This window comes from Lynx rufus, unplaced genomic scaffold (assembly GCF_022079265.1).
Source record: "Lynx rufus isolate CCGP_SWC_20201006 ecotype Redwood Valley unplaced genomic scaffold, mLynRuf1.p SCAF_4, whole genome shotgun sequence".
Taxonomy (NCBI): Eukaryota; Metazoa; Chordata; class Mammalia; order Carnivora; family Felidae; genus Lynx; species Lynx rufus.
In genome coordinates, this window is record NW_025814856.1 from 163,847,149 (window position 1) to 163,919,237 (window position 72,089).

Below are 72,089 nucleotides of genomic sequence, written 5' to 3' on the forward strand. Positions count from 1 at the left end.
AAAAGAAATTAGCTCACGTAAGCTGCACATTCAAACAGCCCTCACACAGGTTAATTGTATTAAGAATGCTTCTGCATATCTCTGAGGGAAAATATCCTTTAAACGGTTCTTAAATGAAAAACCTCAAGACAGGGCATGAATACTTTGCTCCCTAGAGATACTATCACACAGATGAGTCACTTACTTTTGAACATAAGAATTGCATGATGGCAGAGAGTACTTTAATCTTGCTGTATCATTTGACACATGTTTTCTCATAAGAGGATTTTTCTTCCGTGTTGTTTTTACTGCATTCTGAATACTTCTGATGAATCTTAGAAAGAACAGGTATTTAGAATCTTATGTTTTCCAGACTCAATCTCTAATTTGTCTCCCTAATATTCACTCATTGGTTAATATTCTCAGTCATGTTCACAGACAAAAAAAAAAGGACGACTGTAAAAATTCTAATAATCTGGATTTGGAGTGTCTGCAATCCTCATGAGTGACAGAAAGTCACCCATCTAACTGAATTTTCTCTGTTATTTTAGCAAGACAGAACCTTTCATCTATTCACTGCAAATGTCACACCATGGAAGGGTAAGGAGAGATATTTCTGGTGGAAGAAAACAAACACTAGAGGGAATTTTAAGCCATCAACAACAATAAAGACGTTATGAAAGAGAAGTGGGCATCATAAGATTTATCAATCAGATTCTAGCAAGAAAAAGGTGGTCTCTCATTAGGTACTTGGAGAAAGTTTAGAGAAAGAGTATCTTACAAGCTGTAGACACAGGGAATTTGCAAATCACAAGGGACATTACTAGTATCGGTGAAAAATTACAACCCAAACCTGAGAGGGTGAACAAAGACTGGAACACAGAAGGAGAGTTGGGTACAAAGGCCACCAAGGGAAGAGCTATGACCTTTGGCATAGGACTGCAGCTAGTCAGAGATGGCCCTGCAGAGATAGAGGTGGGAGAATGGATACCCCAGCCTTGCTTTTCTACTTCCACAGGGTCTCTGACTTGGACTTTCCATTGGCCAGCCAGGCAGAAGTCAGAGAGCAAGAGATCCCACCAATGCAGTGCATATATATCAGCCTCATGGGGCAAAGAGCTAAGGTGAAGTGTGATTCTACAGAGGCAAATGAAAAATATGTAGCCCAGATGGGGATTTTTCAGATACAATTGGAGATATCTTAAGTTAGGATGGTCCCTAAAAAAAGAAAAGAGAGAAACACAGTAAAAGAAACCTGTGACTTTCAGATCTCCATGAACCACAGAACAATCTTTCCAGAGAAACCAAATACCTCCCTAACATAGGACTTGTGGCCATGCGGTGCAATGACACATGTGACCAGTGGTTCAGACACTAAACATGTGCAGGATTTCTGATTTGAATTTTCCTGAGTCTTTGAACTCTATATGCCATTTCCTGATTATGTCAACTTTGTGTGAAGAGACACAGGTGGGAAGGAGAGGCGGTGGGGACTGAGAGCTGGGAAGAGGCTTCATTCTGGTTAGTTCTCACTGCATAACAAACCATTCGGAAGCTCAGTGGTTAAAAACAAAAACCATCATTTATTTGTTCTCATAAAGCTGCAATATGGGCAGGACGCAGGGGGAATGGCTCATCTTTGCTTTCTGCAACTTCGCCTGAGATGGCGGGGCAGCCAGCAGGCCTGCTTCTGTGTTGCCTCACTTCCATGGCGGGCAAGTTGGTCTGAGTCACAAATGAAAGGTGAGCTGGGAAGTGGGCCAGTGACTTCAGGCCCTCTGCACGGGGGCCTCTCAAGAGGCAGCCTGGGCTTTCTCACAACATGGCAGTCAAGTTCCAAGGGCACGAACTCCAACAGGGCAAGGAAGCATTGCCCATATGTAACCTTAGAGTCACAAGGTGTTGCTTCAACCATCTGCTATTAATTGAAACGGTCCCAGATCTGCCCAGTTCCAAGGTAGAGGACACAGGCCCCGCAAGTCAGTGGCAGGAGTAACAGGGTCAGGTTATAGGAAGAATAAGTAGAAGCTATTGTCACAGTTGTCTATGGAAACTACAATCTACCACTATCGCAAATCATCATAAATTCAGAAGAAAAAATGAAATGGTCTTTACTACCAAAACATATACCATATTTTTGGAAGCACCCACATAATCACATTTAAAACATGTTCAAATATGCCCTTCTCAGCTTCTTCTCTGATATTTTTTGTTTGTTCAGCATACTTCCTCTTTAGAGATTTTATTTTTTCCTCCCGTTCTTCCTGTGATTTATGAGCATATTCCTTTTCTACTAGTTTAATTTCATTATTTAATTGATCAGTGTAGATCTTCCTCAGGACTTTTGCCTGTTGCTTCAGCCTCTTCTCTGTGTCCTCGTAAATGGCATCAGTAAAGTAATCCCCTCCGTTGCTCTGCACCATCTCCTCTATCAGCTCCACCAGCTCCTGCACTTGAGCTTCCTTCTCGGCCTCTGAGGCTCTGTTGTTGAAGGCACAGTAGCGGTTCCCACACTCGCTGATGATGTTTCTTAGTTTCACATCTGCATCTGCTAAGAAGTCACTCAGGCTCTGCTCCTCCAAGTTATCTTTGCGAGTGAACAATATGATCATGTGCTTCAAGGCTGGCTTCCCAAAGAGAGCCTTGATCAATGCCACGGTCTTCTGCTCTTCATCCGTGTAGCGGCCCAGCTGGAGGACCAACACGATGGCATGAGGCCCAGGGCAGGAGTAGAGGACACACTGGCTGATTTCCCTGCATGTAGTATCCAGGGTGTCCTTGGTGTGAAAGAGCCCTGGGTGTCAACAACAACAAGTTTCCTCCCCTTCCATTCCTGGGATGCTCTTTGACAGCTGGAGGCGACAGCATGGGGAGCAACTCTAGACTCAAAGACTCTACTCCCCAGGATGGTGTTGGCCGTTGCGCTCTTCCCACTTCCAGTTTTCCCCACTAGTACAATCCTCAGAGTGTTGTCCTGAGGGTACGCCATGTCACTACCAGAAGCCTCTGGGGCATAAAAAAGGGAAGGAGAAGAAAAAGAGTCAATAGAGGTAAGTGGAAACCATCACCTCACTCTTATGACTTTTGTGTTCCTCCCTGAAATCCTGCAGTAGTCTACTATCCGTGTTGGTCCCATAAATACAGAAAGATGAAACAATTCACTCACCATGGGAGAAACAACAAAGTAGTTAAAGAGTTCCCCTACAAAAGAGTACCAGGCCCAGATGGTTTCATGGGGATCTCATTTAAACCTTTCTTAAACTATTCCTGATGACTTAAAACAGAAGGAAACCTTTCCAATTCCTTCTATGACACAAGTATGATATTGATCCCAAAGGTTAACAAAGATTTCACCAATAAATAAAGCTACAGACATGTCTCATTTGCGAATACTAATGCAAAAATCCCAAATAAATTGTCAGACACTAAAAAGTAATACCCCACAATTACATGTGATTTATTTTAGAAATACTAGGGTGATTCAATATGAGAAAATGGATTGTTACAACACATCTCTAGTAGTACACTAAGAAGAAAAATACCTCGATGCAGAAGAGACAATTCCCCACATTCAACACTGATTTAATAGATACTTCTTTAACGTGATTTTATATAAATATAAGTTAAAAATTTTTGTCACCACTTTTTTCCCTGCAGATAAAATAGTTGACTATTATGTTCATTTGGATGAATGAAGAAAGAAAATTAGCCGGTGGAGTCAAAAAACAGAAGAACGATGAGGGAAGATTAGTTCTACCATATAGTAAAATATTTTAGCCCCTATAATTAAGGCAGTAGGACGTGTGTGTGAACAGAGACAGAACGGAAAACAAAAACAGACAATTCAGAAATAGACCAAATTGGTCGACTATATTCATGAGTATCCAGTTCAATTGTATTATGTTACATTTATCTTCCGTGAGGCATCCGTGAGCATCTCACAGCAATGGGGAGAAAGATGGACTAATAACCAGCATTGGGATAACTACAAAACCACACAGAAAAAGACAAAACTGCACCCATGTCTTCATGCCATTCACATACTAAATACATTAGAAATATAAACACTAAAAAGCAATCCACATAAATACTAGAAGAAACTCAGACATAGCCTTTGTAACCTAGGGGCGGGGAAACTCTTTCTAAGATTTGAAAGATTGTAAGGAAAAGGATTCATACATCTGACTACATAAAAATCTAAAAGACAGTGGGAGACAATAAACACCACAGACAATTAAAATATGAATGTCAGACTATATCAAAGAGGGTTAATTCTCCACTTATACAAAGAATACCTAAAAGTAGAGAGACAAATGTCCAATAACTCAATAGAAAGTGGAGCAAGACATAGGAATAAACAGTTCAAAGAAAAAAAGAAATGTCAATGCTCCTCAACTATGTAAAAATATATGAACACTCATTTAAAGTAGAGAAAAATAAATCCAACATAGGAAAAGAAAAAACTATAACAAATTAAAATTACACTAAGATACTATTTCTCCACTTACAGATTTGGCAAAAGTCCAAAGATTTGCTGCTATAATCAGTCGGTAAAGGTTTAGAGGAAACAGGTTTTCTCCTCCATGGCTAATGAGAATAGAAAAACAGTCTAAAACCTACAAAAGAGAAATTAGCAATATCATACAAATTACATATATATTTATTCTTGGATTGTGAGTACCAATTTTAGGATTTATGGCTGTAGTGGACAAGGGCAGGTCACCCCTAAACGTGCAACTTTGGCATACTGACTATTTCATACAAAAGTAACTTAAGATACAGCCTGTGTGGCAAGATTAGTAAGACCCTCTTCTGTCCCCGTGCAAGCAGGAAACAAATCTCCCATGTAAAATGTGTCCCTCCTGTCCCAGGAGGTAAAGAGACACCCTTATGATCAGGGATGGGAGATTTAGAGCCAAGAAGACTGTATAAACAGCCCACTACTTTCTAATTTACTACCCCAGCCCAAAGTCTCTTTAGAATTCCTGCCTAACAGATGCTTCGAAAGTTAAGTTTTCCTTGTTTTGTCAATCCCTCAAGATCCATCATCTTTTTGCCTAAAAACTATAAAACCTGCCTGCCTTGGTCATTTCTCTTGGTTTTAGTTTCATCACTGAGCATCTGTGCACACTGCTTTTTTTTCTCTTGTTAATCTGCCTCAAGTGAATGTAATTCTTAGGGCAGCTGGAAGACCTTGAAGGGTAGAGGAAGAGGTTTCCCTTTCTTATATCCCACAGCTACACTGACAAAAACATAGGAAAAGATTAGGCATACGTTTATTCTCCACATCACCATTTGTAGTACTTAAAGACCAAAAATCTACCAAATGCCCACTAGTAGGGGTCTGATTGAATAAACCAAGGTACATACACACAGTGATGTACTATCCAACTGTAGAAAGGAATAAGAAATACCTCTCTATGCCGGGATGGAGAGATCTCCAGGATATTTCATTAAGCAAAAAAAAGGCAAAGTGAAGAAAATAATATTTAGTTTACTGTCATTTCTCTAGTGGGGAGGAACATGAACTGTAGGTACAAAATACAACATATGTTTCATGCACATGAAAAAGCAATGGCAGATCATCTGAACCGTCACCAAAGAAGTTACTGACAGAGGGATGGGAGGAATAAGGCGGGGGCAGGGTAGAAGCTGGAAACTACTTTGAGTATACTTCGATTTCATAGATTTGTCTTGAAAGCATGTACTTCCTTCTTTTTGAAAGTTCGAATTACAGCTCTTTTCCTTTATGAAAGACCTACATGTGTAGGTCTACATAAATTCAAAGAGGATTTTTCATTTGTACAAAAAAAAGCTGAACACGAATACAGCGTTCCGCATTTGTTTAACAGCCAGTTGAGCTAATAGAGAGGCCGAGTGGGCCATTGTCCACACCAGCTGCCAATCACCTTCCCCGGGAACCTCACACAGGGGTTCACCATCCAGCCACCAGAGCTGTGAGCCAGATGAGCACGTGGGCTTTCTCTCAATTGAATTTGTGCATCTGTTAACAAATTGTGTCTAAAAGTATCAGAAACACATAAGGGAGGTTATTTGGGGGAGATCTGGGAATGCGCACCCTTTTTCCATGTACATTCATGGTAATTGCTGCTCTGCTTTATGTCATTTTGTTTCATAAAAGATTTCATAGGAACGTTCTGCTTGCAGATAGTGAGGAACATCTGGAAATAGCTTACATAATTATAAACAAAAACTATATTTTAAGATAACTGGTAAAAATCAAAAGCAAATGCAATACATAGTATTTGGTGTAATAGACAAACCACACAAAGAATTGGTCCAAGAAACTTGAAAATGCAGTTGCTTCATTGGCTATTGTCCCAATGGGATATAGTGTAGGGCCAAATAGGGGGGGAAAACGTCAAGAAAATCTTAAATTGTTTTCAGGAGTCCTGTCCTATTCTTAGATTTTGTGCACATGTGTAGTTTTGAAGCCCAAGGACAAGCCCAGTGACAATGAACACCCTTAGCACCCATACTGTGCCCTTCAAATGCCATTTCCCACCAAAAACATTAAGAATCTTAGGAGAACGTACCGATTCCAGATCTGGGCCAAGAAATGTGCAAGTGGATCTTAGACTATCTGGTCATACTAGAAAGTGAGGATGCTATCAAAAACTACTCAGACTGTGGGATGCCTGGCTAGCTCTGTCAATACAGCATGCATCTCTTGATCCCACATTCATGAGGTCTAGCCCACATTGGGTGCAGAGATCACTTTAAAAAAAAAAATGTTTGGATCTTACCGAAAGGACTACAGGGCCAACTTGAAGAGGCTGACTGGACAGATATGGGGTAATTTGAGTACCAATGAGAATAATAATTTCAATGGATTAAAATTCATCAAATATGTTGAAGTTCATGAATTCATATCAATACCATCATCGCAAAAGAAGTGAAGTGTTCTCTTTGGGGTATGCTAGGAAATGATGTCATCAGTCTGAACATGGACAAAAAAGAATCAAGCATTCCTTTTGGCTTATTAACTACACCTTATGAAATGAAAGTATGATTCAGGGGAAGTTTCTTTTTATAGGATTATGCCATCCAATCAATGAAGAAAGATTGATAGAATTATAATACTATAATTTGCGACCGTTAATGAAACAAAGTTACTCTAGGCCATCATTACTGTCTGCTACATTACAGAAAGAGACAGAAGAATATATAAGGTGTCTTCTGATGGAAGTTTACAACTGCACTTATGAAATATTGCCACCCAACTAACCAGGCAAGCCTTAATCTGATCAAGCCTCTCCTTAAATTTAAATTTATACAAAACATGGAAACTAGAAGAACATGTCATATGACATCTTGAGGATTTAAAGAGCAAAATGTACACTGTCCAATTCTCTTGGACAAAGGACCAACCGTTTCTTAAACAGAAACATTTTACAAAAAGAAACAGGAAGGTGAAAACTTATTTATCAAATTAACCTTAAGAGATATGAAAGAATCGCAATTTATGAACCGCATTGGAGCTGATTTCAATTTTAAAATCTATGAGACAATCTGGGAATTGGAATACACCTGGTAATTTTTAAAAATTCTAATTGCTTTTTGAAATCTGATTATGGTATATTTTGATGACCTTTATCTTCCAGACATAGATATGGAAGTATTTACTGATAAAGTGATAAAATTTTTAGTATTCTGGTAATTTAATACTTTTTAGTATTCTAATGTTTAAAGTATGTATGTATGTATGTATGTATTTAATCTCTACACCCAGCATGGGGCTTGAACTCACAACCCTGAGATCAAGAGTCCCATGCTCTTCCCACTGAGCCAGATAGGCGCCCCCACTCTAATTTTTCAAATGAGGAGATTGATGTGGCTCAGAAATGCTGGGAAAGTTGCCCAAGGTCACTGCGCTAATGGGCTTTGGGCAGAGAAGGGATCCAATGCAAAGTATGTCTGACCTCTACACTCATGCATAACCCTTGCACGCTCTGGTCTCTTCCTGGTTCCTTCTCAGGTCCTTGATTCTACATTTCTGTTTACATTGGATCATAAATAGATCATGGGAGGCCAGGGGAGGTAGTTCACTCTCTGTCCAGAAACATGAACTGGTAGCAACCCTGGAATTAGGAAAGGCAACCAAAGGGCTTCACGCACATTTGTTTTCTATAGAATAGCTCATTCTCTCCCCATGGCATCCCTTCCTTACCTCCTCTGTTACACTGTCGATCACACCATTTCTCTCTTACATGTTGGAAAGGACACAGCCAGCTGAATTCTAGACTTCCTGTGCCATTTGTGACCTAGGTATCCCGGGGAATTTCATAAAACCACATGCACACTGTCTAGGATTCAGATTTTTTTTTTTTCAGGAAAAAAGAGGGATTGGGACAGACTGGTCTCCAAATTGCCTTCCAGCTCTAAAGACCTGCCTTGAGGACACTAGTTTCCCACCAAGGGAAATGGATGGGGTGTCAGGCAGCACTTACTCTGTCATGACAGCAACTGATGGAAGATATGCTGTTCAGCAGTTTGTCCTGCTAAATAGGAGACATGTGGACATGGGCCACTCAATCTGCTTACTCCCACTCTTCCTCCCCCGGGACCCCTTGGCAGCATCCTGTTTGCTGGGCTGCTGGCACGGTATTTGGTCCCTCTCAGACCAGGACCCACACCCATGAACAGCCCTGTGTCCTGCTGCCCCTCCCCGCTCTATTGCCCTAGGACAGGCTCACCTTCTTTACAATGAGCTGATGAGTTACCCAGTGTTCTCCAAAGAAGCTGTTTGAGCTGGTGCTTTTGTTTAACTTAGAAAAAAAAGTGTTTGCACCTTTTAAACCTCTGAGGCAGGAAGCTCAGATTGGGTGGACCTAGTGAAGGAACTATTCGTATTTAAAGAGACAGAAATATTACCCTATAATTTGGGGAATGCTTTAGTTTTACCAAGGTGTAAGCTTTTTCTCCATGTGCCTGCTATCACACAAAATTCCCAAAGCTATATTTGTTGTTTGGGGTTATAGTGGTGGATCCCAAAGGCCCTTATTAAGTGACCCAAATCATGCACACAGAGCCAGGCGTGCTCTCTGATCATCTTCTCTGATGGAGTGGGAGATGCTGGGTTGATTCTGGGAGAAAGGAACTCAGATATGTGGCTAGATGTGTCCAAATTTAGAGCCTGGGATACTTCCCAGTGATTGCATCATATGGGCTTTCATGATGGTCTTTCATGAAGCTCTCAAGTTACTCATTAAAAATTTAACAGCGCTCAGGTACAAAGCCAAAAGAGTCTAAACCATTGAGAACCAAGAGTAAAAGAGGAAGATGTAGCCTGGAAAAAGTCATCCAATGAACACACACCTTCTCTAGTTTTCTTCATATGGTTCTCTCAAGCCCAAAAATATGCATGACCTGACAAGAAAAGATGGACCCAGGGAGGAGAATCATCTTTCCCCTAAACCTTCCTACCTTCCCCTACCCCAGACCCAGGCAGAGATAGACTTTTTCAGATTTAGCCAGTACACCCATTCCAACCTGCTCTGGAAACTATGAGATGAGAGGCAGATGGTCAAAGCTCTCATGGTTGACCAGCTGTTCCAATTATTTGTTGCATCACCATAAAATTATTATGGTTTTGATTATATATTTTTGTTCATTACTTTCAGACATGGGATTAGCCGATGCTGAAGCTTAAAAGTGGGTACTAAGAAGACTAAATGTGGCAGGAAGTAATGTATAATGGGGTGACAACCAATGGAAGGAAGTAGCTACATTTTGAAATTACCGTGTTAATTAGTATATTATTGGTCAATATCATTGGACTACTTATTGGTGTTAATGACTTGGAGGGCCCCAAGTAACTGTTTTCCAACTTGCAATAAAGACACAGACCAGGACCAGCTATGTAATTTGCAGGGTCTGGCACAAAATAAAAATGCCAGGCCCTTTGTCAAAGAGAATCAAACAAACAAACACACATAAACACACACACACACACACACACACACAAAACTTAAGAATTTCAAGGTAACATCACAGGGTCCTTTACATACCCATAAAGTTGCTCTTGATGAGGCTCCATACATAGAAGTCTAGAGGAGAGCCAGAACCATATGTCCTACTCAAAATATCTCTACCATTGCCTAGTTTCATTTCAATCTATATATTCCTTGAGTGAAACCTGTCCAGCCAGAGCCACCTTGGATGTTTTCCTGGTCAGCTAATTGCTTCTCCAGGTATTATCCTCAGGTATGCTGGTAAGTTCCCTAGTGGGAACGGGAGAGTAGTTGACACAGAATCCATGGATGCCACAGGAAATCAGATGTGGGTCTCAAATGGTAACAGTCTTGCGATCATTGGTTAAAGAGGAGCATGTGGCTCTTATCAGTCCCATGCTGAGCCCTAAGTTACGAGTGATCTCCTTCTAGAAGATATTTGATAGAGCCAGTCTTGCCCCATATCTGTATTGCTCACTTAGCCACGCTCCTCATCATTGAGGGCTTCCTTCCACTTCCTTTTTTTATGTTTTCCTTTTATTATTTCAATCTCACACACACAAAGCAATGTGGATATAATGAATTTTCAAAAAGTTGTGTGGTCATTAAAAGACATTCTTTAAATTCTACAGGAGTCTTCTTGTGGGAATCAGGGAGTTTTCTGCCTCTTAGATCTAGATGGCCTCAAAGCTCAACTTATTAAAACATTGCAGAGATAATACCAGGAGATGAAAAAGAATGGTTCCCTACATTGTCCTGGTTCTTCTACATATCATCTCTATAACCTGGTGAGTCAGTTTTCCATTGTTGCCATAACAAGCTATCAAAACTTTAGTAGCCTAAAACAATATAAAATTAATCTCCAACAATACTGGAAGACAAGAATATGAAATTAGTCTTATGGAGATAAAATCAAGGTCCTGCAGAGCTGGTTCTTTCTGGAGGCTCTAGGAGACAATCCATTCCTTGCCTCTTTCATCTTCCAGAAGCTGCCTGCTGTCTTGGGCTTGTGGCCACATCACACCAATCTCTGCTGCCTTCATCACAATGCCTTCGTACCTCTTCCTTAGAAGGACATTTCTGATTACATCGTGGGTCCACTCAGATAATTCAGAATTATCTTATCTCAAAATCATTAACTTAATAACATCTGCAAAAAATCCTTATGGAATAAGGTAATATTCACAGGCTCTGGGGATTAGGGTGTGGACATATTTCTGGGGCCACCTTTCAACCTGCCACATTTGGGTAAGTTAAACTATCTGCAACTCACTTTCCTAATCATTAAAATGGAGTACTTACTTCAGAAGGTCATTGTGAAACCAGACAAAGTCGTACGCATGAAGTGGTTCTCAGACCATAGTGATCAACAGGTAGTAGTTAGTAGTAATAATACAACCCTCAATGCTAGTCTCATAGATTACCATTCTGAGGCTCATCTACACATCATAGATCCTGTCTTAGTCAGCGTGGACCGCCATAATACCACAGCCTGGGAGCAGGAACAACAGGAATTAATCTCTCACAGTTCTGGAGACTGGGCAGCCCAAGCCCAATGTGCCAGCCAACTTGTTTCCCTGGGGAAGGCTCACTTCCTGATTTGCGGATGACACAGTCTCACTGTGTCCATACATGATGGAGGGAGGAAGCAACTCTCTGCTATCTCTTCTTACAAGGGCACTAATCCCATCAAGACGACCCCAGATTCATGAACTCATGGAAACCCACTTACCTTATCCCCAAATACCATCATGTTGCCGGTTAGGGATTCTGGAGCCTTCTCTCTTGGTGCCAAAAAAAAAACTAGTCACTTCTACTTTGTAACAATATCCTTTACGTGAATTGTTGGATATCACTCAAGGTTTCCTGGTTTCTCCCCACTCACTCAACCCCCAAAGGGCACTGCATGAAAAGGAAGACTCAGCACCTCCACAGCCTGTCTACCAGGATAAGGGATCTAGATTATCTATACCGCTGCACTCACATGTCTTTAATGAAATTGTCTTCTGGCTTCACGGATGTGCAAGAAGAGCTGCCTCTTGCAGGATAATGGCAGCCTTGTCACAAAAGAGATATAGGTGTTAAGTGTGACAGTGCACTTGGGGCTGAATCCCTCAAAGGAAACATTGACCAAATCCTCATGAAATAAAGACCATGCCCCCCAAAGAGCCTCTTACTGTCTTCCACGATATTATATTCGGTTATGAACCAAAACCATTAAGTCCTGTTCTCAAATAGGTCTCTGCTTCCTCCTAAGGCTTCTCCGAAGATCTGCCAAAAGTGACCACTCAGAATTTGTGTTTTCACCAGAGGGTCACAGTCTTGGAGCTTCAGGAGAAAAACTGTAGGACGTGCTCTGAAATACTGTTGCCTCAAAGAGACTCTTCAGAGCAGGTTTCCAAGATGGCAGCACTGACTCAATGCTCAGACTGTGCCAGTGAGAGAAGCCATGACTATTGGGACTCTCAGTCTGGAAGCATATGTACCTCATGAAATCAGACGACTGACTCAAGATCCAGCAGAGTGAGAAATAATGACATAGGACTGAGTGAACAGATTCAAGATGTGCCATTGTGGTTATTTGTTTGGAATATTTATGGCATTCTGTTTGATGTTCTACTTGTATGGCTATTTGTGGAAACCTTTTTCTTTCTCCTTAAACTATCTCTAATGCATGATTTAGTAGACTGTTTATTTGTAAACCCATAGCAACCATTTTTAACTGTCATCTGATTTTCACTTAACCTCAGAATTCAGAAACAAACTCTTCTACTGAGTTTCATTCACTTTCATGATGATAGAACCATTTGCATACGTTTAATAAAAATCTGTCATCTTGTTTACAAAGATACCATTGGAAAAATCGATTCTGCAGCAAGGCCTTATGTACAGTGTGATATTTGAGAGTGTTTGTTATTTAATCAAAGACCATCAGACCACTGCTAAGGAGCAATTGTTGGTGTTATATGTGGGTCTAATGTCTCCAAAACCTTCATAAGAAAACTAATATGATGTCTGGCTTCCAGGATCCCAGTCTCTCAGGTATTAAGGAAGTCCACTCCCTCGTAGTCCAGAAACCTAGGCAAATTTTGGAGACCTCGGGAAGAGAGAAATTCACTGAGATTTATGGATACAGCATGCAAAGTTTACTGGAGAAAGTGTTTGGGCCTTGGTTTCCTACTCCTAGGATAGAAGAATGGCAGGGGCTTTGAAAAGTCTGATTCAAAATTCATTTTGAAAATTTCCAAAGGAAGCTTATCCTTTGGAATTGATACTTGCTTAATATGATTAGGCTCTAGATTTCCGGAGCAAACTCAAGGAGGCTTTTCTGGTTAATTAAGATTCTTGCTGCATCTGTATAAATAATCAGGCCATGCATAGTAAAAACAATCTTCTAGGATCAACAATACTTGTTGGAAACTGCTTATGATCACAAAGTAGAGAACGCTATGAAAATGATCCAAAATTTAGAAATAGGCAAGAGAGATTACTGGAGTGTTCTATTGTTCTGTGTGGTGCTGTGCTTGATGATCAGCTGTGATATTTTACAACACTTTAAGGACAGAGAGGTTTTTTGCAAATCTCTGCCTTATAGATACTCAGCGAATTTTCTGTCTGGTGGAATATAGAACTCAAAAATTCCATTTTACTACTCTCTTGAACACATCAACCCTTGATTTCAGATGAAGTTTGTGTTTCTGTTTGTTTGTGTTTTTTGTGTCATTCTTTGCTTATTTGTTTGTTTTTAACTAGGTTTCACACCCAGCATGGAGCCCAAACTCAAGACCCTAAGGTCAAGACCTGAGCTGAGATCAAGAGTCAGACGCTTAACTGATTGAGCCACTCAAAGGAACTTTGATCCAATTATACTATCATACTGGTTCTCTAGTCATGCCATGAGTTGAGCAAAATCTTTGATGTGTTTATACTTGCCCAAAGGCATGATTTTGCTTTTTGTCAAAACTGCACTCAGACAAGTAAGAGAGGGAGAAATAGTATGATTCAAGCCTTGGAGGTGGAAATATACTGGACCCAGGCAGAGAACAGCTAACAATTTGGAGTGCAGGCATCATTACCAGCCTTTACTGAGGGCCCACTGTGTCCCAGGCACTGGCCTCTCCATCATTATCACCTTCGTTCCTTACAAAAGTGTAAACAGATATTAACGGGAACAATGATATCTAGAAGAATCTCATTCTTGGGAAAGAAGTTGAGACTGATTATAATGACTGTTGCATACCAGGCCAAGGAATGTGGATTCTAAGCCCTAGGCAGTAGAAGATTTCCAAGAAGTAGAGACCTAAGAAAACTATCCCAATGGGCTTAACCTGGTAACTGCAACGAGGACTTGAGAGGAAGAGATCAGGGGTACTGTACCCTCACACTGCACACACTGTCCCTCTCTTACCATCCATCCTAGGTTGAATTGTGTCCTCCTAAAGAAGTCCTAATCCTGGTACCTGAGAATGTGACCTACTTTGGAGCACGGTCTCTGTGATGTCATGTCATGAAGTTAAGGTTGAGCCCTACTCCAATGCCTGGAATCGTTTCATTCACAGTGAGAGAAGTTTACACACAGATACACACAGAGAGCACCATGTGACAAAAGAGGCAGAGATTGGAGCGAAGTACCTGGAAGGCAAAGAACAAAGCAGGCCAGCCAGCACCAGAAGCTAAGAAGCAGCAAAGAAGGATACTTTCCCAGAGACTTCATGGAGAGTATGGCCCTGGGAACATCTCGGTTTGGCACTTGTAGCCTGTGCCAGAGAGACAGTAGCCATAACAATGAGACAGTAAGTTTCTGCTCTTTAAGCAATAGTTTGTGGTCATTTGTTAGAGCAGCCCCTGGGGGAACTAATATAGATTTTAAGGCCAAGAAGTAGAGTCCTCCTCTGGTAATTACTTAAAATGTAGGAGTCGTTTTGAAATTGAGTAATGCATGGAGGCTGGAAGAATTCTGAGGTATGTGATAAAAAGAAAGGCCTAAGAGGATGTCGGTGGTAGGACGAATATCCAGGTCACTTTCTGGTGAGGTCCCAGAGAGAGGTGGGGACCACGCTGCTGGACATTGGAGGGACGATGGCACTTGCTATAAAATGGCAGGGGGCAGGGGGCAGGGGGCAGGGAGGCACGGAAAGGGATTGTATGCTTTTTCAATCCCAGATAATATTTATATTATCCAGACTCTAAATTCTGGTTGAAACATTTTGCATATTTGTCTGAAGCATTTCCTCCTGTTCTTTCTTTTGGAGTGAATTCCTTCATTTCTTCATTTTGGATGAAAAAGAAATAATAAAAAAAGTAAAGATTAAAATTTAAAAATTTAAAACAACACAACAAAAATCAAATAAAGGATGCTAGTTCCTAGGTGTGTACTGGTCTGGATGTTGAAAGAAACTCGATAGAATAGAGAAAAAAGGGAAAGAAAGGGGGCGAAAGGGAATAAAAAGAAAATGTTTGATAATTAAAAAAACGAATACAATAAAATAGAATAGAGTGAAATACTGTAAGTAAAATGGAATAAAAAATTTTACAAGAAAGTAAAAAAATACAGTCGATATAATTTAAAGAAAAATATTTTTTATAAAATCAGAAAATAAAAATGAATTTTTTCTCTTTCTATATTCAAGTATAGGAAAAGAAAAAGAAAAAAGAATGGATGGATGGACTAGCGAACAGAATGAAATATGAACGAAATTATATCCAGTTTCCACTACAAGTCAAACTATGGAGAAACCTATAGTCTGTAAACTAAGGTGGTGGAGAGACTGGTTCCTCTAGAGCTTGGTTGGCACAGTTGGATAGGGCTTGGTGTGATGGCTCCGTTTACACTAGATGGCACTGCTTAGATTACTGGGGTAGATCACTGTGGCGCCTGTATCAATGAATGCACATGGGTGGGAGAGGTGTAAATGGTATCACCTACCTACCCAGTCTCTAGCATCAGAACTCTGTGCTCTCACTGACTGGCAATCATGCACCCCTCCTTTGTCCCTGGCTTCTGTCCACTCCCTGCCTCTACAATCTCCAGAACCAAGTCATCAGCCTGCCAGGTGGTACCTCCCTTCTGAATTTTATCTCAGATGAGGCTGTGATTCCAAACCCCTCATTTCTGAGCGCCCTGTGGCTTGGACCCACTCTGACCCCCTCAGGGAGTGTCTTGCCAAGACTTGCTTGGGTGCTGGCCGCCCTTGCCCCCAGGAAAATTCACATGACCATGTTGCTGCTGAAGCCCAGAGACTATGGCCAGGTGCCAACATTCCCAGAAAAAATTCACGCAATCTTGTAGCAGCAGCATCTAAGAGATTATGGTAAATCACACCACCCATCTGGCATCAGGTTTCACTGCTTCCTAACACCCTTGCTCAACACCATCAAATGGCTGTTCTCTAGGGTCTGCTGGGACCTTTGCCTGTGGGGAAGCTGCATAGCCTCTACCAAATGTCCTCTTAACTGGGGAACCACCTCTCCCCATGTGGCCAGAGACCCCTCACCCTTGGACCTTGCTGTCTATTCCTGGGGATTTGCCTTTCCCACCAGAACACCACCAAGCATTGAGCTGTATAATTTCGAACTCTGTGCTCCCCTGGTTATAGAGTGGCATTGAACTTTCTTCTTTATCCTTTCTCTCTTTCTTGTTCAGTCCCTTATGTGAATTTCCACTCTTTCTCTTTCTCTCCAGCTGCTTTCAGGGAGAATTTTTTCATGTACTCTCCCCGCTGTCTCAATCCTCTTTCCACAAGCAAAAATAGTTCCCTAACAACTGAGCCTTCTCTCTCCACCAGTTCACCTCTCCATGCTGCATACCTGTGAAGTTCTGTGGCTCAAGTTATGAAGATTGTTATGTTAATCCTCAGATACATTTTCTAGGTGTTAAAAATGCTTTGGTGCTGATCTAGCTGAAATTCAGGGATGGGAGAAGCAGAAAACTTCCAAAACTCTGCCATCTTGGCCCCTTCTCTTAAGTGACTATTTCTAAAAGGATTGTGAGCTTCTTTGTGTTGTGCTTCTCTAATGCTTGAGATTAATTAAAAGTTCAGTCTACACCGGGATTTATTGGTAGAACATGGAAATGTACTTTGGGAAACCTTAGAATGGATAATGTGAGAAGTACCCAGGAGAAAAGTAGAAAAGGGGTGAGACACCTCTTATTGTTATACATATATTAAAGACAATTTTTGCTCCAGGAAAACCAGAAAGGCCTCTGAAGCCTTGGTTACACATAATATCTATCAGTGAATAATTAATGAATCCAAGGAAAAGGTAGTGTTTAACTGGCAGCGGGGTTGAGTATGTGGCTGGGAATTTCCAAGGAAAAGGAGGAGAGATGTGCTGAGAGTAAACCAAAACTAGCTCCAAAATCATCTTGAACTTTTACCAAAAAGTAAAATTCAGTGTTCTTAGAAGAAATAACAAAGGGGTTCACCTGAGTGGCTCAGTCCATTGAGCATCTGACTCTTGGTTTCGGCTCAGGTCATGATCTCACAGTTCATAGGTTTGAGCCCTGCATCAGGTTCTGCTCTGATATGTGGAGTCTGCTTGGGATTCTTTCTCTCTCTGCCTCTCCCCTGTTCATGCTCTCTCTCTCTTTCTCTCAAAATAAATAATTAACTAATTTTAAATTAAGTAATAAAAAATAGCAAAGGTATTTTCCAAGAAAGAGTGGACTCCAATTTTATAGAAATATGAGAGAAGAGAAAATTTTTATTTTAATAACAAGCAAACAATTCAACTGGGAGGGGGTGTAAGTAATGAAGGTCTGAGGTGACGGAGGTGAAGTGGCAACAGTTAGTTTCACATGAAAAGAAGAGAACTGGTTATACAGCAAATATATTGCATTGAGGTCAGTCAAAGAGTTGCTATACATACATCTGCATACAGCAAACAGTTGTTCTCTTCTGTGTTGAATCTCCGTCTTTCAACTGCTCTTTCTGGCATTTCACTTAGTTGAGTTCTGAGAGGTCTATTTTCCAAACAACCCTTTGTCCTTCAGTAGGCAGCTGATAAGGAACAATTTGAATCCTTCTGTAAAACTGTTACTACATAAATTTCCATTCATCTGGAAAGAATTCTATAAACATCTCCACCGATAGATTACCCAACACGAAGAACAAATCTTTCTAACAAATCATAGGGGGAAGGTGATCACTGTGTCCTAAAGGAAAAATAAGTGAGTAGAAGCAACAGAGGGAGAAGATCCACCAATCGAGAAAGAAACTAGATTTTTCTCGGGATAAATAGACAAAGTTTGGGGTCACCTTTATACCTTCTACTCTGGAGTTCCACAAATTGAGAATTCTTCCCTCCCCTGTTAAGTCAATCAAGCATCTACCAATCTCCAACAGTGAATCTGATTATACCCCTTAGTCCTGAGAGTCTGAGAGACAGAAGCGAGAGTGCTCCAAGGTTGGTGAATGAGTTCAGGGGTGCGGGGGCTGGGTGGGGGGGTGGCAGACAGTGGGCAGGGCCAGCGGGAAATATGCAGGAAATAGGGAGATCTTTCCATTCAGGTAAATCTTACATAAACAGGTGAGAGAAAACAGGAAAAACTATCTGCAGTGCTTCCATGATCAATTCAAGGTTCCTGCAATGAGTCTCACCTTCATATCTGGCGTTCTGGTGCTTTAGGGCATAGAAAGCCTCTTTCCCTGCCAATTCTCTCTCCATTTGTTCCTTTCATTTCTGCCGCTCCAGTTTATCCTCCAGCTTCCTGATTTTTTCTTCAAACTCCTCTCTTCCCTGCACTCACTGTCTCTCTAGCTGTGCTCCATAAAGTTCTCGCATCTCTTGGATTTGTTTCGGAATCTCCTCTTTGGCCTTTTGGTACATCTTCTTAGTGTAGCATCGTCCTTCATTCTAGGCCACAATGCGCTAGACCAGGGCCAGCATTTGGCTTCTCTGGGCCTCCTGCTCAGCTCCTGTCGCACCATTCTTGTACACGCAGTAGCGATCACGGTACTAGCCCTCGAGCCCTTGGATGCCGTCGGGTGCTTCCTCTAAGTAATCATGGATATTGATGCCATCCAAGTCATCTTTCTGGGTGAAAAACAGAATCATGTATCTCCTAGCTCTGAGTCCAAATAGTTACTGGATCTTTTCCATGGCCTTGTGCTCTTCCTGCATGTACGGGACCAGCTGTCCCATCAGGGGCAGGGCGTGAGGTCCTGGGGAGGTCAGGAAGATGTAGCGAGTAAACTCTTGCAGGTGTCAGCATCCTGTGCCTCGGTGTCAAAAATGCCTGGTGTATCCACGACACAATTTCTTTTACCTGCCACCTGCTGCTCCCTTTCTTACAGGTCTTGGTGGCAGATGTTGTGGCAATGCTAGAAGGAAACACTTTCTCTCCAAGGGTGCTGTTGCCCAATGCACTTTTCCCTGCTCCGATCTTACCCACTAAGAGAAGTCTCAACTGTGAATCTCTGCCATCTTGGTTTCTAAGCCCTGGGATATCAGGAAACAAAATCCACAGCATTAGGAGGTAATCCTGCTGCTTCCTCTACACAGCCCCCCATTTCTCCTCACACACACCCCTCCTCTGTTGCCCCAGGGTCCCCTCCCATAAGTGACTGCTGCACTCCCAGGAACTCTATAGAAGGCCCTTCTAGAGAAGCCTATTCAAAGTCTATAGAAACCCTGAAATTCTCTTGCAATACTTGGGAAATGCCCAAGTACTTTCCAGGATTTCCTGGAGCTTCTTACTCTTACTTTTTGTAGCTAAGCAGCCTACAGAAGGGTAAACAAAATATTGTAGTTTACAAAGAGAATTCTGAGCTGCTGCTGCTGGTAGCTATTCCTCATAAGAGCAATGCAGCAAGTAACACAAAATCTGACTTTGGGGCATCTCAGTAGGAGACTCCCCTCCCCCATTTATATTCAGAATGGAACTTTTCTTCTCCCATTAAGAAGCCAGCTAGGCAGGTTACACAAGCCAACTCATCCTTGTAGGGTACAAAAGGGATGCCTGTGTGGAAAGACCAAGTGTCTTTTTCTATTTCGTGTGTGCAACCATCCTGTCAGGTTGTGACAGGAGAGAGAACAATATAATTTAACTTTAAAGTTTAAAAGCTTAGCTTAGAATCCAGTGAAGTTTTTTATATTCTAAAATAAGACATTACAGAATTATAGTCATAAATTACTGACATTTCTCCAAAGTTATTATAAAATCCCTTGATACTAAAAAAAAAAAAAAATGAAAGAAAAATAATGACTGTGTGGCTCAATTGATTGAGTGTTGGACTCTTGATATTCGCTCTGGTCATGATCCCAGAGTCGTGCGATTGAGTCCCACATAGGCTACACGCTGAGCATGGAGTCTGCTTAAGATTCTCTCTCTCTCCTTCTCTCTCTTAATCTCTCTCCCTCTGTCCCTCTCCCTTTCTATCTCTCTCTAAAAAAAATGAGGGGCTCCTGCGTGGCTCAGTCAGTTGAGCATCCAACTTCACCTCAGGTCGTGATATCACAATTCGTGAGTTCGAGCACCAAAGCAGGTTCTGTGCTGACATCTCAGAGCCTGGAGCCTGCTTGGGATTCTGTGTCTCTCTCTTTCTCTACCAAATCCCTGCTCTAGCTCTGTCTCTCTCTGACTCAAAAGTAAATAAGTATTAAAAATTTTATTAAAAACTTTTTTTAAAAAACGATCATATGATTCAGTAATGCCACTTCTGGGTATTTATCCCAAGGAAAAAACACTAACTGGAAAAGTTATCTGCATTCCCATGTTTATTGCAGCATTATTTACAATAGCCAGGATATGGAAACAATCTAAATGTCCACTGATGGATAAATGGACCGAGAAATCATGGCATATATACACAATTGGATATTAGTCATCCATTAAAAAAAAAACCCAAACCTTGCCATTTGAAACAGCATGGATGGATGTCAAGGGAATTATGCTCAGTGAAATAAGTCAGACAGAGAAAAACAAGTACTCCACGATCTCCCTTATATATGGAATGTAAAAAAGAAAAAAACAAGACAAGCTCACAGTTACAGAGAACAGGTTGATGGTTCCCAGGTTGAGGGGATTGGTGAAACCTGGGAAGGGATCAAAAGATAAAAGATAAAATAAAATGAATATATGTTATGACAACATGCACATATATAGGCTAGTGGGAAATAGCAAGACTTGCTGGATGTATTTTTCAATTGATGATTAAATCTACTGAAAGGAGATGAATCTTATTTTATGTAAATTAAAATTCAATGAAGCTGAAAAATTGCAGCACTTTAGTACAATTGGATGCATTTAGGATAATCCATCATGGTAGATTTACATCATTTTTTTAAAGTTTATTCATTTATTTTGAGAGAGAGAGAGAGAGGGAGAGAGAGAGAGAGCATGAGCAGGAAGGGGCAGAGAGAGGGAGAGAAAGAATCTCAAACAGTCTCCAGGCTGTCGGTGCAGAGCCCAACACAGGGCTTGAACTCACAACCCATCAGATCATCACCTAGGCCAAAATCATGAGTCTAACTTTAAAATCAAGACGTCTAACGCACTGAGCCACCCGGGTGCCCCAACATGATTTACAATCATCTAAAACTGGCTACAAGCTCTCATCCTACCTGTGTCCGTGTCCCGTTATGATATGAATTTGTATCTTTTCTCATCCACAGATGGAGTCTATTTCTGCATCTTTGGGAGCTCAAAGCCTCAAAGGTTTTGCAGTTTGCTTTTGACAATGTCTGCTTCTTTATGCATTTCTTGTCTCTGTTTTATAATTTGACACCTTTTTTCAACCCATGTCCTCCCTCTCATGAATTTGAAAATATCTGTGACACTTTATTAGAAATGACATAGTAAAGAGAAGAAAGGATGATTCCTGTGCACCTCACAGCTCAGTCCCCAGGAAGTCTGTAGTCTACAATCCACATTGGCCCAGTTCCCAGAACTTTCTCACAAGAACAAGAACGGTTGTTGTCAATTTACCGGTGCACAGCCACACTTCTTTCGTGTCTTCACCACAACCATTTCCTGCTGCATCTCCTGTTTTTGTCTTCCGGTGACATAGGGTTGTGAGGACCTCACAGCACACAAGGCTGAGGTGCAAGGTCCATACCCCCAACCCAGCTCTGCAGTGGAAGCCTGTAGCATTTTGGTACAATTGGATGCAATTAGGATAATCAGTTGTGGTAGATTTACATGATTTTTCAAAGTTAATCATTTATTTTGAGAGAGAGAGGGAGAGATAGAGAGTGTGAGCAGGAAAGGGCAGAGAGAGCAATCTACAAACTGGGAGAAAATGTTTGTGAGTCACATATCAGATAAAGAAAGAACTTGTGTATATACTTGATAAAGATCTGACAAAGAATAGAATGTGTCAAGAACTCTGAAAATTCATTAATACAAAGACAGTCCAATTTAAAATAGAAAATACAAACATTTTTTACATAATTAAAGTATGTATACACCAGTGAAACCATCATAACAAGCAAGATAGCGAATGTATCTGTCAGCCACAATAGTTCTTCATGCACCGCTCACCTGCCCCTGTCCCTTAGGCACCATTTATGTGCTCTGCACACTATGCACAGCAAACTGTTCCTGATGTGAACATTTGAGTGGCCAGACCTAGATTCAGAGTTTCAGGTCCTTAAGGAGAAGGTTTTCTTACCATCAATGCCACCTTCTGCAACATGGTCATTGTTGACCCCAAACCCCAGAGAATGCAGTCCAACTTAGGAAGAATTTCAGATAATCAAGATACTTCTTAACAGGAAGTAAGAACTTCAGAACAATTGCCTCAGATATTCCATTTTGTATTTTTGTTTATAAACATAGACGATGCTGAAAATAAATAAATAAAATAAAATAAACTGAGACCACTGATTTAAAAACATGCCAGAAATTATGCAACCTTACATCCACATTCACAAATGATTACAAATGCACTCTGGGTTGTTGTTCATGGACTATGTACACAGCACTTTGGCAAATGATCGCTGGCTCTGGAACATGCATCTTCAGGGCTCATCACTCACAAAGTCTCTGAAACTCTCTCAGCAGAGTCGTCTTCAGAGTTAAAGGTGACAATGGAAGACAAGTCTCTAATGTCTAGCTTCTTTTTGCTTCCAACCACTAGCATTCTTTGGTCACTCTCCCTATTTACCAGATTGAGACTGTCAAAAATGAAATTCACTCTCAAAAGGCCAAGTTGTGGTTTCTAAGTGTACTCAGAAATATAGTCCCAGCCATGCCACAAGCTTGCTGGCAAAGTCACCCACATAGATGTAAAGATCATGTCCATTCCCTGCTGTGCTCTTGACCGCCTGTCCTCTCCTCGGACTCAAGCATGTGGACACTCCTTGGCACAGATTTTTAGCTGGTCAAGTCTTGGGTCTGATTGACCTTGAATAAGTAAGGCCCAGGGCCCAGAGGGACCCTGACCCACCTGAGATATTGGAGGCCCTACTCCACCTCTCTGAATCTCTAAATTCTCTGTGATTTACACATAAATGTCCCTCCCTGGTGGGATGTGGAAACTTCCTGTCAGTTCTCTGCACGGGCAAAGTGCCTGTCACCTGGATTCCCAGTGCTACACTCATAGGAAACACACACCTCAGTTACAGGAATTAGGATTGGCAAGATCTTGGAGTTCTTCTCTACTGGAATCTCCTCTCCATCAAAGTCCTCTTATGTGCAACTATGTGATTAAATAAGAGGGATGTCACAAGGACAGGGAGAGAAGACACTTATTCTTTCCTCCCATCAGCCCTTCACACTGGCTCCATCCATGCCACCTGAAGGAAACCTTACACAGGTTCTGCCTTAAGCAAAAACCTCTCCAATCACTATTGGTCACATTCATGTACTCAAATATCTAGTGTAATAATCACACTCTCAATTTAACTGAGGGGTGGGGCGCCTGGGTGAGTCAGTCAGCTGAGCGTCTGACTTCAGCTCAGGTCATGATCTCGAGGTCCATGGGTTTGAGCCCCACGTTGGGCTGTGTGCTGACAGTTTGGAGCCTGGAGACTGCTTCAGATTCTGTGTCTCACTCTCTCTCTGCCCCAATCCTGCACATGCTCTCTCTCTCTCTCACACACAAGTAAATAAACGCTTGAAAAAAATTTCAGAAGGAGTTAACATGACAGAGAAGTAAGGGAATCTGAAGTTCCCTCGTCCCTCAAACTCAGAAGTTTTGAGGCAAGAAGGCTTGAAATTCCAGGAATCCAGGCTACAGAGTGACAGAAACATCTCCAGGGGCCCATGAGGACAATGTGATGGGCCATAGATGCATGATTTCAAACTGGGAGAGATAAAAAAGGCAGCGCAGGAAAGGAGGGGAGGGATCCCCTTCTGCAGAAAGACAAAAGAAAGCGAAAGAGAGGTTGCAGAAGTGGAAGGTTGTATTTGGACAAGAGAAAAAAACATGGGTTGGGAACAGACAAAATGGAGAAAGAACCAATTTTTAACTAAAGGGCTTTCTCCGGCCTCTTTGTGTACCTGGGGAGGAGGGGAGCCACCCCAAGCTCTGTAGTCAGCTCCCAAGCACAGGAGGAGAGAGCAATCCCCTCCCTTGAGTACTGCGGGAAGAAGGCAAATAGCCATTCCAAGGACAAAGGACACTGCAGGAACCCCCGCCATGCAGAGGCCCTTTGTGACCATACCCTGGAGTGACAGTACGCCAGAACTGGGCAAGACCCATAAGAAGCTATTAAAACACATAAGGGACAGAAAACTAGGCAAAATGATGAAACGGAAGAATTCTCGTCAAAAGAAACTCCAGGAGGAAATGACAGCTAGAGAATTGCTCAAAACAGATATAAGCAATATAACTGAGCAAGAATTTAGAATAATAGTCATATTACTGGCCTTGAAAGAAGCATAGAAGACAGAAGAGAATCTATTGCCACAGAGATCAAGGAACTAAGAAATAGTCACAACGAATTAAGAGATGCTGTAAATGAGGTGCAAAATAAACCAGATGCAGTGACAGCAAGGATTAAGGAGACAAAGGGTAGATTAAGTGAAATAGAAGACAAAATTATGGAAAATGATGAAGCCAAGAAAAAGAGAGATAAGAACATACTAGACCCTGAGGGGAGAAATAGAGAACGAGGAGATTCAATGAAACATAAGAATATCCATATCATAAGAGTTCCAGAAGAAGAAGAAGAAAAGAGAGAGAAAAAGGGAAGAAGGTTTACTTGAACAAATTATAGCTGTGAACTTCCCTTATCTGGGGAAGGAAATGGACATCCACATCCAGGAAACAAAGAGAACTCCTTTCAGATTTAACAAGAATAGATCTTCTCCACAGAATATCATAGGGAAACTGGCAAAATACAAAGATAAGGAGAAAATTCTGAAAGCACCCAGGGACAAACGGGCCTTAACCTACAAGAGTAGACACATAAAGGTAGAAGCAGACCTATCCACTGAAACTTGGCAGGCAAGAAGGGAGTGGCAGGAAATATTCAGTGTGCTGAATAGGAAAAATATGCAGCCAAGAATCCTTTATCCAGCAAGGCTGTCATTCAGGATAGAAGGAAAGATAAAGGCTTTCCCAGACAAACAAAACCTGAAGGAATTCATGAACACTAAACAAGTTTCTGCAAGAGATCCTTAGGGGGACTCTCTGAGTGGAATGCTGCAAAGACTACAAAGGACCAGAGACATCACCACAAGCATGAAAACTACAGGTAACACAATGTCACTAAATCCATATCTTTCAATAATCACTCTGAATGTAAATGGACTAAATGCCCCAATCAAACACATAACATATCAGAATGGATAAAACAAAACCAAGATCCATCTATATACTGTCTACAAGAGGTCCATTTTAGACCTGCGGACACATTCAGATTGAAAGTGAGGGGATGGAAACCATCTATCATACCACTGGAAGTCAAAAGAAAGCTGGGGTACCCATACTTATATCACACGAACTAGATTTTAATCTAAAGGCTGTAACAAGACATGAAGAAGGGCAATATATCATAATTACAGGCTCTATACATGAAGAAGAGCTAACAATTGTAAATGTTTATGCTCCCAACTTGATTGCACCCAAATACATAAATCAGTTAATCACAAACATAAGTGATCTTATCAATAGAAATTCTGTAATTGGAGGGAACTTTAATTCTCCACTTACAATAATGGACAGATCATCTGGGCAAAAAAATTCAATGAAGAAACAATGGCTTTGAATGATACAGTGGACCAGATGGGCTTGACAGATATATCCAGAACTTTTCACCCAAAAGCAGCAGAATTCTTTTCGAGTGCACATGGAACATTCTCCAAAATAGATCACATCCTAGGTCACAAAACAGCCCTCAACAAATATAAAAGAACCGAGATCATACCCTGCATATTTTCAGACAAAAATGCTATGAAACTTGAAGTCAACCACAAGAAAAAATTTGGAAAGCCTCCAAATGCATGGAGGTTAAAGAACATCCTACTAAAGAATAAATGGGTCAACCAGGCACTTACAGAAGAAATTAAAACGTATATGGAAGCAAGTGAAAATGAAAACATGACAGTCCGAATCCTTTGGGATGCAGCAAAGGCAGTTCTAAGAGGAAAATACATTGCAATCCAGGCCTATCTCAAGAAATAAGAAAAATCCCAAATACAAAATCTAATAGCACATCTAAAGGAAGTAGTAGCAGAACAGCAAAGAAACCCCAAAGCCAGCAGAACAGCAGAAGAAGAGAAATAACAAAGATTAGAGCAGAAATAAAAAATATAGACCCCCCCCACCAAAAAAATACAGTAGAACAGATCAATGAATCTAATCACTAGTTTTTTTTTCTTTTCTGAAAGACAAACAAAATTGATAAACCCCTAGTCGGACTTCTCAAAAAGAAAAGAGAGGGGACCCAAATAGATAAAAATCACAAATAAAAGTGGACAGATCACAACCAACATCACAGAAATACAATTATCAGGGAATACTATGAAAAATTACATGCCAACAAACTGGACAACCTAGAGGAAATGGACAAATTTCTAGACACCCACACGCTACCACAACTCAAACAGGAAGAAATAGAAAATTTGAACACACACATACCCAGTGAAGAAATTGAATCAGTTATCAAAAATCTAACAACAGGTAAGAGTCCTGGGCCATATGGCTTCCTAGGGGAATTCTACCAGACATTTAAAACAGAGTTAATACTCATCCTTCTCAGTCTGTTCCAAAAAATAGACATGGAAGAAAGCTTCCGGACTCATTCTGTGAAGCCACCATTACCTTGTTTCCCAAACCGGACCGAGACCCCACTAAAAAGGAGAATTACAGACCAATATCCCTGATTAACATAAATGCAAAAATTCCCAACAAAATACTAGCAAATCAAATTCAACAGTATCTCAAAAGAATTATTCACCACGATTAAGTGGGATTCATTTCTGGGCTGCATGGCTGGTTCAATATTCTCAAATCAATTAAAGTGATACATCACATTAATAGAAGAAAGGATAAGAACCATATGATCCTGTCAATAGATGCAGAAAAAGCATTTGACAAAATATAGCATCCTTTCTTAATAAAAGCCCTCAAGAAAGTCGGGATAGAAGGAACCTACCTTAACTTCATAAGAGCCATATATTAAAAGCCCACAGCTAATACCATCCTCGTGGAAACAAAGTAAGAGCTTTCCCCCAACATTAGGAACATGGCAGGGATGTCCACTCTCATGGCTGTGGTTTAACATCCTGTTGGAAGTCCTAGCCTCAGCAAGCAGACAACAAAATGAAATAAAAGGCATCCAAATTGGCGAAGAAGTCAAACTTTCACGTTCCGCAGATGACATGATACTCTACATGGAAAACCTGAAAGACTCCACCAAAAAGCTGCTAGAACTGATACATGAATTCAGCAAAGTCACAGGATACACAATCAATGTACAGAAATCAATTGCCTTTCTATATACCAATAATGAAGCAACAGACTACTTTCTTACACCATACACAAAATTAAACTCAAAATTGATGAAAGACCTAAATGTGAGAGAGAAAACCATTAAAACCCTAGAGGAGAAAACAGGCAATAACCTCTTTGACCTGAGCCCCAGCAATTTCTTGCTCGACCCATCTCCGAAGGCAAGGGAAATAAAAGAAAAAATGAACTCTTGGGACCTCATCAAGATAAAAAGATTCTGCACTGCAAAGGAAACAATCAACAAAACAAAAAGGCAACCAATGCAATGGGAGAAGATATTTAAAAATGACATATCAAATAAAGGGTTAGTGATGGGTATTGAGGAGGGCACCTTTTGGGATGAGCACTGGGTGTTGTATGGAAACCAATTTGTCAATAAACTTCATATAAAAAAAAAAAAGAAAGTTAAGTCAATAATTAAACTAAAAAAAAAAAAAACAAATAAAGGGTTAGTTTCCAAAATCTATAAAGAACTTACCAACCTCAACACCCCAAAAACAAATAACCCAGTGAAGAAATGGGCAGACAACATGAATAGACACTTTTCCAAAAAAGACATCCAAATGGCCAACAGACACATGCAAAGATGTTCAACGTCACTCATCATCAGGGAAATACAAATCAAAACCACATTGAGATGGCACCTTACACCGGTCAGAGTGGCTAAAATTAACAACTCAGGAAACAAAAGATGTTGGCGAGGATGTGGAGAAACGGTAACTCTCTTGACTGTTGGTGGGAATGCAAACTGGTGCAGCCGCTCTGGAAAACATTATGGAGGTTCCTCAAAAAATTAAAATGGAACATCCCTACCACCCAGCAATAGCACTACTAAGAATTTATCCAAAGGATACAGGAGGGCTGATTCACAGGGGAACATGTACCCCAATATATATAGTAGCACTTTCAACAATAGCCAAATTATGGAAAGAGCCCAAATGTCCATCAACAGAAGAATGGATAAAGATGTGGTTTATATATACAATGGAATACTACTTGGCAATGAGAAAGAATGAAATCCTGCCTTTTGCAACAACATGGATGGAACTGGAGGGTATTATGCTAAGTGAAATAAGTCAGTCAGAGAAAGACAGATGTCATATGTTTTCACTCATATGTGGAGCTTAGGAAACTTAACAAAAGACCATGGGGGAAGGGAAGGGAAGAAATAATTTCAACCAGAGGGGGAGGCAAACCATAAGAGACTCTTAAATACAGAGAACGAACTGAGGGTTGATGGGGGTGGGGGAGGGGGGAAAATGGGTGATGGGTAATGAGGAAGGCACTTGTTGGGATGAGCACTGGATGCTGTATGTAAGTGACGAATCATAGGAATCTGCCCCCAAAACCAAGAGGACACTGTATACACTGTATGTTAGCTAACTTGACAATTTATTGACAATAAATTGTCAAGTTAGCTATATATATATATATATATATATATATATATACACATATATATATATATATATTGTCAAGTTAGCTATATATGTGTATATATATATATATATAGCTAACTTGACAATATATATATATATATATATATGTGTGTATATATATATATATATATATATATATATAGCTAACTTGACAATACAAAGTTTTGTATATATATATACACAGAGAGGAACCTGCAGTGTAGACAGGGCTGCTTAGAGCTCTCCCCATGCTGCCATTCTCCTCCTGTCCTTGCCTTGGCTCTGATTCTTCAAGGGCTGGAGGAGAGAGGCAGAAACACTGAAGATGAGTCAAGTGTAGTCTGGCCTTGGTAGGGGGACAGTAGCAGCATTCTTAGTGGCTCCTTTCCCCATGGAACACTGTTAATAGCCTTCAGAGTCTCCTCTGGGAATCTGAAATCATAAGCCCAACAGAAGGCCACTGTCTCCGCTCCCATCACTTGCTTCAACATCTGCTCCTAGTGCCAGACTTCCAGAACTCTAATGCACATACAAGCCTCTGGGATCCCTGCTGGGCCCCTGGGCAAGTCCCCTTCAAACTGGCTTTGGGTGCCTCCCTCCCATGTGGCCCCATGTGATATATGAAGAACACATACTTTTGCCCCCATGTTAGTGAAAGTTCTGACTGCGTCCAAGACCTCCACCACCATGGGTATTCTGCTCCCTCCACAGAGCAAAGCAACAACCTTCATGTATCCCATGACCACCAGGCAGCAAAGCCAAACTCTGAAGGACACACAACAAGTCTCTTAATGTACACTGCCCACACCCCTCTGGCAGTATCAAACTCCAGAGGCCGCCTCACTAGGTTTCAGGAGAGAGAGAACCTCCATCTCTCTGGACATGGCACACAGAGACGACTCCCTGTGGGGCCTCCCTTATATAGTCATACGGTTACACCTGGGCCACCTTCTGCCCTGGAGAGACGATTCTGCCACAGATGAACTCCAAGAATTGACCAATACTAATTTGTCATTGTCCCTATAAATTAAATGTTCTCATTTAAAAAGCCCTTTCCTCTTGGGATGCCTGGCTGGATCATTTGGAAGAGCATGCGACCCTTGATCTCATGGTCATGAGTTGGAGCCCCATGTTGGGTGTAGAGATTACTTAAATGCTAAAACCTAACAGAAAAGGTCCTTTCCTCTTGACCCCTTCAAATATCTATCAAATTAGTTGAAGGACTAAACCTCACAAAACTGGTTCTTCCTTCTTCCTTTGGGCATCCTATATGGATCTTCTAGCATATAGCTTTGGACTGCGGGGTATTGGCAATTAGTAAAGATTCAACAGATATTAAGGGAGATATTTATGTTACCCCGAGCCTTTCATATAGCCTTCTGACCCAGATTTCAAGTTAATGCAGGTCATTTACATTGGACCCTAACTATGACATCTGATATTCAACTTGTCCCAAACCTAACTGAACACTGTTGCTCCTGACTCTATCCTTCCCCTGAAAATCTTACCTGTCACCCTGAACTTTCCTGTTTCTGAATAGAAGCATGACCATCGTACCCATCACCCGCATGGACACATCCTACACATCCTTCACAGTAGACTTCATACGCTAAATCTTTTCTCAGGTCTTCCTCTATAAATCCTAGTGTAAATTCCCCATCATGAGTCATGACTATCACATATTTCAACAACAGGGATCATGCACACATTAAACGCTGGAAATTCCGCAGTCTCCAGCACTGAAATAGAACCACATTCAGAGAGAACTGGAATATAAAATATGTTAAAAGAAGTGAGTGAGCAATATTTCAATTGTCAAGTGAAGAGATAATGATTTATTTGATTTACTCGTTTTTTCTCTGGTTATGACTTACCTTCCAAAAAAGAATCTAAGGTTGGGAGAAAAGAAATCAGCTTACATAAGCTGCACATTCAAATGGCCTGAACACAGGTTAATTGTATTAAGAATGCTTCTGCATATCTCTGGGGGAAAATATCTTTTAAACGACTCTGAAATGAAAAAGGACAGGGCAGGAATACTTTGCTCTTTAGACATACTATCACACACATGAGTCACTTACAAGGAAGTACTTTTGAACATAAGAACTGCATGATGGCAAAGCGTACTTTGGTCTCACTTAGTCATTTGACACATGTTTTCTCATGAGAGGATTTTTCTTCTGTGTTTTTACTGCATTCTGAATACTTGTGATGAATCTTAGAATGAGCGTGTATGTAGAATCTTAAATTTTCCAGACTTAATCTCTAATCCGTCTCCCAAAAAGTCACTGATATGGTAAGTACTCTCAGTCATGTTCACAGACAAAACAAAGGACGAATAAAAATTTTAATAATTTGGATTTTGGATGTCTGCAATCTTTGTGAGTGACTGAGAGTCACCCATCTAACTTTGAAGTTTCTCTATTATTTTAGCAAGACAGAAACTTTCATCTACTTACTGCAAATGTCACAGTAGGGAAGGGTAAGGAGAGATTTTTCTGGTGTCAGAAAACAAGCACTAGAGGGAATGTAAAACCATCAACAACAATAAAGATGCTCTGAAGGAGAACTGGGTACCATAAGATTTATCAATCAGGTTCTCACAGGAAAAAGATAGTCTGCTCTCATTAGGTACTTGGAGAAAGTGTAGAGAAGGGGCCTCTTACAAACTGTGGACACAGGGAATTTGGAAACCACAGGGACGTTGATAGTATCGATAAGAAAATTGAGTCCCACCTGAAGGGGTGAACAAAGACTGGAATGCAGAAGAAGAGTTGGGTAGAAAGGCCACCAAGGCAGGAGCTGTGACCTTTGGCGTAGGGTTGCAGTTAGTCAGAGATGGCCATGCAGAGATAGATGTGGGAGAATGGATACCCCAGCCTTGCTTTTCTACTTCCACAGGGCCTCTGATTTGGACTTCCCATAGGCAAGCCAGGCAGAAGACAGAGAGCAAGAGATCCCACCGATGTAGTGCAACTAGATCAGCCTCAGGGGGCAATGAGCTAGGGTGAAGTGTGATTCTGCAGAGGCAAATGAAAACTATGTGGCCCAGATGGGATTTTTCAGATACAATTGGAGACATTTTAAGTTACGAAGGTCCCTAAAAAAGAAAAGAGAGAAACACAATAAGAGAATCCTGTGACTTTCAGGTCTCCATGAACCACAGAACAATCTTTCCAGAGAAACCCAATACCTCCCTAACATAGTACATGTGGCCAGGCTGTGCAATGACAAATGTGACCAGTGGTTCAGACACTTAACATGTGCAGGATTTCTGATTTGAATTTTCCTGAGTCTTTGAACTCTATATGCCATTGCCTGATTATGCCAACTTTGTGTGAAGAGGGACAGGTGAGAAGGGGAGGCACTGGAGACTGAGAGCTGGGAAGAGGCTTCATTCTGGTTAGTTCTCACTGCATAACAAACCATTCTGAATCTCAGTGGTTAAAAACAAAAACCATCATTTATTTGTTCTCATAAAGCTGCAATTTGGGCAGGACTCAATGGGAATGCCTCATCTTTGCTTTCTGCAACTTCGTCTGAGATGGCGGGGCAACCGCAGGGCACGCTTCTGTGTTGCCTCACTTGCATGGCAGGCAAGTTGGTCTGAGTCACAAATGAAAGGTGAGCTGGGAAGTGGGCCAGTGACTTCAGGCCCTCTGCATGGGGGCCTCTCAAGAGGCAGCCTGGGCTTTCTCACAACATGACAGTCAAGGTCCAAGGGCAAGGAAGCATTGCCCATATGTAACCTTAGAGTCACAAGGTGCTGCTTCAACCATCTGCTATTAATTGAAACGGTCCCAGATCTGCCCAGTTCCAAGGTAGAGGACACAGGCCCTGTAACTCAGTGGCAGGAGTAACAGGGTCAGGTTATAGGAAGAATAAGTAGAAGCTACTCTCACAGCTATCTATGGAAACTACAATCTACCACTAGCGCAAATCATCGTAAATTCAGAAGAAAAAATGAAATGGTCTTTACTACCAAAACATATCCCATATTTTTGAAAGCACGTTCATAATCCCATTTGAACCATCTCTAAATAATCCCTTCTCAGCTTCTTCCCCGATATTTTTTATTTGTTCAGCATACTTCATCTTTAGCAATTTTATTTTTTCCTCCTGTTCTTCCTGTGATTTATGAGCATATTCCTTTTCTACTAGTTTAATTTCATTATTTAATTGATCTGTGTAGATCTTCTTCAGGTCTTCTTTCAGTTGCTTCAGCCTCTTCTCTGTGTCCTCGTAAATGGCATCGGTAAAGTAAGACCCTCCGTTGCTCTGCACCATCTTCTCTATCAGCTCCACCAGCTCCTGCACTTGAGCTTCCTTCTCGGCCTCTGAGGCTCTGTTGTTGAAGGCACAGTAGTGGTTCCCACACTCGCTGATGATGTTTCTTAGCTTCACATCTGAATCTGCCAAGAAGTCACTCAGGCTCTTCTCCTCCAAGTCATCTTTGCGAGTGAACAACACGATCATGTGCTTCAAGGCTGGCTTCCCAAACACAGCCTTGATCAATGCCACGGTCTTCTGCTCTTCTTCCCTGTAGAGGCCCACCTGGAGGACCAAGATGATGGCGTGGGGCCCAGGGCAGGAGTAGAGGACACACTGGCTGATTTCCCTGCACGTGGTATCCAGGGTCTCCTTGGTGTCAAAGAGCCCTGGGGTGTCAACAACAACAAGTTTCCTCCCCTTCCATTCCTTGGATGCTTTTTGACACTTGGCGGTGACAGTATAGGGACCAACTCTAGACTCAAAGACTCTACTCCCCAGGATGGTGTTGGCCATTGCGCTCTTCCCACTTCCACTTTTCCCCACCAAAACAATCCTCAGAGTGTTGTCCTGAGGGTCTGCCATGTCACTACCAGTGGCTGTGGGGTGTAAAAAAGAGAAGGAGAAGAAAAAGAGTCAACGAAGTTAAGTGGAAACCATCATATTCCTCTTATCTCCCTTGTGTTTCTCCATGAAAACCTGCAGTAGTGTACTACCCACGTTGGTCCCATAAAGACAAAAAGATGAAACAATTCAAGCACCATGGAAGAAACAATAAAGTAGTTAAAGAGTTCCCCTACAAAAGAGTACCAGGTCCAGATGGTTTCATGGGGATCTCACTTAAACCTTTCTTAAACTATTCCTGATGACTTAAAACAGAAGGAAGTCTTTCCAGTTCTTTCTATGACATAAGTATGATATTGATCCCAAAGGCTAACAAAGATTTCACCAATAAATAAAGCTACAGACATGTCTCATTTGTGAATACTAATGCCAAAGTCCCAAATAAATTGTCAGACACTAAAAACTAATACCCCACAATTAAAGGTGATTTATTTCAGAAATAGTAGGGTGGTTCAATATGAGAAAATGGATTGCTACAACACATCCCCTTTAGTAGATTTAAGAAGAAAAATACCTTGATGCAGAACAGACATTTGCCCAAATTCAACACTGTTTTAATAGGTACTTCTTTAATGTGATTTTATAAAAATATAAATTTTAAAAAATTTGTCACCATTTTTTTTTCTGCAGCTAAAATAGTTGACTATAAATTTCATTTGGATGAATGAAGAAAGAAAATTAGCCTCTAGAGTCAAAAAACCGAAGAACGATGAGGGAGGGCCAGCTCTACCAGATAGTAAAATATTTTAGCCCCTATAATTAAGGCAGTAGGACATGTGTGTAAACAGAGACAGAACGGAAAACAAAAACAGACAATTCAGAAATAGACCACATTGGTCTACTATATTCATGAGTATCCAGTTCAATTGTATCGTGTTACATTTATCTTCCATAAGGCAGCATCTCACAGCAATGGGGAGACAGATGGACTAATAACCAGCATTGGGATAACTACAAACCACACAGAAAAAGACAAACTGCACCCACGTCTTCATGCCATTCACATACTAAATACATTAGAAATATAAACACTAAAAAGCAATCCACATAAATACTAGAAGAAACTCAGACAAATCCTTGTAACCTAGGGGCAGGGCAACTACTTTTAAGATTTGAAAGATTGTAAGGAAAAGGATTCATACATCTGACTACATAAATATCTAAAAGACAACGGGAGACAACGAACACCACGGACAATTAAAATACGAATGTCAGACTATATCAAAAAGGGTTAATTCGGAGTCCCTGGGTGGCTCAGTCGGTTGAGCGTGCGACTTCAGCTCAGGTCACGATCTCACGGATCGTGAGTTCGAGACCCGCATCGGGCTCTGGGTTGATGGCTCAGAGCCTGGAGCCTGCTTCCGATTCTGTGTCTCCCTCTCTTTCTGCCCCTCCCCCATTCATGCTCTGTCTCTCTCTGTCTCAAAAATAAATAAACATTTAAAAGAATTTTTTTAAAAAAGGGTTAATTCTCCTCTTATACAAAGAATACCTGAAAGTAGAGAGACAAATGTCCAATAGCTCGATAGAAAATGGAGCAAGACATATGAATAAACAGTTCAAAGAAAAAAAAGAAATGTCAATGCTCCTCAACTATGTAAAAATATATGAACACTCACTTAAAGTAGAGAAAAATAAATCCAACATAGGAAAAGAAACAAACTAAATATAACAAATTAAATTACACTGAGATACTATTTCTCCACTTACAGATTTGGCAAAAGTCCAAAGATTTGCTGCTATAATCAGTCGGTAAATTTTAGAGGAAACAGGTTCTCTTCTCCGTGGCTAATGAGAATAGAAAAACAGTCTAAAACCTACAGGGGAGAAATTAGGAATATCACACAAATTACATATACATTTATTCTTGGATTGTGAGTCCCAATTTTAGGATTTATGCCTGTAGTGGTCAAGGGCAGGTCACCCCTAAACGTGCAACTTTGGCATACTGACTATTTCATATAAAAGTACCTTAAGACACATCCTGTGTGGGAAGATTACTAAGACCCTCTTCTGTCCCCCTGCAAGCAGGAAACAAATCTCCCATGTAAAAGGACCCCTTGCTGTCCAGGAGGTAAAGAGACACTCTCATGACCAGGGATGGGAGGTTTAGAGCCAAGAAGAGTGTATAAACAGCCTACTACTTTCTACTAATTTACTACCCCAGCCCAAAGTCTCTTTAGAATTCCTCCCTAACAGATGCTCCCAAAGTTAAGTCTTCCTTGTTTTGTCAATCCCTCACAGATCCATCGTCTCTTTGCCTAAAAAGTATAAAAACTGCCTGCCTTGGTCATTTCTCTTGGTTTTAGTTTCATTACTAAGCATCTGTGCACAGTGCTTTTTTTTCTCTTGTTAATCTGCCTCAAGTGAATGTAATTCTTAGGGCAGCTGGAAGACCTTGAAGGGCAGAGGAAGAAGTTCCCTTTCCTTATGTCCCAGAGCTACACTGACAAAAACACAGAAAAAGATAAGGCATATGTTTATTCTCTGCGTCACTATTTGTAATACTTAAAGACCAAAAATCTACCAAATGCCCACTAGTAGGGGTCTGATTGAATAAACCAAGGTACATACACACAGCGATGTATTATCCAACTGTAGAAAGGAATAAGAAATACCTCTCTATTCCGGGATTCAGAGATCTCCAGGATATTTCATAAAGCAAAAAAAAAAAAAAAGGCAAAGTGAAGAAAATAATATTTAGTTTACTGTCATTTCTCTAATGGGGAGGAACATGAACTGTAGGTACAAAGTACAACATATATTTCATGCACATGAAAAAGCAATGGCAGATCATCTGAACCGTCACCAAAGAAGTTACTGACAGAGGAATGGGAGGAATAAGGCGGGGGCAGGGTAGAAGCTGGAAACTACTTTGAGTATACTTCGATGTCATAGATTTGTCTTGAAAGCATGTACTTCCTTCTTTTTGAGAGTTCGAATTACAGCTCTTTTCCTTTATGAAAGACCTACATGTGTACCTGCTGTTGCTGGCTGACATAAATTCAAAGAGGATTTTTCATTTGCACAAAAAAAAGCTGAACATGAATACAGCGTTCCACATTTGTTTTACAGCCAGTTGAGCTAATGGAGAGGCCGAGTGGGCCATTGTCCACACCAGCTGCCAATCACCTTCCCCGGGAACCTCACACAGGGGTTCACCATCCAGCCACCAGAGCTGTGAGCCAGATGAGCACGTGGGCTTTCTCTCAATTGAATTTGTGCATCTGTTAACAAGTTGTGTCTAAAAGTATCAGAAACACATAAGGGAGGTTATTTGGGGGAGATCTGGGAATGTGCACCCTTTTTCCATGTACATTGATGGTAATTGCTTCTCTCCTTTATCTCATTTTGTTTCATAAAAGATTTCATAGGAACGTTCTGCTTGCAGATAGTGAAGAACATCTGTAAATAGCTTACATAATTATAAACAAAAACTATATTTTCAGATAACTAGTAAAAATCAAAAGCAAATGCAATACATAGTATTTGGTGTAATAGACAAACCACACAAAGAATTGGTCCAAGAAACTTGAAAATAAAGTTGTTTCATTGGCTATTGTCCTAATGGGATATAGTGTAAGGCCAAATAGGGGGGAAAAACGTCAAGAAAATCTTAAATTGCTTTCAGGAATCCTGTCCTATTCTCAGCTTTTTGTGCACACGTGTAGTTTTGAAGCCCAAGGACAAGCCCAGTGGCAATGAACACCCTTAGTGCCCATACTGTGCCCTTCAAATGCCATTTCCCACCAAAAACATTAGGACTCTTAGGAGAAGGTACCGATTCCATTTCTGGGCCAAGAAATGTGCAAGTGGATCCTACACTATCCTAGTCACACTAAAAAGTGACGATGCTGTCAAAAACTACTCAGACCGTGGGACGCCTGGCTAGCTCTGTCAATACAGTATGCATCTCTTGATCCCACGTTCATGAGTTCTAGCCCCACATTGGGTGCAGAGATCACTTTCAAAAAAAAATATTTGGGTCTTACCGAAATGACTACAGAACCAATGTGAAGAGGCTGACTGGACAGAGATGAGGTAATTTGAGTATCAATGAGAATGATAATGTCAACGGATTAAAATTCATCAAATATGTTGAAGTTCATGAATTCATAACAATACCATCATCATTAAAGAAGTGAAGTGTTCTCTTTAGGGTATGCTAGGAATGATGTCATCAGTCTGAACATGGACAAAAAAGAATCAAGCATTCCTTTTGTCTTATTAACTACACCTTAGGGAAGTGAAAGTATGATTCAGGGGAAGTTTCTTTTTATAGGATTATGCCATCCAATCAATGAAGAAAGATTGATAGAATTACAATATTATAATTTGCGACCATTAATGAAACAAAGTTACTCTAGGCTATCATTACTGTCTGCTACATTACAGAAAGAGACAGAATAAAATATAAGGTGCCTTCTGATGGAAGTTTACAACTGCACCTATGAAATATTGCCACACAACTAAACAGGCAAGCCTTAATCTGATCAAGCCTCTCCTTAAATTTAAATTTATACAACACAATGATACTAGAAGAACATGTCATATGACATCTTGAGGATTTAATGTCTTGGACAAAGGACCAACCGTTTCTTAAACAGAAACATTTTACAAAAAGAAACAGGAAGGTGAAAACTTATTTATCAAATTAAACTTAAGAGATATGAAAGAATTGCAATTTATGAACCGTATTTGGAGCTGATTTCAATTTTATTTAAAAAAATTTTTTTAATGTTTATTTATTTTTCAGAGAGACAGAGACAGAATGCGAGTGGGTTAGGGGCAGAGAGAGAGGGAGACCCAGAAGCAGAAGCAGGCTCCAGGCTCTGAGCTGTCAGCACAGAGCCCGACGCGGGGCTCGAACTCACAAGCTGTGAGATCATGACCTGAGCCGAAGTCGGACACTCAACCGACTGAGCCACCCAGGCGCCCCTGATTTCAATTTTAAAATCTATGAGACAATCTGAGGATTGGAATACACCTGGTAATTGTTTAAAAATTCTAATTGCTTTTTGAAGTCTGCTGATGGTATTTTTTTTTAATTTTTTTTTATATATGAAATTTATTGACAAATTGGTTTCCATACAACACCCAGTGCTCATCCCAAAAGGTGCCCTCCTCAATACCCATCACCCACCCTCCCCTCCCTCCCACCCCCCATCAACCCTCAGTTTGTTCTCGGTTTTTAACAGTCTCTTTCTTATGCTTTGGCTCTCTCCCACTCTAACCTCTTTTTTTTTTTTTTTCCTTCCCCTCTCCCATGGGTTCCTGTTAAGTTTCTCAGGATCCACATAAGAGTGAAACCATATGGTATCTGTCTTTCTCTATTTTAATGACCTTTATCTTCCAGACATACATATGTAAATATTTACTATTAGTGTGATAAAATTTTTAGTATTCTAATAATTTAGTAATTTTTAGTATTCTAATGTTTGAAGTGTATTAATTAATTAATTAATTTAATCTCTACACCCAGCGTGGGGCTCGAACTCACAACCCTGAGATCAAGAGTCCCATGCTCTTCCCACTGAGCCAGATAGGCGCCCCCACTCTAATTTTTTAAATGAGGAAATAGATGTGGCTCAGCAATGCTGAGAAAGTTGCCCAAAGTCACTGCGCTAATGGGCTTTGGGCAGAGAAGGGATCCAATGCAAAGTATGTCTGACCTCTACACTCATGCATAACCCTTGCATGCTCTGGTCTCTTCCTGGTTCCTTCTCAAGTCCTTGATTCTACATTTCTGTTTACATTGGATCAGAAATAGATCATAGGAGGCCAGGGGAGGTAGTTCATTCTCTGTCCAGAAACATGAACTGGTAGCAACCCTGGAATTAGGGAAGGCAACCAAAGGGCTTCACGCACATTTGTTTTCTATAGAATAGCTCATTCTCTCCCCATGGCACCCCTTCCGTACCTCCTCTGTTACACTGTCGATCACACCATTTCTCTCTTACATGTGGGGAAGGACACCGTCAGCTGAATTCTAGACTTCCTGTGCCATTTGTGACCTAGGTATCCCGGAGAATTTCATAAAACCACACGCACACTGCCTAGGATTCAGATTTTCTTTCAGGAAAAAGAGGGTTTGGGCCAGAGAGGTCTCTAAATTGCCTTCCAGCTCTAAAGACCTGCCTTGAGGACACTAGCTTCCCACTAAAGGAAATGGACGGGGTGTCAGGCAGCACTCATTCTGTCATGACAACAACTGATGGAAGATATGCTGTTCAGCAAGTTTGTCCTGATAAATAGGAGACATGTGGACATGGGCCACTCAATCTCCTTAGCCCCACCCCACCTTCTACCGAGACCCCTGTGGCAGCATCCTCATTGCTGGGCTGCTGGCACAGTACCTGGTCCCTTCTAGGACCAGAACCCACACCCATGCACACCCCTATGTCCTGCTGCCCCTCATGGTTCCATTGCTCTGAGGTCAGGCTCACCTTCTTTCGAATGAGCTGATGAGTTCCCGAGTGTTCTCCAAAGAAGCTGTTTGAGCTGGTGCTTTTGTTTAACTGAGAGGAAAAAGTGTTTGCACCCTATAAACCTCTGAGGCAGGAAGCTCAGATTGGGTGGACCTAGTGAAGAAACTATTCGTCTTTAAAGGAACAGAAATATTACCCTATAATTTGGGGAATGCTTTAGTTTTACCAAGGTGTAAGCTTTTTCTCCATGTGCCTGCTATCACACAAAATTCCCAAAGCTATATTTGTTGTTTGGGGTTATAGTGGTGGATACCAAAGGCCCTTATTAAGTGACCCAAATCATGCACACAGAGCCGGGCGTGCTCTCTGATCATCTTCTCTGGATGGAGTGGGAGATGCTGGGTTGATTCTGGGTGAAAGGAACTCAGATATGTGGCTAGATGTGTCCAAATTTAGAGCCTGGGATACTTCCCAGTGATTGCATCATATGGGCTTTCATGATGGCCTTTCATGAAACTCTCAAGTTACTCATTAAAAATTTAACAGCGCTCAGGTACAAAGCCAAAAGAGTCTAAACCATTGAGAACCAAGAGTAAAAGAGGAAGATGTAGCCTGGAAAAAGTCATCCAATGAACACACACCTTCTCTAGTTTTCTTCATATGGTTCTCTCAAGCCCAAAAATATGCATGACCTGACAAGAAAAGATGGACCCAGGGAGGAGAATCATCTTTCCCCTAAACCTTCCTACCTTCCCCTACCCCAGACCCAGGCAGAGATAGACTTTTTCAGATTTAGCCAGTACACCCATTCCAACCTGCTCTGGAAACTATGAGATGAGAGGCAGATGGTCAAAGCTCTCATGGTTGACCAGCTGTTCCAATTATTTGTTGCATCACCATAAAATTATTATGGTTTTGATTATATATTTTTGTTCATTACTTTCAGACATGGGATTAGCCGATGCTGAAGCTTAAAAGTGGGTACTAAGAAGACTAAATGTGGCAGGAAGTAATGTATAATGGGGTGGCAACCAATGGAAGGAAGTAGCTACATTTTGAAATTACTGTGTTAATGAGTATATTATTGGTCAATATCACTGGACGACTTGTTGGTGTTAATGACTTGGAGGGCCCCAGGTAACTGTTTTCCAACTTGCAATAAAGACACAGACCAGGACCAGCTATATAATTTACAAGGTCTGGCACAAAATAAAAATGCCAGGCCCTTTGTCAAAGTGAATCAAACAAACAAACACACATAAACACACACACACACACACACACACACACACACACACACACACAAACAAACTTACAAAAAACTTAAGAATTTCAAGATGACATCAATAGAGCGTTAAACCTTTCTGGGCACAGGGTCCTTTACATACCCATGAAGTTTTTCTTGATGAAGCTCCATACATAGAAGTCTAGAGGGGATGCAGAACACTATGTCCTACTCAAAATATCTCTACCATTGCCTAGTTTCATTTCAATCTATATATTCCTTGAGTAAAACCTGTCCAGCCAGAGCCACCTTGGATGTTTTCCTGGTCAGCTAATTGCTTCTCCAGGTATTATCCTCAGGTATGCTGGTAAGTTCCCTAGTGGGAACGGGAGAGTAGTTGACACAGAATCCATGGATGCCACAGGAAATCAGATGTGGGTCTCAAATGGTAACAGCCTTGCGATCATTGGTTAAAGAGGAGCATATGGCTCTTATCAGTCCCATGCTGAGCCCTAAGTTACGAGTGATCTCCTTCTAGAAGATATTTGATAGAGCCAGTCTTGCCCCATATCTGTATTGCTCACTTAGCCACGCTCCTCATCATTGAGGGCTTCCTTCCACTTCCTTTTTTTATGTTTTCCTTTTATTATTTCAATATCACACACACAAAGCAATGTGGATATAATGAATTTTCAAAAAGTTGTGTGGTCATTAAAGACATTCTTTAAATTCTACAGGAGTCTTCTTGTGGGAATCAGGGAATTTTCTGCTGCTTAGATCTAGATGGCCTCAAAGCTCAACTTATTAAAACATTGCAGAGATAATACCAGGAGATGAAAAAGAATGGTTCCCTACATTGTCCTGGTTCTTCTACATATCATCTCTATAACCTGGTGAGTCAGTTTTCCATTGTTGCCATAACAAGCTATCAAAACTTTAGTAGCCTAAAACAATATAAAATTAATCTCCAACAATACTGGAAGACAAGAATATGAAATTAGTCTTATGGAGATAAAATCAAGATCTCTGAAGAGCTGGTTCTTTCTGGAGGCTCTAGGAGACAATCCATTCCTTGCCTCTTTCATCTTCCAGAAGCTCCCTGCTCTCCTGGGCTTGTAGCCACATCACACCAATCTCTGCTGCCTTCATCACAATGCCTTCGTACCTCCTCCTTAGAAGGACATTTCTGATTACATCTTGGGCCCACTCAGATAATTCAGAATTATCTCATCTCAAAATCATTAACTTAATAACATCTGCAAAATCCTTATGGAATAAGGTAACATTCACAGGCTCTGGGGATTAAGGTGTGGACATCTTTCTGGGGCCACCATTCATCCTGCCACATTTGGGTAAGTTAACCTCTCTTCAACTCACTTTCCTAATCATTAAAATGGAGCACTTACTTCAGAAGGTCACTGTGCACCCAAAGTCGTACACATGAAGTGGTTCTCAGACCATAGTGATCAACAGGTAGTAGTTAGTAGTAATAATACAACCCTCAATGCTAGTCTCATAGATTACCGTCCTGAGGCTCATCTACACATCATAGATGCTGTCTTAGTCAGTGTGGACTGCCATAATACCACAGCCTGGGAGCAGGAACAACAGGAATTAATCTCTCACAGTTCTAGAGACTGGGCAGCCAAAGCCCAATGTGCAGGCCAACTTGTTTCCCTGGGGAGGGCTCACTTCCTGATTTGCGGATGACACAGTCTCACTGTGTCCATACATGCTGGAACGAGGAAGCAACTTTCTGCTATCTCTTCTTACAAGGGCACTAATCCCATCAAGATGACCCCAGATTCATGAACTCATGGAAACCCACTTACCTTATCCCCAAATACCATCATGTTGCCGGTTAGGGATTCTGGAGCCTTCTCTCTTGGTGCCAAAAAAAAAAACTAGTCACTTCTACTTTGTAACAATATCCTTTAAGTGAATTGTTGGATATCACTCAAGGTTTCCTGGTTTCTCCCCACTCACTCCACCCCCAAAGGGCACTGCATGAAAAGGAAGACTCAGCACCTCAACAGCCTGTCTACCAGGATAAGGGATCTGGATTATCTATACCCCTGCACTCACATGGCTTCAATGAAATTGTCTTCTGGCTCCACGCATGTGCAAGAAGAGCTGCCTCTTGCAGGCTAATGGCAGCCGTGTCACAAAAGAGATATAGGTGTTAGGTGTGACAGTGCACTTGGGGCAGAATCCCTCAAAGGAAACATTGACCAAACCCTCATGAAATAAGGACCATGCCCCCCAAAGAGACTTTTACTGTCTTCCATGATGTTATATTCGGTTATGAACTACAACCATTCAGTCCTGATCTCAAACAGGTCTCTGCTTGCTCCTAAGACTTCTCCGAAGATCTGCCAAAATTGACCACTCAGAATTTGTGTCTTCACCAGAGGGTCACAGTCTTGGAGCTTCAGGAGAAAAACTGTAGGACGTGCTCTGAAATACTGTTGCCTCAAAGAGACTCTTCAGAGCAGGTTTCCAAGATGGCAGCACTGACTCAATGCTCAGACTGTGCCAGTGAGAGAAGCCATGACTATTGGGACTCTCAGTCTGGAAGCATATGTACCTCATGAAATCAGACGACTGACTCAAGATCCAGCAGAGTGAGAAATAATGACATAGGACTGAGTGAACAGATTCAAGATGTGCCATTGTGGTTATTTGTTTGGAATATTGATGGCATTCTGTTTGATGTTCTACTTGTATGGCTATTTGTGGAAACCTTATTTCTTTCTCCTTAAACGAATTAGTAGACTGTGTATTTGTAAACCCACAACAACCATTTTTAAACATTACCTCATCTTCACCTACCCTCAAAATTGAGAAACAAATGCTTCTACTGAGTTTCATTCACTTTCATGATGTTAGAACCATTTACATAGGTTTAATAAAAATCTGTCCTCTTGTTTACAAAGATACCATTGAAAAAAATTGATTCTGCAGCAAGGCCATATGTACACTATGATATCTGAGAGTGACTGTTGTTTAATCAAAGACCACCAGACCACTGCTAAGGAGCAATTGTTGGTGTTACATGTGGAGCTAATGTCTCCAAAACCTTCATAAGAAAACTAATATGATATCTGGCTTCCAGGATCCCAATCTCTGGGAGTAAGGAAGTCCACTCCCAGGTAGTCCAGAAACCCAGGCAAATTTTGGAGACCTCAGGAAGAGGGAAAATCCCTGAGATTTATGGGTACAGCATGCAAAGTTTACTGGAGAAAGTGTTTGGGCCTTGGTTTCCCACTCCTAGGATGGAAGAATGGCAGGGGCTTTGAAAAGTCTGATTCAAAATTCATTTTGAAAATTTCCAAAGGAAGCTTATCCTTTGGAATTGATACTTGCTTAATATGATTACGCTCTAGATTTCCCGAGCAAACTCAAGGAGGCTTTTCCGGTTAATTAAGATTCTTGCTGCATCTGTATAAATAATCAGGCCATGCATGGTAAAAACAATCTTCTAGGATCAACAATACTTGTTGGAGGCTGTTTATGATCACAAAGTAGAGAACGCTACGAAAATGATCCAAAACTTAGAAATAGGCAAGAGAGATTACTGGAGTGTTCTATTGTTCTGTGTGGTGCTGTGCTTGATGATCAGCTGTGATATTTTACAACACTTTAAGGACAGAGAGAATTTTTGCACATCTCTGCCTTGGAGATACTCAGTGAATATTCTGTCTGGTGGAATACAGAGCTCAAAAATTATATTTTACTACTCTCTTGAACACATCAACCCTTGATTTCAGATGAAGTTTGTGTTTCTGTTTGTTTGTGTTTTTTGTTTCATTCTTTGCTTCTTTGTTTGTTTTTAACTAGGTTTCACACCCAGCATGGAGCCTAAACTCAAGACCCTAAGGTCAAGACCTGAGCTGAGATCAAGAGTCAGACGCTTAACTGATTGAGCCACTCAAAGGAACTTTGATCCAATTATACTATCATACTGCTTCTCTAGTCACGCCATGAGTTGAGCAAAATCTTTGATGTGTTTATACTTGCCCAGGAGTCATGAGTTTGCTTTTTTTGAAAACTGCACTCAGATAAGGAAGAGAGGGAGAAATAGCATGATCCAAGCCTTGGAGGTGGAAATGACACAGGACACAGGCAGAGAACAGCTAACAATTTGGAGTGCAGGAATCATTACCAGCCTTTACTGAGGGCGTACTGTGTGCCAGGCACTGACCTGTATATCATTATCACCTTCGTTCCTTACAAAAGTGTAAAACGGATATTAACGGGAACAATGATATCTAGAAGAATCTCATTCTTGGAAGAGGAGTTGAGACTGATTATAATGACTGTTGAATACCAGGCCAAGGAATGTGGATTCTAAGCCCTAGGCAGTAGAAGATTTCCAAGAAGCAGAGACCTAAGAAAACTATCCCAATGGGCTTAACCTGGTAACTGCAATGAGGATTTGAGAGGAAGAGATCAGGGGTACTGTACCCTCACACTGCACACACTGTCCCTCTCTTACAATATTGTAGGTTGAATTGTGTCCTTCTAAAGAAGGGATAACCCCTGGTACCTGAGAATGTGACCTTCTCTGGAGCACGGTCTCTGTGATGTCATGTCATGAAGTTAAGGTTGAGCCCTACTCCAATGCCTGGAATCGTTTCATTCACAGTGAGGGAAGTTTACACACAGATACACACAGAGAACACCATGTGACAGAAGAGGCAGAGATTGGAGTGAAGCACCTAGAAGGCAAAGAACAAAGCACGACAGCCAGCACCAGAAGCTAGGAAGCAGCAAAGAAGGATCCTTCCCCAGAGACTTCATGGAGAGTATGGCCCTGGGAACGTCTCGGTTTGGCACTTGTAGCCTGTGCCAGTGAGACAGTAGCCATAACAATGAGACAGTAAATTTCTGCTCTTTAAGCAACAGTTTGTGGTCATTTGTTACAGCAGCCCCTGGGGGAACTAATATAGATTTTAAGGCCAAGAAGTAGGGTCCTGCTCTGGTAATTACCTAAAATGTAGGAGTCGTTTCGAAATTGAGTAATGCATGGGGGCTCGAAGAATTCTAAGGTACCTGGTAAAAAAAAGGCCTAGATTGCCCTTAGAGGATGTCGGTGGTAGGATGAACATCAAGGTCACTTTTTGGTGAGGTCCCAGAGAGAGGTGGGGACCACGCTGCTGGACATTGGAGGGACGATGGCACTTGCTATAAAATGGCAGGCGGCAGGGAGGTGGGCTAAATTGAGGTGGGCTGCTGGGTGGAGAGTAGACCATGTAAGTGATGAACTTGAATATTTAGCTGAGGAGAATTCCGAGAACAGTGTGGAAGGTGCGGCCTGGTTTCTCCTTGCTGCTTCTAATGAAATGCGTGAGGAAAGAGAGTGGTGGCCTATCTCCAGCCAAGGAGCACCAAGATGGCCAGCTGCCAGCAGAGCCCAGGAAGAAGCAAGCAAGGTCCTCCCCTGAAGGCTTCAGAGAGCGCACGTCTCTGCTGGCATCTTGACTTTGGACTCCAGGAGCTACCACACAATCCATGTCTCAGCTGTTTCAACTGCAGTTTGGACGACCTGTCATGCAGTGCTAGCCATCCAGCATGTCCCCTCCACCTTGCCCCTGCCTGTGTTCTTGTCCCATCCTCTGAGAAACCCAAAGGGCTCCCCTTCTGTGGCACGGTGTGAACAAGGCAAATCTTCTAGACTACACTCTTCCTCATTCCCGCCACATTTCTGGCCCAAATAGACCCTGGGTCTCCCTGATGAGAGAGAGCTTGGGGCTTTCTCAGAATTTAGATTTCAGCCCTCTGAAGACTTTTCTTTTTGGAAACAAATATACAACACCAAAACAAAAACTAACAATTGTTTCCTTTAAAGAGACACACAGGAATTTAAGGCCTGGGAGTGGGGTTAAGGCCTCCTGAACACTTAAGGCAAACAGGCAGACTGTCAGGGTGCCATGAGCTGGGGGGTCAGAGGTAAAAGTGGGCCCCAGTCCCAGCAGCAAGAATCAATCCCTCGCTTTTACAGAATACCAACACCGCACAAAAGGACTATTTTCTCTTAGTCAGCAAAAATGTCTCCTTAATATATGAAAATCAGTCAGTGGAAAAGTGTGTGGGCCTGATTCTGCTACGATCAAGATCTATGGCTTGGAGAAAACCCAAACACAAACAGACCCCAAAAACCCACAATCCCCATGTGCCCCAGTATCTTTACGGATAAGAAGTCCCAGATTGTCTCAATTCAATGCGTCCTACAGTACAGCATCATGTGAGACTATCTGGGCCTCTCCCAATGAGGACGAATCCCAAGTCTCTCCCCCGCGGCATGATTCATGAGCCTGGGCCCATGTACCCACACAACTTCTCAGGTGTTGGTTGGCTGTAGGTATAAATCTCCTGGGGGAACAGGGACCTGTGGCCCCCAAAGGGAGACCCTGAGGAGGGCCCAGTCCCAAGACTCCTGGCTGAAGGACGCAGGTGTGAATATGAGTATGGGCCTTCTTTCCCCAGGGCTTTGGTGTCCCTGGGCCATCAGAGTAATGGACACTTACAGATGGTTATGGACATCACCTTTATTTACCAGCCAGCACCAACAGACATGAACACAAGAAGCAAAGGCACAGGCATGTTTCACCCCGAGTTCTCTGCTACTCTCCACACACACAGCATCCTTCCTCACTCATCCGCCTAGACTTTCCAGTCCCACGCCTCCAAACCCCACAGCCTTTGCTTGGATGGCCCCTGGATTCTTAGCCATTCCTCGGTACCAACGGTGGAAGAGGCGGTTTGGGAGAATGGGGGTCAGGGAAAGAACTCACAGGCTGCCAGGACCAGCCAACAGCCCTCAGTGATCTGCCCTCTCTGGGATTTAGAACAAAGTTGGCACGGTTTCTGCTGTTACCTTCGTTTCTTTCTTTTGGTTTCAACTTGACATCTTTTATTGCTTCACTCACATCTTTGTGGAGTGTCTCGAGTGCTTTATTACAAATGATAAACACGGTAAGTAAATCTTTAACGAGGGATAAAGGAAAGACTGTTACATTTATGGCACCATATCACAGCACAGTTTTTTCTGTTATTGTTTCCCACAGTCCCTTGCATTTTCAAGAAATGGGCAACAGGGAGATTTCTCGTAAATTCACTCATGCAGAGAAAACATACATCTTACTTCAGCCCCAGCAATTTCCTGCCTCACCTCTCCCGAGTCTGTCTTCCTCATCAGGCCACAAAGGCAAGGTCACAGGTTCATGTCTTCTCATTTGTGGCTGCTGTTGTGCTCAAAAGGGACTGGGGCAGGAAGGCGGGGCCAAGGAGGAACCCCACCATGGAGATCTCACTGGCCTCTGCACAGGATACTTTTTCCATCTCTCCCCAGGCTGGTGCTGGCCTGAGGATGAGGTGGACGTCTTCCTGGGAATCTCCAACCAGGGCCCGTTCAAAGCAAGCACAGCAGCTAGATCTTTTGACCCTGACGTGGGCTGAACAAGTCAGTTCTGCTCTTTATTAGAACAGGTGCACACGGATGCTGCTATCTTCCAAAATTTTGACCAATTTTTCTACTGGTTGTTTGTTCACTGAATGATTGATTGATTAAAGTTTATTTATTAATTTTGAGAGAGAGAGAGAGAGAGTGAGGAAGGGAGGGACAGATAAAGAGGGAGAGAGAGGATCCCAAGCACACTCCTTGCCAGCACAGAGCCTGACACAGGGCTTGAATTGACAAACAGTGAGATCATGACCTGAACTGAAACCAGGAGTCAGATGCTCAAGCAAATAGCCCCTCACGTCCCCCCAAGTTTTAAAAATTTTTCACTCAAAACATAAATAGCTAACAAACAGCCAAGCAGCTTTATTATTTTTCACTATTACTTATTTCTCCGGAAGAAATAGAACTTGAAAGTTGCACTGAAATGACTCATGTCCAAGCTGTGAAAGAATATAAACCACTCTTTGGAAATACAGGGAGAGGCCAGCGTCTCTCTCACCCTCTACAAGTTCACCATATCTGCAGTTAGTAGGACAGCAGGACTCCGTATAAAAACGGCTGTTGGTAAGACGGTGGTAACTGATGCCTGGCTCCCTTTTGACAGTGTTTCGTTTAACTATAATAAGACACCACAAGGGGAAGACAAAACGAGGCAAACTCCAGGCAGCCAGCAGGAAGGAAGAAGGGGAGGGTTGGCAATGTGGCCAGACTTTGACCCAAAACTAGGACAGGCTTCCATATGCCCTGGAGGAACTCTACAGACCTAGTACTGGTGGGACAGCCATAAGTGGTGCAACGTATATATTTTTAAAAATATATTTAAGTCTCTTAAAGTTGTTCTAAGATCATTCAGCAAACGAAGAAAGACTATTTCAAAAAAACAAAAAGTCTACTAAATAGTAGTAAGAACTGCATTCTGGCAGGTATGGCCAAGAAGCTGGGACTCCCTATCCCCTCAGCCTTCCAGCAAGACAGCAGTATCCTGGGAGGAATCAGCTGGCGGTCAGTAAGTTTAACTGCTGGGTATAGTATGAACAGACAGAGTGGTTAGGGTAAGACACACAGAGTGGGGCTAAGACTACTGTCACCCCCCGGGACTGTGCAGACCCAGGCTGCATCCTCTGAAGACAGACACTAGAGGTTTCACCCTGCAGGGGAAGCAGACTTCACCAGGAGAGTCCAGCCAAACACGCAAACCCCCTGCACAAAGTTGCAGTGAAGCGACCAGAGCAGATATCCTTGTCTTATCTCTGATCACTGGGGCAAAGCACTCAGTCTTTCATCAAGTATGGTACCAGTGGTGGGAGTTTTCACAGACGCCCTTCACTGAGTTATGGGCATTTCTTTCCATTTCTAGTTTGTTGAGGGGTTTTATTATGAAAGGGTGTCAGGTTTGTCAAATGTCATTTTTGAATCAATGGTGATGGGATATTGTCTCTGTAGCCTTTTTTACTTCTCTAAGTGTGATTTCCTTTAGTTCTTTCAACATAGAATTCCTGCTTGGAAGCCCTGTCTTCTAATTCAATATGCAGGGCCTCTGCCAGGCAATTCCTGTGGCCTCAGTTTTTCCAGTATATGGGTCACACCTTCCTGTTTCGTTGTACATCTTACAGCTGTTGTTAAAAACTGGGTATTTTAGGGAACATGGTGTAGTGAATCTGGATACTATTTCCTTTCTGCCTTTCTAGGCCTTGATTTGCTGCTGTCTGTGTGTCCATAAGAATACAGAAATTGCTGTTTTAAACAACAAAATAGAAATTCTGCAGCGGAAAAGTATGACTGAAATGAACATCTTACTAGTGGAGCTCAACGATAGATTTGAATGGCTAGAACAAAGATTCAGTGAATTTGAAAATGTAATAATTATAAACACACATGAACTTCACAATTGAGCCCCAAAACACAGGAAGCAAAAAATAACAGGCGTCAAGGAGAAATAGACAATTCAACAACAAGCTGTAGACTTCAATGTCCATGTTGAACAACGCGTACCACAGCTAATCAGAAAGTCAAAACAGAAACAGACGATGTGACCCACATAAACCAACTAGACCTAACACTAGAGCACTTTACCCAACGAAATAGAATATGCATTCTTTTCAGGTACACAAAGAACGTTCTCCTAAATATAACCAGTAAGCCATAAAATGAGTCTCAGTAAATCTAAGAGGCTTGAAATCCTAGAGTACCATAGGGAGTAAGCTCCTTTACATCAGTCTTGGCAATACTTTTTTGGATTTGACCCCAAAAGCAAAGGCAATGAAAGACAAAACGAGCAAGTGAGACTACATCAAACTAAAAAGCTTCTGCCTAGCAAAAGAAACCATCAACAATACGAAAAGGCAACCCACCGAATGGGAGAAAATATTTGCAAATCATATATTTGATAAATATCCAAAATATATAAAGAACTCATATAATTCAATAGCAAATAATGATCAATTCAATTAAAAAAGGACAGAGGAACTAAATAGGCATTTTTGCAAAGACATACATATGGCGTGTAGGTACATGAAGACATGCTCAGTGTCACCATCATCAGGGGAAATGCAAATCAAAACCACAATGACGTGTCACCTCACACCTGTTAGAATGGCTATCATCAAGAAAACAAGAGGTAACAAGTGTTAGGGAGGATGTGGAGAAAAGGGAAGCCTTGTGCACTGTTTTTGGAAATCAAACTGGCGCAGCCACTGTGGAAAACAGTAAGGAGGGTCCTTCAAAAATTACAGGTAGAATTACCATGTGATCCAGCAATCCCACTTCTGGGTATTATTCCAAAGGAAAGGGAAGCAGGATCTCAAAGAAATATCTACACTCACAAGCTCCCTGCAGCATTGCTCACAATAGCCAAGATATGTAAACAAGCTAAGTGTCCACCTATGGATGAATGGTTAAAAAAGATATATAGAGATAGATAGATAAATAGATAGATAGATATAGATAGATAGATAGATGATACATATATATATATATATATATATGATATGCACATATATGTGAACTTGATATGGAACTTGAGGGCATTATCGTAAGCGAAATAGGTAGGACAGAGAGAAGCAAATACTGTATGATATCACTTTTACATGGAATTTTATAAAGCCAAACTGATAGAAATGGAGAGAGAAGTCGAGAGTAGAATGGTGGTGACCAGGGGCTGGGGGATGGGGGGATGGGGAGACATGGGTCAAAGAGTACAAAGTTCCGGTTATAAGACAAATAAATTCTGAGGATCTAATGTGCAGCACAGTGATTATAGTTCATACCACTGTATCATACATTAATAGTTACTAAGAGAGTAGATGATCTTAAATGTTCTCACTCAAAAAAAGAGTAATGGTAAAGATGTGATGTGATACAGATGTTAGCTAATAATACTATAGTGGCAATCATTTTGCAATATAGAAGTGAATCAAATCAACACATTGCACCTTTTAAACTTAAACAGTGTTACATTTCAAGTAAATCTCAATAAAGCTGGGTAAGGTAGGGGGTGGGGATAAGGTGAAGGGCCGTGAGTTAGGTATCTTCACTAGAGTGTTTAACTGGCAAGACTGGGTAAGAATCAGACCCCAGAACATTAGCTTTAGATTAAATGAACCCCCTCACTACACACAAGGAGAGTTGACTCCAGAAGCTGTAAGTGAGTTAGGCAGATCACAGAGTTGATTACTGACCTAACCAGGTCCAGGGCCCATAGCACCGTACCCTGTTGTAACCTTTTCTCCACACAATATCTGGCTATTTTACTCACCTCTCTCATGACCCTCCAGAGAGGAGAAACAGAAACTTGGGTCAGAGATACCAACTGAAGCTAGACTAAGCCTCGTATGAAAATTTCATCCTCTTCCTGCCATCTAATCTTTAATAGCTGAAAAGACCTCCTTTTCTTTAAGAATGATAAGACTAGCAGAAGAGCATAATTCTCAGTCATATGGGATCTACCCTCTTGACTGACTCACCTCCCAAAGGTCCCAGCTCCTAAAACCATCCTCTCGGGCACGAAATTTTCAATATATGAAACCTGTTGGGGGACACAAACATTCAGACCAAAGCAGACACTGACCCTCCTTAATACTGTCCTAGTTCTTATACCCGGCTAGATCTGGCCCTTTGTGACCCTTGGATGTTTTATTATCACCCGTGAAGGTGATGTCAGGGTCATACATATTAATGTTTACTTCTGATACATTGGTTTATTTCCTTTACAATAATTTACTGCGAAAAAAGAGAAATAACTATACTGAAAATAACACAGTTCCCAAGTTTCTAGCATTTATTATGGCTGATGTCTTTCCAAAGTGAAGTCGAAATTTGGGGAATGTCTTCCTCATTGTGCTTCTCAAATGGATTACTATGCAAAAAAAGCAAAACAAACAAACAAATAAAACAAAACAATACAAAACCCAGAGGTCGTCTCACACAATGGAGAAAGAGGGAGCCACAGGTGCACTGGTGGAAAGCCTCAGACCCCGACATTCCACTGCTATGGTGGTACTATGGAGTTTAATGGGGGTAGGCCAGCCCATGAAAGTGCTTGACCGCCACATCACTAGAAAATCAGATGCCATCCTTAGGTTGTGTAACCAAACCCATAGGGTTTCCTTATTGCTCTGTCACAATGTGACAAAACACTTTCAAGGAAGTTGGCTCCTCTCTTCAAATCAGCCATGCTCTAGTCCGGAGGTGTGGATGCAACAGGAGGCACCTACTCACCTGGCCCAGGGTCAGGGGCTGGAAGGAAGGTGGTGTTGGCGGGAGGTGGGGGCAGCTCCATGTGGAGAAGGTGGTTGTTGGGGGGACCCCTAGGGCCATCCCAGTTCCACGTGGATTAGAAGGGCCCGTGTGCGCCTGTGCTTAGATGCCACTAGTTCCTGGGGCGCCAGAGTGGGGGTGGCAGGTTGGACTTCGGGGTTATGGTGAGCTGTGGTCAGGAGGCCTGAGGGCCCCGGTGGCCCTTGCAGTGAGCTGGGCTCCGTGAAGTGCCGCTGGGCGGAAGTCCGCCATTAATCTCCGTCTTTAGCGTCCTCAGCAGCCCTCCGGGGCTCACACAGGGGCTCTGAGCGACTGGGCAACTCGGGGACCCGCGGGGCAGCAGGGAGGGGGACGGGGTTGGGGGGACGGCCGCTGTCCCCAGCTCTGCCTCCAGGGCCGCGTGTGCACGAGCACACACTGTGGGGCTGACTTTAACCCGTCATTCTTTCATTTCATGTTGTCTCGTGCACACGTGTCCACACACGCCCTCCAATTGTTGTTTGTTTCTGTCTTGTTTGCATATAGAAATGGGATTTAGGGGGCGCCTGGGTGGCGCAGTCGGTTAAGCGTCCGACTTCAGCCAGGTCACAATCTCGCGGTCCGTGAGTTCGAGCCCCGCGTCAGGCTCTGGGCTGATGGCTCAGAGCCTGGAGCCTGTTTCCGATTCTGTGTCTCCCTCTCTCTCTGCCCCTCGCCCGTTCATGCTCTGTCTCTCTCTGTCCCAAAAATAAATAAACGTTGAAAAAAAAAAAAGTTTAAAAAAAAAAAAAGAAATGGGATTTAAAGTAAATATAAGTATTATGGCTTTTAAAGCCGCATACGGAAATGTATGCTTGAATCAAAGGAAGGCTTCGACACCCACGGGTAAAAAGCCCTACTTGGGACATGGCGAGGGCGTGTTAGAAGGAGTAGCGGAGAGAGCAGGGTGTGGCACGTGGCCCCGGACTTGTGTCTGTCTCAGAGCCATCCCCTATGCACCTGCTCCAAGAGGTGGGGCCGAAAGGGGTTCCGTTTCTTTATTGAGATGATCACATTAATGTTCATCTTGATAGCTTTCGTGTATGATGAAATAATATGATAAAACCACTTTGTAGGTTAAATTCCATAAAACTGTGATACAGAATCATCAAATCCAAGAGGAAACTTTTCGTAATAGTAAATACTCAGAAATTAAAAAAAAAAAAGATTTCACAAACAGATACATTTCACACTCATACATACTCCACAGGTATTATTCACAATAATAAATACTGCACATTATTGTGTGTATATTCCTGGGAGCTAGTTGAAGTATAAGGTAGGATATGATTAGATGCCAGTTACAAAGTGCAAATGTGGAAAGATTTTGATCTATATCTATGGATATCTATATAGTAATAGTGTATTGAGGAACCTACAACGTATGTGAAAGTCAGGCATATGACAACACCCAGGAGACAGAAATTGTAAGTACACTAACGTAAGTTTCTTAAATGGCATGTGAAGTGGTCTAATAGTACTTCCATGTAGACTGTGATAAATGGTCTAAACATCCCAGAATAAAAAGCAGGGACTGTAAGATTGGATTAAAAAGCAAGGCCAACCACATGCTATTTAAAAGAAACTCACTATAGGGGCGCCTGGGTGGCTCAGTCAGTTAAGCGTCCGACTTCAGCTCAGGTCACGATCTCGCGGCCCGTGGGTTCGAGCCCTGCGTCGGGCTCTGGGCTGATGGCTCAGAGCCTGGAGCCTGCTTCCGATTCTGTGTCTCCCTCTCTCTCTGTCCCTCCCCCGTTCATGCTCTGTCTCTCTCTGTCTCAAAAATAAATAAATGTTAAAAAAAATTTTTTTTAAATAAAAGAAACTCACTCTAAATATAACAAGTGCATTACTTTTTTATCGGTGCCTAACAAATGACCTCCAACTTAGCAACTTGAAACAACATATGCTTATTGGCTCCGTCTCTGGGAGTCTGGAGTCTAGGCAAGGCCTGACTGGGTCCTGTGCTCAGAGTTGCTTGAAGCTTCAGTCAAGGAGTCAGCTGCTCAGTGGTGTCCTCTGTGGAGTTCAGGGTCTTTTTCCAAATTCATTCAAGTTGTCGGCAGCATTGAGTTGTTTGTGGTTGTAGGACTGAGTTCCTCCTCCCAGAGGGTCACCCTGGCTGCCCCTCTTGATAGGCAGTTCTCAATACGGATATTCAATATGGATATTCTCTCCAGTGGGAGAATCTCTTGCTTTTGAATATTTTTTGATTAGGTCAGGCCCACCTGGTATAATCCCACCCCACCCCCTTTTTTCTAAAGTTTGTTTATTTTGAGAGAGACAGAGAGTGCGAGTCGGGGAGGGCAGAGAGTGAGAGAATCCCAAGAAGACTCTGCACTGTCAACACTGAGCCGGATGGGAGGCTCCAACTCATGAAACCATGTGATCGTGACCTGAGTTGAAACCAAGAGTCAGACGCTTAACAGACTGAGCCACCCGGGCTCCCCTATAATCCCCCTTTGACTAACCCAAAACCAACAGATTAGGAACCTTAATCACATGGCAGAATGCCTTCACCTCTGCCATGTAAAGTGACATCCGTCCTATTCACAGGTCTGCCCATGCTCAAGGGGAGGGGATAGTCCAGGTCTTGTGCTCCAGTAGCAGGGGCATCTTGGGGCCCATCTTAGAATTCTTTCTACCACAACAATATAGATGGGTTAAAAGCAAAAGGATGGGGAAAGAAATACCATGAAAACACTAATGAAAAGAAAGCTGAATCACTATATCAATAGAAAGGTAGGCTACAATACAGAGAAAGACAGATACCATATGGTTTCACTCTTATGTGGATCCTGAGAAACTTAACAGGAACCCATGGGGGAGGGGAAGGAAAAAAAAAAAAAAAAAAAGGACGTTAGAGTGGGAGAGAGCCAAAGCATAAGAGACTGTTAAAAACTGAGAACAAACTGAGGGTTGATGGGGGGTGGGAGGGAGGGGCGGGTGGGTGATGGGTATTGAGGAGGGCACCTTTTGGGATGAGCACTGGGTGTTGTATGGAAACCAATTTGTCAATAAACTTCATATTAAAAAAAAAAAAGGTAGGCTACAAACAAAGAATACTATTAAAGATAAAGACAGACATTATAGAAGGATAAATATGTCAATTTACCAGGAAGACATAACAGTCCTAAAAATGCATGCACCTAAAACTTCAAAATACATGAAGCAAAGGCGACACAAATCAAAAGGACAGACAAATCCAAAAGTATACTTGGAGACTTTAACCTCCTTTCTTACTATTGGGTAAAACACATAGACAGAAAGTCAGTAAGAATACAGAAGGCATAAGACTGGATACTTTCCCATTAAGGTGAGGAAAAGGCCAGTATGTCCCTCCTTATCATTCCAGTTCATCATCATACTGGACATCCAGCCAGTGAACTAAGACAAGGAAAAGAAATGTCATAAAAACTGGAAGGGAAGTAATAAAGCTCTCTTTCATCAGAGATGATGTGATTATCTATGCAGAAAATCCCAAAGAGGGGAAAAAAATATTCTAGAGGGGAAAAAATATTCTGATTCTAATGAATCAGCTTAGCAAGGTATGATAATGCAAGATCAATGTGCAAAGACTGATTATATTTCTGTGTACTAGCAATGAACAATTGGAAATTGGAATTAAATAATCAGTACTATTGTAATAGCATTAGAAACCATGAACTACTTTGGGATAAATCTAAGATTTTTACGCTGAAAACTATGTTGGTGAGAAAAATCACAGAAGGTCTAAATAAATGGAGAGATATCTCATTTGTGGATAAGAAAATTCAGTATTATTAAGATGTCAATTCTCCCCAATTTCATCTATAGACCAATCCTGATCAAAATCTGAGTGGGATTTTTTTGTTCACGAGCTGCTTCTAAAATTTATATGAAAAAACAAAGAACAAAAACTATTTTGAATAAGAAAAAGTTGGAGGATTCACACTCTCTGATTGCAGGATTTGCTGTAAATCTATATGCATCATAACTGCAAGGTATTAGTAAAGGTTACCATACATATGGATCAGTGGGACAGAATAGAGTCCAGAAATAGACCAATGGAAATATGACCAATAAATTCTTGGCAATTTTTACAAAAATTGAGAGAGAAAGAGATAGGATAATCTTTTCAAGACATGGGGATGGAAAATGGGCATCGATTTGAAATAAAAAATAATCTTGATGCATACTTTACACTGTATAGTAAAATTAACCATGTGATTTTGTGAGTGGCATTCCTCTACTCTGGGCATCAGTCTCCTTATCTGTAAAATGAAAGGGAAAAAAAGAAGAAAAACTTCTGGATGAGCTCTGAGATCCTTCTAGCTCTCACCTCCCATGGCTGTCTTTCTTGCCTTCTGTCTACACAGAACTTATTTATTTACTGGGTTAAACTTGCAGATGAAAAAATGTATACATGCACGTCTCCCGAATGCTAATGGCAGCAGAGGCTGTGGGTGTCAGAAATACACAAGCTATGGCCTCTCATGACTTCTTATGTTGTCACTGAACTGTTTCTAGCACCTCTTGTGCAAATCAACCCCCTTTACCACCCCCCACAGAGGAATTGGTTTTGCATTCACTTTTTACCTCACCCAGTGCTGTGCTTCCTATTATCTGAAGGATGGATTGGAGAAGTTTACTTTCCCTTTGGATAAAGGCAATTAGCTAACAGGTGGTCCTCCAAATTACCAGGTGAATTTAGGGTGAACTGTGTCTAACACATAATACAGTCAAGTCTTCTTACTTGAGGAATAGTTACAGTTTATCCTGACCACATATGCAGTGGGCTGCATCTGCTTGGCTACATAGCAGGCTACGATTTCCTTGTCTTTGCAATCTCCTTGAGGATCACCTGTGACGCACATCACCTTCTGGTTTAATGCCTGTTCCAAGATAAAACTTTTATTTCTCTTCTATTTTGATGGAGAGGTTTTCTGAATTAGCGAGAGATTGTTTCAAACTATATTCCCCCCCAAAATCTCAGGCAATGATTATTAGGTGACGCTAAGCCTAACTTTAAATATGAGCAGAAAGGAATCTGGAGATTCTCTAGGATAAGACTGGGCTCTGCTTAAACACGTATCATGCTCTGATCTTGCTTTGCAACATAATTGTTTTTGATTGGTTGATTTTAATTTCAGTATAGTTAATATACAGTGTTGTATTAGTTTCAGGTGTATATACAGCAATTCAACAATTCCATATATCACTCAATGCTCATCATGATAAGTGTACTCTTAATCCCCATCACCTATTTCACCCATTCCCCCCACTTCCCCTCTACTAAACCACCAGTGTGTTCTCTATAGTTAAAAGTCTGTTTCTTGGTTTGTCTCTTTTTCTTTGTTCATTTGTTTTCTTTCTTAAATTCCACATGTGAGTGAAATCATGTTATTTGTCTTTCTCTGACTTCACTTAGTATTATACACCCTAAAGCCATCCATGTTGCAAATGGCAAAATTTTGTTCTTTTTATGGCTGAGTAGTATTCCATTGTATATATACACCACATCGTCTTTATGCATTCATCTATTGATGGACACATAGGTTGCTTTCATAGTTTGGTTATTGTAAATAATGCTGCAATAAACATAAGGATGCAAGTATCCCTTGGAATTAGCGGGTTTTTTGTAATTTGGGGGGTAAATACTCAGTAGTGCAATTACCAGATCATGGGGTAGTTCTAGTTTCAATTTGTTGAGGAACCTCCATACTGTTTTCCACAGTGGCTGCACCAGTTTGCCTTCCCACCAGTAGCGCACAAAGGTTTCCCTTTTGTTCCACAACCTCACCAACACTTGTTGATTCTTGAGTTTTTTTTAATGTTTATTTATTTTTGAGAGACACAGAGCATCAGCGGGAGAAGGGCAGAGGGAGAGCAAGACACAGAATCTGAAGCAGGCTCCAGGCTCTGAGCTGTCAGCATAGAGCTCTATGTGGGGCTCAAACTCACAAACCGTGAGATGATGACCTGAGCCAAAGTCGAATGCTTAGTGGACTGAGCCACCCAGGCACCCTGCTTCTTGAGTTTTTTACTTTAGCCATTCGGACAGGTGTGAAGTAATATCTCAGTGTGGTTTTGATTTCCATTTCCCTGATGATGAGTAATGTTGAGCATCTTTTCATGTGTCTGTTGGCCATCTGGATGTCTTCTTTGGAGAAATGTCTGCTCCTGTCTTCTGCCCATTTCTTCACTGTGTTATTTGGGTTTTGTTGTTGAGCCATATAAGTTCTTTATGTATTTTGGATACTAACCCTTTATCAGATATGTCATTTGCAAATATCTTCTTCCATTCACTAGGCTGTCTTTTAGTTTTGTTGATTGTTTTCTTTGCTGTACAGAAGCTTTTTATTTTGATATAGCCCCAATAGTTTCCTGAGGCAAGAGAACCAAATGCAAAGTAATTGTTTTATATTCATTACTCTAGCCTGAAATGTGCAATCAGTTGACAAATAGAAGAGCCACGGCCTCCCAAACCTGCCCCAGGAATCAATGGACACATAAGCGCCAAACCCCATTAAGCCCCTTAAGACTGGCTTGTCAGAGGACAGGCAAGGGGTAGCCAGCACGCGGGGTCTGGAAAGCCCTTGAAATCACATCCTTAGAGTTGTTCTTTCAGCCCCTCTGTGAACCAGCACAGCCTTTCCGTCCCTGATAAGCAGAAGCATTCTAGAAACAGGAGTCTGGGTACCATCAGTGCTGAGGGGAGTGCCCCACTGGGCCCTTCCTGGGTCACTGGAGATGTTTCTTAACCTGGGGGTCCTCCACAGTCTTCAGAGCCTCTACCTCCAAATTCCGTTTATTCTAACAAGTCCTAAAAAGGAAATGGGAGGATGTCTTCTTTAGAGAAGTGTCTATTCATGTTTTCTGCCCATTTCTTCACTGGATTATTTGTTTTTCAGGTGTGGAGTTTGGTGAGTTCTTTATAGATTTTGGATACTAGCCCTTTGTCTGACATGTCATTTGCAAATATATTTTCCCAGTCTGTCGGTTGCCTTTTAGTTTTGTTGATTGTTTCCTTTGCAGTGCAGACGCTTTTTACCTTCATGAGGTCCCAAGACATCCTGATGGTCAACAGACACATGAAAACATGCTCAACCTCAACGTTGCTCCTCATCAGGGAAATACAGATCAAAACCACACTGAGATACGACCTCACGCTGGTCAGAGTGGCTAAAATGAACAAATCAGGAGACTGTAGATGCTGGAGAGGATGTGGAGAAACAGGAACCCTCTTGCACTGTTGGTGGGAATGCAAACTGGTGCAGCTGCTCCGGAAAACTGTGGAGGTTCATCAAAAAATTAAAAATAGAACTACCCTATGACCCAGCAATAGCACTGCTAGGAATTTACCCAAGGGATACAGAAGTGCCCATACATAGGGGCACTTGTACCCCAATGTTTATAGCAGCACTTTCAACAGTAGCCAAATTATGGAAAGAGCCTAAATGTCCATCAGCTGATGAATGGATAAAGAAATTGTGGCTTATATACACAATGGAACACTACTTGGCAATGAGAAAGAATGAAATATGGCCTTTTGTAGCAACGCGGATGGAACTGGAGAGTGTGATGCTAAGTGAAATAAGCCATACAGAGAAAGACAGATACCATATGTTTTCACTTTTATGTGGATCCTGAGAAACTTAACAGGAACCCATGGGGGAGGGGAAGGAAAAAAAAAAGAGAGGGAGGGAGCCAAACCATAAGAGACTCTTAAAAACAGAACAAACTGAGGGTTGATGGGGGGTGGGAGGGAGGGGAGGGTGGGTGATGGGCATTGAGGAGGGCACCTGTTGGGGTGAGCACTGGGTGTTGTATGGAAACCAATTTGACAATAAATTTCATATTATAAAATAAAATAAAATAAAATAAAATAAAATAAAATAAAATGAAGTGAAGTGAAATGAAATGAAATGAAATAATAAAATAAAATAAAATAAAATAAAATAAAATAAAATAAAATAATATTGGGGGGGGGAAGGCAATGGGAGGAGGCATGGCGACCCCAGCAGGCTCAAACAGGAATTGTCCCCTTATGGGAGCCACACAGCCACCCACTCACTCGCGGCTCTCCAGGTGCTGCGGACCCCAAGGGACCGTCCCCGTCTGGGCCGGGCGGGGGCCAGGCTCCCTGATCCCCTTTGCCTTCTGGAGCCAAGGCCGAGCCCTGGAGCCCGCGGCCTCCCCCGCGGTTCCTCCCTAAATGCACCCGCCCCGCTTCCTGTTGCGCCCTCATCGCCCTGAGAGCCGCCCACGTCCCCGCCCTCACCCCACCCCCCATCCCCGGGAGCCACCCGCGTCCCCGCCGCCCCGAGAGCCGCCCCGAAAGCCGCCCGAGAGCCACGGGCCTCCGAGAGCCTCCTGCCGCCGCGTCCCCGCCACCGCGAGAGCCACGTCGAGCACGCAGCCCGCAGCGCCGCTCCTGGTAAGGGGACGGTCCCAAAGTCTTTAGGGGGTCTGAGGGCCCAAGGTTTAGTCCCACCCAGTTCTAGTGTGATCTCACCCAGGGTGCAGGACTTGTGGGTTCGCCCCTCAGTGAACCGGGATGGTGATGGTGGGAGTTACGGGCTCAGGGGATTCGGGGTGGCTGGAAACAGGCTTGGAACCACTCAGCCTGCGCTCACAACCCAGCACATTTCATGGCGCCACAGGCCAGTTGTCCACTTCCTGGCCCCTGTGATCCTCGTGAGCCTCGCAGAGTTTCTTAAAGCAGGACTATTGTCCTCCCCTTTGACAGATGAGAAAACTCAAACGCCCCAGGTACCCTAGCCAGGTAGGGACACACGTCTCAGTTTCAATCTCTTAACCTCCCCACCACCCTCGATCCCTGACTTGTGCCAAGGCCCAGAAAGGTCTGGGAGAAGAGGACGCATTCCTAGGGTTGCAAAGGGCAAATGTGGGATTATTATTCCCTCACCCCCACACACACCAGTCCCATGGGCCAGGTGTTCCAAAAAGACCCCTCAGGGGACATTGTCCCATGACTTTGATCAGAAGCCATTCCATTCTCCCCCAAATACCCCCCCCCATCTTTTGTATGACACGATACAGGTAGGACTCTATTCTAGGGCAAACATACTATGCTCAGGGCATATGGGAACAATCCTTTTGTCTGCTAACCCTTGGTGGGAGTTGTGTCACAACCTCACAGTGACTGAAGTACAGAACAAGTGAGCCAAACCAGGAAATACAGGGACTGGGCAGATGAGTGAAGGAGATATTTGTGAATTAGGCAAGAAATATTTTTTATCTTTCCCAGAACAGCATTAGAGAGTCTGCTTTCTCATGGTTTGATAAAATGAAGTAGCATCATGATAAAATCAGGCTCCTACAATTTTAAAATCAGAATGCACATTATGTTTGCTTTCAATTCCTACCTAGGCTAGATCCTCCTACAATCCCTGTCTGATTCTGTCATTTCTGCTTACATGCTGCCTGCCACTCTCTTATGATACCTCGCCCCATTTTGGAGAAGGTTAGCAGAATTTTCCTTTTGGAGAAGAAATCTGCCTTCGTTCCCAAATCACTCACTTTTGCCTGTGCTGAGGTTGACACATACCACATTCTTTCAGGTATACAATCCTTCCCCAGCCTTTTCCGAGGCTTTATTCCACCCTGTTAATATTTTGTCTGTGACTCATTTTAACATTTCTGTCAATATCCTTTCAGACTTGCCTCTGGACACTTCCTTATTTGTTAATATCTGCCTAAAAATCCATCCCTCAGGGGGAGGTATGTCTCCCCCCGGCAGCCTGACCCACTCAGAAGATAGTTCAGAAGAACCACTATACTGCATTTCCACTAATGTAACCTGAGTTGATTGGCCTTTTGAGACAGCCACACTGCACCATTTGGGTCACACTTAATCAAGTCAAGCAAAAACACCAGATTATTTTAAACCAAACTACTTCAATTCAGAGCAACTCCTGCCTCCTGCAAATTTTTTTGAACATATATATATATGTTTTTTTTTAGAACATGCACTCAAGATTTTGCAATAGGGGCGCCTGGGTGGCTCAGTCAGTTGAGCAGCCAACTTCAGCTCAGGTCATGATCTTGTGGTCCGTGGGTTCAAGCCCCGAGTCGGACTCTGTGCTGACAGCTCAGAGTCTGGGTCCTGCTTTGGATTCTGTGTCTCCTCTCTCTGCCCCTCCCCAACTCACACACTGTCTCATGCTGTCTCTCAAAAATAAATAAATGTAAAAGAAAAATTTTAAGGATTTTGCAATACAATTCTCCATGTTGATTCTAAGGCAGACATCCAGCCTGTCAACACCAGTTGATGTTCTGACTGTGGGATGCTAACATTGTATGCGGTGTTCCAAGATGATGGTGGACTTCTTTGGAATAATCTCTTTTACCCCCTGTGGAATCAAGGAGGATATGCAGGCAAAAGGGGCCTTTTTTATATAGCTTAGCTCCATGGCAGTTGGGTGACCTTGGGCAAGTCATCTGATGCTCAATTTCCTAATATTTTAATAGAAATTTCAAGACTATCTTGATCACATCACAGGGAATTTATTTCTTTATTTTTTTTTTGTTTTTCTTTATTTTGAGAGAGAAAGAGAGAGAGAGGGAGGGAGGGAGGGACAGAGAGAGAGAGACAGAGAGAGAATCCCAAGCAGACTCCATGCTCAGCATGGAGCCTGACGGGCTCGATCCCACCACCATGAGATCACAACCTGAGCTGATATCAACAGTTGGACATGTAACCGACAGCCACCCAGGCACCCCTCACATCACAGGGAACTTAGAAGAACAGTTAGAATTGTGGACATGAAAGAATTCTGAAGGTTATAGATGACTGCACAGAGGATGTTCACAATGATGAAACCCATCATCAACATCCTCATCCCTATCATCATCGCCTTTACGGAATCAGTAGATTGATTCCAGCATGTTTTATGAGGTTCCCAAACCTCAGAAAATGTCGTCTAAAAATACAAAAGATGTCAGAGAACTTGAGGAGTTTTAGCAAAAGCTGGAATATAATTCACCAAAAGCAAAGGACAGCATGTGAAAGATGGTGAGGCAAATGGTCTTCTCTGGGCTTAAAGAAGGGAGGGGAGGAAAAGGAAAGAGAAGGAAAGGAAGAAGGGAAAAGAAGGAAATTGTCTTAATATATTCTGATAATGTGGAAGAGGATGGTTTCCCCTAAGGAGGGCCAAACAAAACAAAACAAAACAAAAACAAAAACAAAAAAAAACACATCCACTGCATGAGTAGAAAAGCATGCAGAAGTTATTTCTATATGACAGAAGCCACCTGAGTAGCCAATAAGCTATGAAAAACACTTTTGATTCTATGGCAATTAGTAAAATTCAAGTTTAAACCAATTAAGATATCCTTTTTTATGCCCAGAAGAGCGACAAAACATTAAGTCTAATATCACCAAATGCCAGTGAAGGTTTGGGAATTCTCATATGTGGCTGGTGCCAATGTGAGTTAGCACAACCATCCTGAGGGCATAATTAGCAATACCTAGTCAGATGGCAGCTGTTTATCCCAGGTAAATTGCTGCGCGTATGCACAAGAGGACATACATGGGGATTCTTTTGCAGCATTGTTGATAGTACAAGCACATAGCTTGAAACAGCTCAAAGTTTGTTGATAATTGATAAAATGTTCCATAAACAAGGTCATCTACATAAAAAGCTTAAAATACAAAACCAGTACTATACATTATCTATAGAGACATGTGTATGCAGAAGTATAAATAGGCAAACGAGAATGATCCATAAAATCCTCAGAATATTGTCTTTCAGAGGACAGAGGGAGGGGCAATAAGACTGGGGAGCCAAACAATGTTAATGAAACTACATGTGTAATGTTTGGCTTTTCAAACAGAATAGCTCCAGTAAAAATGCCCAAATATTTACATTTGTTCATTGCAAATGGTAGCTACTTCATGCATTTCTCCACTTAAAAAACGTGTTTCAAAACCGCGTAATCTTTAAACCTGGATAAAGACAAAGAACCTCAGAGTTCATCTTAATTATATTGCATGTCTCATGCCTACCTTATCTAATGCTTACTTACCTTTCCTAATACCAAGAAGAATGACCCAATAATCTGCCTCATTTGAATGAAACATTTATGCCAGTCCTGGTGCCGATTTCTGATTAAATCCGCTGAGATACAGAAAAGGTGATTATCTGGGGACCAGGACCTCAGAGCCCACCAGGAAAGAAGTTGGATTAAGATCTGAGCAGGCAATGAGTTTATCCTGAATTTGTCCTGAATGTTGATTCTGTCCCTTCAGTCATGGCACCACCTTCTCTCCACCAAACTCTCTGGCGTGGGGCAAGGTGGGGGATGGGGTGGTAAGGAAGGTGCTGTGGCTCGGCCCTCTACAACTACTTCCTCTGCTGTCAGTGCCTGAAGTTAACCTTGTTCCCATCCCGCTCTCCCACTGGAAGGAACATTGTGCTTTCCTCTTTGCCAATGGAGTATCTGACACAGTTTCTGGGAGCAAAAACTCTCAGTACTTCAAACAAACCAGTGTTATTTACAGAAAGGCAGGGTTTTGTTTTTTTTTTTCTCTGTATTCTAGCAAGTTTGCCTACTTTGATTCCAACTAATAATAATGCCCCACTCCTGGTTCCATAGAAGAATGCTTTCTTCATTTCATTCCTTTTCAAGTTGGAGAAATAAAAACCAACTGATTCCGTTTTTAAAATCTTTCCTAATTTCCTATAAGTTGAAAAAAAAAAAAGCAACAGTGCATTGCGTTAACATAACCTAACTTAACTTTGCCTGGCTTGCATAGTTATTCATAGATGTTTGGAAGTATAATATGAGCTAGAAAATTAGCAATGGAAATGGCTCATCCTAGGATAATTATTCTTAGTTGTCTGAATTGAAAGTGTTCTCAGGCCTTAGCAACTCCCATATGGACACTTGCTTTTATTCCTTTCCTGTTTTTTATTCCAGAAGAGAATGGAAGGGCTTCAGAGAAGCAGATATGGAACTATGACTGAAGGTAAGAAAGCCTCGGCGTTTGCAGGAGCTCCAGGCACCCGGGAGCATCACTGTTCTGTCTCCACCGACTCTCACCTCAAACACGGGGACAGAAACCCAGTTACTTTAAACTGAGGAGGTGCCTGGGTGGCACTCTTTGGTGTGACACACTGTCCAGAGAATGAAAAAATATAAGCTACAGACTGGGAAAAAATATTGGAAAAATCCATACCTAATTATGGTATACGCAAAAAAGAAATCTTCATGGGGCGCCTGGGTGGCTCAGTCGGTTGAGCGTCCGACTTCAGCCCAGGTCATGATCTCGCGGTCCGTGAGTTCGAGCCCTGTGTCGGGCTCTGTGCTGATGGCTCGGAGCTTGGAGCCTGCTTTGGATTCTGTGTCTCCCTCTCTCTCTGACCCTCCCCTGTTCATGCTCTGTCTCTCTCTGTCTCAAAAATAAATAGATATTTAAAAAAAAAGAAATCTTCAAACTTAATACTAAGACATCAAAAATAAAATAAATAATAAATAAAAAATGGGTGATATGAAGAAACATATCACCAAAGACAATACACATAAAGAAGCACCTGGGTGGCTCAGTCAGGTAAGCATTCAACTCTTGATTTCGGCTCAGGTCATGATCTCATGGTTTGTGAGATCCAACCCTGCCACAGGCTCTGTACTGACAGTGCGGAGGCTGCTTGGGATTCTCTCTCTCTCCCTCTCTCTCTCTCTGCCCCTCCCTTGCTCGTGCTTTCTTCCTCTCACAAAATAAGTAAACACACAAAAAAAAATAAGCTGAAGAAGAAAGAGACAACTGTCACCTGTTCTTCCCCTTCCCTGTCATCATCATGCCCAGCACACTCTCGCCTGCACATGATCGGTGGGAGATGTGGAGGTGAAACTTCACGTCAGGGTTTGGAGGATTTGGAACCAGGCTGTGAAAATGATTTCTCTTTCCTTGTCTGCTCCCAACTGGAAAGAGGAAGAGTTCCCGTAGAGATTTAGTAACCCTGCATGCTCCAAATGCTTAAGGAGAGGAGGAACCAACACCGAGTAGAAGGAATAAAATAACAGATTTTAGGAGCCTGAAATGGCCTTAATTCATTTGAACTCATGAAGACTCTAAAAGTCCTCAGGTTCTCACCCCCCTCCAACCCTTGAAGATTTTAGCTCTTGGCTCGTGTCACCCCACCTCCAACACCTCCCTGTGCAGTTCACTCAGCCAGATATCTCCAACACATGTGCTTCTAATGTCCTTTCTTCCACTTCTCTTCAGCCTCCCATCCAGGGGCATCTCCCAGACTTTGTCCTTGACGTTAATGACCTTCTATCATCTCAGTTTCAAGCCTCCAACTGCCCACCCACAGAGCAGCCATCCAGGGACATTCAGCTAGTCCTTGGCGGGAGGTCACTGAAACTCTGACAGCTGAGATGCACTTTACGCCTGAGGTTCATATGTGTGCATTGAGCCTGGGGATTTGTGGGCGGAAAAGAGGTGATGATGTTTTCTCATTCGTGGCTTCTCATCCTCTGCCTCCTTCTAATCTCACATTTATCTAGCACGAAATTGACCAAAGCACTATCTATGGAAAAGCCCTGGGATCACATTCCTTTAAAAAAAAAAAAAAAAAAAAAAAAGCTGTATTTTCCCTGCTGTAGATGAAGCGCTTAGAGCATTCTTCTCAGTGGGGCGGTCCCTCCCTTGGCTGTGGGTCCAAGCTTCTAATTTCTAACATAGGCTTTCTGTGATCCAAGAACATCCTAAAGGATACGAACTTTCATATGTATTTAGATGTGACTGTTTTGGCGACAGGGAGATCCACGAGTTTTCATGCGATTCCATGAAGGTCCCTGCCCTGGAAATCTTAATCACTAACTTAGTAAGACACACACAAATTGGTTTTTTCATAGGCAGAGGGGAAGATAACTGGTTTGCAACATCGTCCTCACTGAGGATCATCCTGGTGGGCAAGACAGGCAGCGGGAAGAGTGCCACAGGGAACAGCATCCTCTGCCAGCCAGTGTTCGAGTCCAAGCTGAGGAGCCAGCCTGTGACCAGAAAGTGCCAGGCAGAGACAGGGACCTGGGATGGAAGGAACATCCTGGTGGTTGACACACCCCCCATCTTCGAGGCAGGGGCTCAGACCCAGGACACGTACAAGGACATCGGGGATTGCTACCTGCTCTCTGCCCCGGGGCCCCACGTGCTGCTGCTGGTGACCCAGCTGGGGCGCTTCACCGCCCAGGACACGGTGGCGGTGAGGAGGGTGATGGAGATCTTCGGGGAAGAAGCCATGAAACACATGGTGGTCCTCTTCACCCACAAGGAGGACTTGATGGGCGAGTCCTTGGACAATTACGTCGCAAACACGGACAACCATAGCCTGAGGAGAGTGGTCCAGGAGTGCAGCAAGAGGTACTGTGCCTTCAACAACAAGGCCACCGGGGAGGAGCAGGGGGAGCAGCGGGCCCAGCTGATGGCCGTGGTCGAGAGGCTGGAGAGGGAGAACCAGGGCGCCTTCCACACCAACAGCCTCTTCTTTGAAGCCCAGATGCTGCTGCAAGACAGGGGCAGTGCCCACGGGGAAGAGCACAGGCGCTTCCTGACCAAGGTGCAGGAGTATGTGGAAAAGCAACAGCGAGCCCTGAAAGAGAGAGGCAGTAGCTGGGCCTCCAGGGTGCTCCTCAGAGTCAAAACCTGGGTGTTTTCTAACCCTGGGATATCTGCCTTCCTTGTTATATGCTTTCTGATTTTTCTTGCCGTTTTAATTAACTTGTGTATTACTCATGCACACTGAGCGTTTTCAGATGATTTCTGCAGTCAGCTATATTATTTTTTGAGTCCCCGTCTCTGTCTGTGTCAGATTCTTTATATGCTTTTTTACATAATTTCACTTCAGTTTCTCTTCCTTGCATTAGACATGCCAGCTTTTCTTTTTTTTTTTTTTCAAGTGCTTTTAGGTAAATAAAATCCAAAGGAAAACAAATTTTTTGTTTTTGTTAAAAAGTGTAGCAGTAAGAACAAAAGGGATGAGAAACTAACTGTCACAGGATGTCTGCAGGAAGGAAGGTGGTGGACCGTGAAGCTGTGCGGATGTCCTACCTCTGGGCCCTATTTTGTGCAACGATGCTGTCGAGGGGAGACACGTGTTACATTAAAAGCTGGTGGCAGAATTCTTTATTTTATTCAGAAACATGCTCTGATTTCATTGGAGTTGGTCATAAAAGACGCCCATCCCCATCCCCACACCTTCGAGAGAGGATGATGAGGTTGTTGAGGGGACTTGGGGGGACTTTCCAAGGCAAGAAGAGGTCCGGACGGAATGCACAAGAGGGGTCTGGCATGATGAAGGAGAGAAAAGGGGCCACCACAGCGGGGTGGGGCTGAGCCTTAGGAAAAGCAGTCGCTGAGAAATTCCAGTGGCGGGGAAATGAAGGAACTGTAATGTCTTAAAGCAGGGGTTGGCAGGGCCAGATAGTGAATATTTTACGCTTAAAAATGGTCTATAGTCTGCTCAGCTCTGCCCTGGCCGCCACAGGCAATGCGAGGCTACATTCCTATAAAACTTAATGAACAGGGACATCTGAATGTCATGTAACTTTCTTATGTGGCCATGAAACATAATTCTTCCTTTGATTTCTTCAACCATTTTAAAATGTGAAGGCTTCTCTTCCCTCACAGGACATATGAAACACACAGCAGGCCAGAGTGGGTCTATCTTATGGTATATTTCCTGTTGCTGGTCGGTGCAACATCTTAACCTCAAACCCAGGAAAGGCCAGTTCAATCATGTGTGTTCTCCGTGGGACTTTGGGAAAAGGGTCGTGTCCGACTGTTCAATGGTAGTAAAGAGAAGAGGGCAGACACTGGGGTGGAATCTGAGCAGAGGTCATGAATTCAGCAGAAACAGGAAATCAGATGAGGGCGTGTCTGGTGGCCCCTCCCCTGCCATCTTGTTGATAGCTGCCCCTCCTTCTGTGCTCCTTTGTACCTGTGAGGGACCTGCAGTCACCCCAGGCAGCCTGCGACTGGATGTGGGGTGAGTCTCAGGAACTCGATGTGACACCCAAGCATCATTCTCCAAGCCTGTATTGGTAATAAAGGTGCCATATTGAACCTTACAACTGTATCACATAACTGACTCCAGACATGTTCCACGAGTGTTAAGTTTAAGCTCCTCAAGCCCTGGACACACTAAGGAACTTTGAGTTTTCAGGCCAAGGACCACCTCCTGAAGGCAGTAGTCCCAATTTGGCCAGCCTTACTCGGTCTCCCCTTCCTTGAGTTAATCTGGTCCAGCTCCACACGCGTTTACTACGTGAGTACTGAGTGCTGGGTTCTACGTGGGCACCAGGAATAGAACATAAACGGTACATGGCTCTGGCTTCACGCACGTGATTGTGTCGTGGAAGGGTGAAGGGCACATGGAAGTGGGTATAAGGGAAATTTACTGGAGAAATAAGGTGTCCACCAAAAGGAGAGTACACAGGCTCCCTAGATAGGCTGCTGTGTGCTGTCTAAGAACATGCTGGCCTCTCTGGGCAGTCACTTTGGGTTGGGGGAGGCCACTGTCAAGGACGAAGAGGTGAATCAACATGCGGGAGGATTGGGGCAGGGAGAGACAGGGCTGAGGGGGGTCCTGGGCATCACCTCCGGGGCTCCATGGCTGTCTCCTACAGAAAGGAAGTCACTGGAGGCTTTTAAAGAGCTTAGTATATTTTAAGAAGTTCCCGTAGCAGCAACGTGGTGGTTGGATTATATAAATGTAAGCCCGGGGGCAGGGACAACATTTAGAAGAGAAGATTTCCATCTCAGCCGTCAGGGCCTGAGCTGTAGCAAAAGAAATGGATGGAAAGGAGAGGATGTCCATGGGCAACACTGAGGAGGGGCAGAATCAACACCAGGTGGTCCTAGACAGCAACACAGGCTGTCTGCTTTTTCCAAAAGCAGGACATTCCTAGGAAACCTTTTGAAAGCCAACATGGCATAAAGCAAAGAAACAATTACTGTTAATTTATATGAAAATTTTTTGAGCATTCCCAGACCCACAAAATAACCATTCTTCAGGCACAT

At 42.4% G+C, this 72,089-nt stretch overlaps 2 protein-coding genes across 2 annotated transcripts; one reads left to right on the top strand and one right to left on the bottom strand.

The window, feature by feature from the left end:
* Positions 1-1,542: 1,542 nt before the first annotated feature.
* Positions 1,543-40,694, bottom strand: LOC124523504 (GTPase IMAP family member 8-like). The gene is given in 8 exon segments (XM_047095267.1): positions 1,543-2,779; positions 2,782-2,985; positions 8,697-8,768; positions 10,924-11,018; positions 19,042-19,117; positions 27,167-27,195; positions 33,254-34,142; positions 40,614-40,694. Coding segments are annotated over 7 exon segments (2,037 nt in total). The 5' UTR covers positions 34,129-34,142; positions 40,614-40,694; the 3' UTR covers positions 1,543-2,093.
* A 21,657-nt stretch (positions 40,695-62,351) lies between these two features.
* On the top strand, positions 62,352-70,201 carry GIMAP5 (GTPase, IMAP family member 5). Its single transcript, XM_047097195.1, has 3 exons — positions 62,352-62,477; positions 66,986-67,034; positions 68,927-70,201. Exons 2-3 carry the CDS (start codon positions 66,992-66,994, stop codon positions 69,811-69,813), a joined length of 930 nt encoding a protein of 309 aa, XP_046953151.1. The 5' UTR covers positions 62,352-62,477; positions 66,986-66,991; the 3' UTR covers positions 69,814-70,201.
* The last annotated feature ends 1,888 nt before the right edge of the window (positions 70,202-72,089 follow it).

What these genes read in the sequence shown, in the direction of transcription:
- GIMAP5 (XM_047097195.1), top strand. Translation starts at nt 66,992, where the DNA reads ATGGAAGGGCTTCAGAGAAGCAGATATGGAACTATGACTGAAG. An exon ending in ATATGGAACTATGACTGAAG is followed by an intron (nt 67,035 to 68,926) that starts GTAAGAAAGCCT and finishes GTTTTTTCATAG; the next exon opens with GCAGAGGGGAAGATAACTGG.